At 37.5% G+C, this 72,089-nt stretch overlaps 2 protein-coding genes across 3 annotated transcripts; both read right to left on the bottom strand.

Annotated features, from left to right (window-relative positions):
- Positions 1–25,363: 25,363 nt before the first annotated feature.
- LOC107786715 (acyl-CoA-binding domain-containing protein 4) lies at positions 25,364–49,873 on the bottom strand. Of its 2 annotated transcripts, none has more exons than XM_075247216.1 (18): positions 49,618–49,873; positions 45,990–46,060; positions 44,118–44,181; positions 43,954–44,025; positions 43,651–43,845; positions 43,498–43,575; positions 43,052–43,215; positions 42,721–42,777; positions 40,103–40,164; positions 34,863–35,002; positions 34,382–34,508; positions 34,173–34,287; positions 30,825–30,913; positions 29,855–29,938; positions 29,509–29,703; positions 27,408–27,563; positions 26,693–26,752; positions 25,364–26,184 (listed from the first exon to the last, which is right to left on the bottom strand). In XM_075247216.1, exons 5-18 carry the CDS (start codon positions 43,812–43,814, stop codon positions 26,173–26,175), a joined length of 1,503 nt encoding a protein of 500 aa, XP_075103317.1. In that variant the 5' UTR covers positions 43,815–43,845; positions 43,954–44,025; positions 44,118–44,181; positions 45,990–46,060; positions 49,618–49,873; the 3' UTR covers positions 25,364–26,172. The 2 variants fall into 2 exon arrangements, with proteins under 2 accessions (XP_075103317.1, XP_075103316.1); XM_075247215.1 differs by having other exon boundaries at positions 43,052–43,157; positions 49,618–49,870.
- Positions 49,874–54,624: 4,751 nt separating this feature from the next.
- LOC142178132 (uncharacterized) lies at positions 54,625–56,322 on the bottom strand. The gene is made up of 2 exons (XM_075247462.1): positions 55,200–56,322; positions 54,625–55,001 (listed from the first exon to the last, which is right to left on the bottom strand). The coding sequence occupies exons 1-2, from the start codon at positions 56,320–56,322 to the stop codon at positions 54,625–54,627; spliced, it is 1,500 nt and encodes a 499-aa protein (XP_075103563.1).
- Between the last annotated feature and the right edge of the window lie 15,767 nt (positions 56,323–72,089).

The raw sequence follows: 72,089 nt of genomic DNA on the forward strand, positions 1-72,089 counted from the left end.
GTGTGTGTGTGATTTAAAGAGAAGAAGAAGTGTATATTAGTGTTTTGTTTCTAGTTAAGGACCGAGCTTGTCGCTCGATGTATCGTAAGCTAGCTATTCCTAAGCTAGCTATTCTTAAGCTTAACGTTGGCCCTATTGTTGATGTTGTGACCTTGAGGAAGGTGAAAGAAACGGGGGAGATGCTGTCCGATTTGCCGTAAAACAAGCTTGTGGTGTGGTAGTTAGTTGATGTGTTACTATTGTTGATAGTAGTGTTATTTTCATTGGTGTAGAGTATATTGAAGAGGAGACTTTCCCACCATCTTCATCGAAGGATCGACTTAAAGGTATGTAAGTCTTTCCCTTTCTTTTTCCAGCATGATTTCGTAGTGACGTCACCCTTATAAGAGGTTCAAGGGGACGAGTCCTAGCGTAGTTTTATGTTGACGGGTTAAGAACCTCTAATAGTTCATGTAACACCCCGAAATATTTTGAAGTTCTTAAGTGTAGAATCACTCTGCGGACCGCATAATGGCCGCAGAGTGAGGCAGTTAATTGTGCCAATTGGAAGCAATTATGCGGTCGACAATGCGACCGCATAACTGTTATGCGGTGCATTATGCGACCGCATAACAGTTATGCGAACCGCATAGTGACCGCATACACAGACAATTCTTTTGGCTATTTTGTAACCCACTATGCAACCGTTATGCGGTCCGCATATCGGTTATGCAATTGCATACCTTGTTCCGGAGCTCCATTTTTGGGTTTTTAAAACCAGACCCTATTTCGTTAAATACACTATTTGGGTTATTTTTGAGCTATTATCTGACATTTTAGATGAGAGAGGGTGCCCTAGAGTGAGAAGGTGTTCTCCAATATTTGTCCTTCAATTCTTGCCCAAGTTTTGGAAGATTAAGAAGGGAAAACTCACTAGGTCTTCATCCTAGAGGTAAGAATCTACACTCTAACCCTCACTTTCGAATTTTGTGTAGAATTGTATAATTAGCAAGATAATATTTGGACAGTAGGGTTGTTTATTTACATGCATGTGATATCAAGGGGTGTAGGAAGATTGTTGAACTAGGCATGGTAAATATTGGGTTGTGGGATGATGGAATTCTCCATAAAAGGGGCCTTGAAACCTTAATGCACACCTAGTGTTTGATAAAATGCTCAAATGAACTAGAACCATAATCTTCTTCCTAATTTTGGTTCAATTTATTATATTTCTAAAATAGATTGAAGTTGCAAAGAATTCCGGAACATTTAGAGTGTAAGGAAGCTCAAGTGAGGTATGTTGGCTAAACTCTTCTTTAAGAATTGGAATTCCCAATATCCTTGTAAGTTCTGAGATGTTGATTATAAATGGAGTATTCCGATATGTTTTGTGGTGAAGATATATGTTCGATTCGTGTTTCAAATGCACTTATCATATTGCATTATAAATTAAGGATGTGTCCCAAACTATGGATTATGTATCCATATGTTATAATTTCTAGTCGTGATTTATGTGAAAGTTATTATGCCAAGTTGTGTAGAGATTGTGGATTATGTATCCACATGTTATAATTTCTAATCGTGATTTATGTGAAAGTTATTATGCCAAGTTGTGTAGAGATTGTAATTGTGATACACCTCCACCCGCATACATTGGGGTGAGGCGGCATGACCGCTTTGTATGGGGATTATGGTATAGAGATTGTGATTGTGATACACCTCCACCCGCATATATATTGGACCCACATATATATATTGGGGTGAGGCGGCATGACCGCTTTGTGTAGGGATTATGATATTGTGGGACTGCACCTCTACCCGCTTACATTGGGGTGAGGCGATACGACCACTTTGTGTATGGTTTTGGTATTGTTGTGGCACCACCACCCGCATACATTGGGGTGAGGCGGCATAGCCGCTTTGTGTTGGTATTGGTATCGTTGATGCATTTCCACCCGCATACATTAGGGTGAGGCGGCATAGCCGCTTTGCGTAGGTTCTTGGTACTATGGTTATACATCCACCCGCGTACATTGAGGTGAGGCGGCAGGGTCGCTTGATTTGAGTTGTGGTATTGTACGTACACCTCCACCTGCATACATCGGGTGAGGCGGCGGGGCCGCTTTGTGTGAAAATGGTTATAGAGGATCTTATCTTAAATCCTATAAATGTTGTTGATAGCTTTTAATAAGCTTGTTATGGTTGAGACGGTTATCTATATTATTCTATTGCCGCACTGGTTCATCATAATTATCTTGTATTTCTAAATTCTTAAATTGGTGTTTAGTTTTCATACTAGTACTATTCGACGGTACTAACGTCCCTTTTACAGGTGGCGCTGAATCTTTAAATGGATGCATACGGTTCCACAGCAGGAGACATTGATCAGTGATAGCAGTACACCTTCTTCCCAGCTGACTTGGTGAGTCCCACATCATCCCGGGGTCATGTATCTTTTGTTCTTTATGTATTATGGTTGAGGTATAGCCGGGGCCTTATTGCCGGCATTATCGTTGTACTCATCTTTATCTATAGAGGCTCCGTAGACATAGTGTGGGTTGTGTATTGGTATTGGGAAAGACAAACTATGCTATGCTATGGTTGTATTACTTGTCCATTTGAGACTTTAAAAATGGTGAAACTTATGGTAAGAAATTGGTAATTGCAGATACGGCCACTTTATTGTTTAATTAAGGAAAACATATATTCTATTTATTCATGAATGAGTTTGGGTAGAAGAAATCTAACAGGCTTGCTCGGTCGAGTTCACTCGGTTGAGCGCTGGTCGCGCTCCACGGTTTTGGGGCGTGACAGTTCAAAAGTGAATATAGATAAGAAATGAGTTACTCGCAGTTGTAATCCCAAATAATTCCTAGAAATAAGTAGAGACCTCAGGGAACCTATGTTGAGTCTACGGCGAGAAGTATAGCCTTCGTTTAATGGTAAATTATAAATGGCTCACGAGTAGAAATCACGTATAGAACCTATGATCTTATGAAATGGCCAAAGTCATTTTCATTGGTTAGTGAAGGTAGCTACGGAAGATCCCTAATGCTAATAAGAGAGAGATGTAAATTAAGAGATGTGATAAATTTCTTAATAAGAACCTCCGCGTAAATTTAAAGGCTATGAATAAGAAAACTAACGAACGAAGAATAGATCGTATGTAGAAGAACATAAAGTCACATAAGTTTGAAACGCATTGTACTACCTAACTAGAATAATCGTGCGCATGCGGAAATAGTAATGCTACTCCATACATTAAAGGAAGTAGAGATTTAGTTAACGAATGCGATGAGTCGCTTGAAACAATATGAAATATGAGCCCTACGATGTACCAAATGAATTTGTAAAGGTAAGATTATACGAATCTCGAAATCCTTTTACTAGTATGTCACGACGGACGTGTAAATCTAAAAGTAGTTATGAGTTTACTTAAAGCCAATGAGTAGGGATTACGAGTTGTCGAATATGAACTGAGAGTTACCGAAAGTACTAAAAGAAGTTATACGTTATAGACACGAGTACCTAGCTTGTAAGATATTGACTGTTGCATGCCATTGTAATATTATTTATGCATAAGTATGTTCCCTATGGATGGTCTATGAACGAGTAGGGGGATAATGAAGGTTAACCTATGGATGGTCTATGAAACGCATAGGTAAGATAAAGGTTACATATGGACGGTCCCATGTCTACGCATAGTCCGACCCGAATATTTTGATTTGTACGGATGGTCTGCTATGCTATGCGTACGTGCCACCAGATAGTAATGTTGTAGTGTTCCTTACGGACGGTCTACCTTGCTACGCATAAAAGCCACTTTGTGTTCTTATAATAAGTAACAACGACGATGCAACAAAAGATCACTGAGCAACGGTTGATAGAAATAGTTCAGAATCTTATGATAGGTTGAGTTGTTCAATTAGATTGAAGGACCAAGTGGTCCAAGTGATAGCGATCTAGTAAGTCGATCTAGAGTACATGGTAAGCTCACTCTTATTCTTATCATTCAGCAGACTATTTTTGTATTCATTCGTGCTTTTCAATTTTCAAAATTTATTTATATGTATTGCTTTCTGCCTTACATACTTGGTACATCACATTGTACTAATGTCCCATTATTGGGGCACTGCACTTCATGCTTGCATGTGCAAGTAATCAATTTGATGAGCCCTCAAAGTAGACAGGATTGATATTCAACCGAAAATCGGTAAGACTCCACCTCTTCCGGAATATAGCCGTGTCTAGAGGTCATGATATCAGATTTTGTTATAGACTTACAGGTAGGCCGGGGCCCTATCCCCGACGATATTTTGATGTCAGATACTCTTAGAGGCTTTATAGACACAGGTTCAGTATGTACAGTATGTTAGTGGCCTTGTCGGCCCTCATTTATGTTTTCTTTCTGGGTTGTCCGGTATTGATACCCATAGTGGCCTCCTCGGCCCAAACATGTATTGTTGTTTTGAGTAAGATGGCTAGGTAATATGACGCTTGGCCGCCTACGATATATTATGAGTTGTGGCCATGTTGGCCATGATAGCTTATAGATGATAGATTTCGGCCATGTTGGCCTATGTATGTTCTGGGTTACGTCCAGCATTCAAGAGTTGCAGAGTGGTTCGCTTGGGTCAGTACGTCACTGGGTGCCAGCCATGTCTCACCTAGGTTGGGGTGTGACATGAAGCTTCCTGCTATCATGCTTTACATGTTAGATGACTCCATAAACTTCTCAAATCACGCTACAGATCATGTGTAGGACTTGATTTCATGTTTGAACATGTTATTTGTTGTTATATGGTATATTCGCCTAACTTGAGCTGTAGTTGTACACTTCGCATATGCCTACACCTTAGTATGCTTTTTCATTAGTCCATGGGTATGTGATTTGATATCCGGTGATTGTATGCATGTATTCTTGTATATGCTTTCTTTGTGAGAGACCGGATTGATGGCACGTGACTTGTCCTTTCGGTCGTTATAATTATGGCACGTGAGTTAGTGTGCGATGATTATAATTATGGTACGTGAGTTGTCCGTGCAATGTGTGGATAAGGATCCATCCCCCTAGGGTCATCCTCTCATGTTTCTCCTTGATGACGTACACGCGGATTATGGAAAATTAATCAATGGTTAGATTTGGTGTATCTTCTCAACATGCAACTCCTTGGATGTATACATGACTTTTACTATCTATCCTCTCTATATGTAAGTTCCAGAATGTATACATGCCTTTTATGCGCATCTTCTCTATATGCCACATGATTTAAGAATTGATTCAAAGTTTATATCTTCTCTATATGTCAATCTGTGCTACTTGACTTGCTTATTCACGCATATCTTCCCTGTATGTAACTGTTGATGGCAATTGATTTTTCATTCATATCTTATCTATATGCAATTGTTGACGTGTTATGTGATATCAAATGTGTATTCTCTTTATATGTTGAACTATTAGATGTTTACAATGCTTGTGCATATCTTCTCTATGTGCACCGATGGCCTTATTTGGACTTCAGATTTAAATTTTGATACTGTTGCTGGGTACATGTATATGTCATTGAGCCGTGCAAGTTATGTAAAGTGAGTATCCTTGACCTGAAACCTCGACACTACTTCTATGAGGTTAGTCAGGATACTTACTGAGTACATGGGGTTGATTGTACTCATACTACACTTCTACACCTTGCGTGCAAGTCTTAGAGCTGAGTTGTTGTGGATGATGAAGGCTAGTATTGAAGATGTACCTGCATTCTAGATATAAGCTACCACTTGTTCTTGGTAGTTTACGATTTGTACTTTTGTTTATGTATATTCAAATAGATGTTGTATTTGTTTTTTGTACCATCTTTGTAAATCTAAATCTTAACAACTCATAACTTGTATTACAGTCCTTGGGGTAATTGTATAGATTTTCACCTTCTTATTTATCGTTATTAATGATCTTTCATTTGAGTGGTATTATTCAATGTTTGGCTTACCCAGCATGTTGGGGTTAGGTGCTATCACGACTAGACGAGATTTTGGGTTGTGAAAAGTTGGTACCAGAGATCTACTTTCATAGGTTTTACGAGTCATGAACAATGTCTAATAGAATCTTGCGGATCAGTATGATGACGTCCATACTTATCTTCGAGAGACTACAGGGCATCTACAAAAATTCATCTTCTTTCTTTCATTATTCTGCGGCATTGATTCAGCTTGAAGCTTAAATCTTAAAATTTTTTATTCACTCGTATGTAATGTTGAGAACTCAATACCAGTTGTGCATCGACAACTTGTGATGTCGTGGATGAGGTGCGAGATGTGTTTTTATGTTGTGAAGGTAGGCTAGTCTAGAGGACTTGGGGGCATGTTTTCATGGCCCAAAATCCCACCAAGTTGTGATGGCACATAAATCGCCCCTCTAGCTAACCCAAACCGTATAAGTTACATTTATAATGAGAAATCATCAATAGTATTAATAAAGCAGCAAAAGAAACCAATACAACTACCCCAAGGACCGGTAGTACAAGCCACGAGCTACTATGATTTAGATTTGCAAAAACTGATGTAAGGAATAAACGTAATATATGTTTGAAGTTTACGTAAACATAAATGAAATCCTAAACTACCATGAACAATATGTAGCTTGTATCTAGAACATTGGTACGTCTCCAATGCAAGGCTTCATCTTCCACAACTACTCAGTTCCAGAATCTGCACGCAAGGTGTAGAAGTGTAGCAAGAGTACAACAGATCCCATGTACTCAGTAAGTATCTTGACTAACCTCAGAGAAGTAGTGACGAGATTTTTAAGTCAAAAGATACTCACTTTGCAGAACTTGTGCAGCTCAATAACATATATAATAAAGAAAAAATATTCTAGAAAGAAGATTACAGAATAAAGAATATCTACAGTAAAGGTGCACAACTAGGATAAGGTAATAAATAAACTCTACCACATAGACATGTTCAATAAATACAACATGTACGAACCCCGCTCACAAAGAGCTATGCACCATATAATATGTGTGCCCAATACCCATACATAACTGTAAATTTGTGCCCAACACGATCTGATTTTCGTATCAAATGCCAAATAACACGTTCAAGAGAACCTTTCAAGAATCAAATATATCAATGCATGATGACAACTTCCTTATCACATCAATCTGATATGCTACCAATAACTCAACAAAATATGAGATAATAACTCCATGTAGGTAAATCCATCTTGACAACCAAATTATCAAATAATAATGGAGGCATAAATTAGCATGTTAGATGCAACGCAGCAAAATATATAAAAATGCATGACACACATAAATAAGTCACATGCACATTCAAGAATGTCACTCTCGTACCACCACATAAACATAAACAATAAATCGCCCCCAGCCCATCACATAACATCCCCACAATGCCTCCTTTATTTCGCCTCATGTGCACCAAAACAATAGAATGCCCTTCTTATTTTGCCACATGCACATATAATCACCCTTATTTTGTCATGTGGGAAACCCATGAAAACGCCACCCTTATTTCGCCCTACATGCACAACAATAGACACAATCGCACGGCAAAGACCTTGTGCTGACACCCACTAATAAATCCGCTCAACATGTCCACATGTGCAATAATATCATCAAAATTGCACGGCAAAGACCTCATGTCACAATCACAACAATGCAAAATAACAAATTATCATCGAGAGGCATATCCTCATAACTCATCAATAAAGTGCACAAGGACATGATAACAACAAAAATGCGGATGGGGTTCAACATATAAAACATGACTACGGCTAAATCAATTATAGCAACCAAGTTCAATTAGTCATACAAAGGATCGCATATGTGTCACAGAGTGCACACGTCCCAATCAAGGCACAACACAAGAACAAGTATGGTTGTGTGTGTTCATAACATACGTGTATCTACCTCCGAGGCTAGTTTAGCATAAATCTCAAGATTTGCTCATCATGCTCAAAATAAAGTACCAATAGTCTTAACATTTCTCTAGCATGGTATATTATGCTCACATAGTCAATTAATTGAATAATACATAGAATCAAGTAGAACACATAACCAAACAAGGCATAGAGAAATCTAGAATCTACCCCGAGCATGAATACTTATGGCACATGTATATATGTTCGTCACCTCATATATACATCATCCCCGCATGTAGCAATTAATATCAATTATTAGGAAAATTAACTCAACCAAAGTTAGGGAAGACACTTACCTCAAACAAGCCAAATCAATACTCTAAAAATGCCTTCCCGCACGAATCGACCTCTGAACGGCTTAAATCTAGAAAAACATTACTCAATAACATCAAATAATGCCATAGAAATCAAACCCAAACGATATAGGTCAAGCCTTTAATCAAATACTCAAAGTCAACCAAGGGCCTTCACCCCGGAACCCGAAAAAACTCACAAATCCCGAACACACATTCGAATACGAGTCCAAACATACAAATTTCATCCAAAACCACTCCAAATCGGGGCTCAAATCTCTATTTTTCACTTTAGAAAAGTTTTGCAAAAAAGCTCCCAATTTTTCCTTTTAGATTCACTAATAAAATGTCAAAATCAAAGATATAATCATGCATAATAATCAAATCTGAATCAAGAAACTTACCCGATCCAAGTGGGTGAAAATTGTCTCAATCCGAGTTCTCAATCTCAAAATATAATAAAATAAGCTCAAAGTCCCGAAAATGACAACTTATAGCTCTGCCCAGCTGTACACTACACGAACGAGACATCAGTCCCACTTTCGTGAAGAACAAGTGACCCACCACTAAAAACCCTCATCATAACGCTACAAGCACCGCGAGAACGCAAAGATAAACTGACCTCCAAACTCCGCGAACGTGAGAGGCCAAGCGCAAACACGAAAAGCAACTGAAGCCTTCTCCAATACTTCACGAATGTGAAGCAACCTATGCGAACGCGATAGCCAATATCCACAATGCTCTGCGAATGCAAGATCTTAACTGCAAATGCGAAGAACAAATTACCAGCAACCTAGAACACTCTAAGAGAACGCGATGCAGTGACCGCGAACGTGAATCACATCAGTACAATACCAGAAATCAGCAATGCAACACAACCAAAAATGGTCCAAAACCACAAGTCCCGAAATGCGACACGAACCTACTCGAGGCCTCCAATCACAAAAAAATAATATCAAACCCATGAATTGCCGATCGAGATCAATCTCTTAAGTTCATAAACTTCAAACTTCAACCCAAGCGTCCCAATCCTACCAAATCTACTTTGAATGAAACCAAAATTTACAAATAATATGTAAATGACAAAATGGACGTATTCCAAGTCCCGGAATAACAATCTGAACCTGATAGCAACAAAGTCAACTCACGGTCAAACTTATGAAATTTCTAAACCTTCAAATTTTCAACTTTGGCTAAAGAGAGCCAAATCAACCTAGGAACCTTTAAATCCAAATCGGTATATATGCCTAAGTCCAAAATCACTATACAAACCAATTGGAACTATCAAAACATGAATTCGAGGTTGTTTACTCACAAGTCAAACCTTGGTCAACTCTTCCAACTTCAAGCTTCTAAATTGAGAATTACTTTTCCTAATCAATCCTGAACTTCCCGAAAATCAAAACCAACCATGCACACAAGTTGTAATACATCATATGAAGCTACTCAAGACATCAAACTGCCAAAGCTAATGCCGATTCTCAAAACAACCGGGCTCGATAGTTTCAATTGTGTCAGTACGTGACTTTGGGCTCTTATGTAACACCCCAGAAAATTTTGAAGTACTTAAGTGTAAAGCCCGATAAAGTTTGCAAAGGAAATAATGTTTCATGGACACAGAGTGAGGCAGTTAATTGGGCCAACTGGAAGCAATTATGCGGTCGACTATGCGACAGCATAACTGTAATGCGGTACATTATGCGACCGCATAACGGTTATGCGGACCGCATAGTGACCGCATACACATACAGTTCTTTTAGCCATTTTGTAACCAATTATGCGACCGATATGCGGTCCACATATCGGTTATGCGATCGCATACCTTGTTCCGGAGCTCCATTTTTGGGTTTTTAAAACCCGGCCCTATTTCATTAAATACACTCTTTGGGTCATTTTTGAGCTATTATCTGACATTTTAGAGTGAGAGAGGGTGCCCTAGAGTGAGAAGGTGTTCTCCAATATTTTTCCTTCAATTCTTGCCCAAGTTTTGGAAGATTAAGAAGGTAAGCTCACTAGGTCTTCATCCTAGAGGTAAGATTCTACACCTTGACCCTCAATTTCGAATTTTGTGTAGAAATGGATAATAAGCAAGATAATTTCTGGGCAAGAGGATTGGTTACCTTATATGCATGTGTTATCAAAGTATGTAGGAAGATTGTTGAGCTAAAAATGGTAAAGATTGGGTTGTGGGATGATGGAATCCTCCATAAAAAGGGCCTTGAAATCTTAATGCACACCTAGTATTTGATAAAATGTTTAAATGAGCTAGAACCATAATCATCTTCCAAATTTTGATTCAATTTGTTATATTTCTACAATAGATTGAAGTTGCAAAGAATTCTGGAACATTTAGAGTGTAAGGAAGCTCAAGTGAGGTATGTTGGCTAAACTCTTCTCTTAGAATTGAATCCCACGATATTCATGTAAATTATGTAAGTCCCGAGTGATTCATTATGAGACTGGCCATTCCGAATAAGATTGGGTTAAAAGATATATATTCAACAAGCATTCTAAATGCTTTATTCATGTTATGTTACCAATTAAGGATGTGTTAAAATACGGGTTGTGCATTAATAATGTTTCGACTTTAAGTCAAGTTCAAATGAAGGCTATTATGCCAAATTTTATAAAATATTTCTATGTGCCTTAGACTCTAAATTGCTCACATGTGTACTACACACCTTGATTTGAGTTGTATTTGTTGTTGATGATGATGATGATATTTGAAATTAATAAGGTGAGCATGAAATACTGAATATGGCCAACGTGCCAAGAATGACGTTATAATTATGGCCATTAGTGCCAATGAAATGAAAAGATATGAAAGTAATATGAAATGCGATGATTGATATAAAAAGGTTGATGTCTCAAATAAGACAGCCTAGTCGGTCGGGTCGTGATCGGACACCATGCCGCACACATGATGGTGATTGTGCTGGAAATTGTAATTGAAATTGTGATTGTGGTTGATGTCCCTAATGGATAGCCTAGCCGATCAGGTCGTGATCGGACTCCATGTTAAAGATGGTGGTATTGATATTGAGAGAAATTGTGGTTGATGTCTCTACTGAGATAGCCTAGCCGATCGGGTCGTGATCGGACTCAGTGCTAAGAGTACGATGGTACTGGTTTTGTGAATAATGGTATTGTGAATAGTGGTACCCGATTTCGAGACGTGGGCCCAGGGAGGCTTTTTGGGGCGATTTTCTAATTTCTTGATTTAGCTTTGATTTCATTGATTAGATTAGTTTCTTATAGTTGTATTTATGGTATGTAATTGATTCTTGCTAGATTTGGGCCATTCGGAGTCGGATATTTATGGAAAAGGCATTGTTACCGATTGATTGAGCTTGGTTCGAGTTAAGTGGCTTGCCTAACCTTGTGTGGGAAAAATCCCCTTAGGATTTGGTACTGTTGTGATATGTGAGCACCGTGTACGTGAGGTGACGAGTACGTACACGGGCTATTTGTTGTAAAACCCGATTTATTTTACTGAGTAGCAACCTGTTTTTCCTTTAATTTGAGTTATACCGTTTAAATGAGCATTAGTCTGTTTTCCTTCCTAATTGAGCTATTTCAATATCGCATGTCTACGTGTTTTAACTGCTTATTTAAACTCTGTGAAGCATGCCTAGTTGATTTCCTACTTTTTCTTGTGTTTTTATCAGTATAACTGTAGAAATCTTGATGTTAACTGTTGTATTTATCGGTTGGAGCTGTGTTTTTACTTTTGAGACTACGAGGCAGTTCCTCGAGAGTTCTCCCTACATATTTACTTTTGAGACTACGAGGCGGTTCCTCGGGAGTTCTCCCTACATGTTTACTTTTTGGACTACGAGGCGGTACCTCGGTAGATCCCCCTGCACATTTACTTTTGAGACTACAAGGCGGTACCTCGGGAGATCTCCTCATATATTTACTTTTGGGACTACGAGACAGTATCTTGGGAGATCCCCTGTTGAGTATTTATTTCCTTTTGACTACGAGACGGTATCTCAGGAGCACCCCTGTTGTTATCACATTGTGCTGTGTTATTATTTCTCTGTGAATTCTTTCTATTAAATTTCCCGTTTTACTTTATTTTATTATATCATCTGTATACTTATCATATCCCCAGTAGGGCCCGGACCTGACCTCGTCACTACTCTACCGAGGTTAGGCTTGGCACTTACTGGGTACCGTTATGGTGTACCCATGCTACTCTTCTGCACATGTTTTGTGTGCAGATCCAGGTATTTCTTATCAGCCCCACTATTAGCTGAGAGTGCTTGCTGCTGTACGGAGACTTCAAAGTACATCTGCCACATCCGCAGACCTCGGAGTCCCCCTCTATTTTCTCCTATGTCATTTACCTTCCGCATTTCTTTTATTAGACTCTGGTGTATAGAGATTCTAGTTTCCTTCTGTAGCTTGTGACTTATGATGTTTCGGGTTTTAGGAATACTGTATATTATTAGAGTGTTGGTTATTGTACATGCCAAGCGACATTGTTACCAGTTATTAGTTATCTGTTGCAGTTAGTTGTTAAGTTTTACTTCCATTTTGTTATTTTTGCATTTTGTTAGGCTTACCTAGTCGTAGAGACTAGGTGCCGTCACGACATCTTACGGAGGGAGAATTGGGTCGTGACAAGTTGGTATCAGAGCTCTAGGTTCATAGGTGTCGTGAGTCACAAGCCGATTTATTAGAGTCTCGCGGATCGGTACGGAGACGTTTGTACTTTTCTTCGGGAGGCTATGTAACTGTTAGGAAAAATTTTACTTCTTTGATTCCTTGTCGTGCGAAATTTGTTGACATCAAAAATTCTAAACTTTTGTATTCTATTCTCTCACAGATGGTGAGGACACGTACAGGCAGATCTGATGACCAGGCACCCGCGCACCCTGCTAGAGTCGCGAGAGGCCGAGGCCTGGGGTAGAGGCCGAGGACGTCCACACGGTGCAGCCAGAGCACCTGTACGAGCTGCTACAGAGGAGCCCCCAGTAACTCCAGCTGGAGGGCAGGCACCTGAGGTACCTGTTGCTGCACCAGCCCTCCAAGAGACTCTAGCCCAGTTTCTGAGCATGTTCAGCACCTTAGCTCAGGCTGGATTGATTCCACTTGCTCCTGCCACATCTCAGGCCGGGGGAGGAGCACAGACTCCCGTCATCGGTACCCCCAGAGCAGCGAGTTCAGGTAGACCAGGATCCAGAGATCATACCAGAGCAGCCGGTAGCTCCAGTTCAGCCCGAGGTTAGGGCAGCAGTTTCTGAGGTGGAGCAGCTCAGACTTGAGAGGTACAAGAAGTACCACCCTCCTACCATCAGTGGATTGGCGTCAGAGGATGCCTAGGGTTTTCTGAATGAGTGTCACCGTATTCTCCGTACTATGGGCGTAGCAGAGTCGAGTGGGGTTTCTTTTACTCCATTCCAGCTTAGAGGAGCAGCCTATCAGTGGTGGCGTGCTTATGAGTTGAGTAGTCTGGCTGAGGCAACTTCACATACATGGACTCAGTTCTCGGACATGTTCTTAAGGGAGTATGTTCCCCAGAGTCTCAGAGACGCATGATGCGTGTAGTTTGAGCAGTTGTGCCAGAGTGTTATGAATGTGTCAGAGTATGCAGTTCGCTTCAGTGATTTAGCACGACATGCACCGGCCTTGGTTGCCACAGTTCGAGAGAGGGTTCGTCAGTTTATTGAGGGACTCCACCCTAGTATCAGGATTAGTATGGTCAGGGAGCTGGAGATGGATATTCCTTACCAACAGGTTGTGAGTATTGCTAGGATATTGGAGGGCATGCTCGCTCGGGATAGAGAGGAGAGGGAGGCCAAGTAGTCTCGAGAGTCTGGCACTTATAGTGGTACTCGTGCCCCAGCTGTAGTTCGCCATGGTAGGGGCTATGGGAGTCGCCCCGTTCATTCAGCTCTTCAAGCCGCCAGTGGTATTCCGGCCCCTTTTAGGCCGCAGGAGCCTTATTATGCACCGCCAGTATCTAGTGCGCCTCTTGCACGGGGTGCTTTTAGCGGTCAGTCCAGCAGACCTGGCCCGATCCAATCACAGCGACCACGCTCTCCGAGAGCTTGTTTTGAGTGTGGCGACACCCGCCATATGGTGAGGGATTGCCCCAGACTTAGGAGGGGTGTACCTCCACAGACTTCTCAGGCACAACGTGCACCACCGGGTCCTCAGGCTATGATTCCAGCACTAGCTACCACCCCACCTGCTCTGTCAGCTCAAGGTGGAGATCGGGGAGGTCGAGGCTGCCCTAGGGGGAGGCCAGGCCAGATATTATGCTCTTCTGGCTTGCACAAAGGCAGTTGCTTCTAACACTGTCATTACAATTGTTCCTGTCTGTCATAGAGACGTGTCAGTCCTATTTGATCCAGGCTCTACATATTCCTATGTGTCCTCTTATTTTGCCCCGTACTTGGGCGTATCTCGGGATTCCTTGAGTTCCCCTATTTATGTGTCTACTCCTGTGGGAGATTCTCTTGTTGTAGACCGCATGCATCGATCATGTTTGATTGCTCTTAGTGGTTTTGAGACCAGAGCCAATTTATTATTGCTCAGTATGGTAGACTTTGATGTTATCTTGGGCATGGACTAGTTATCGCCCCATTATTTTATTCTTGATTGTCACGCTAAGACCGTAATGCTGGCTATGCTAGGATTACCGCAATTAGAGTTGAGAGGTACCTTAGAGTATACTCCCAGTAGAGTTATTTCATTTCTTGAAGCTCAACGAATGGTTGAGAGAGGGTGTGACGTGTATCTAGCTTATGTGAGAGATGTCAGTATTGATGCCCTTACAGTTGAGTATGTACATTGACCCATGACCAGATGGCATTATATACACGTATATTATATGTATATGGGATATGAGGAAAGGTTATTGCATTATATATGCACCACCACCCGATCAGCTGATATACGTTGATGATTTCGCCCACAGAGGCCGAGGTGATATGATGGGATGCCCTTAAAGGCTTGATGATGTTAGGTACGCATGTACCTATGCATGATGTGACATTTATACGCATATACATGACATTATAAATGTTTCATGATTCACAGATCTATTCAGACTTACAGGTTGAGTTTTTTACTTCATGTTTCTTTCATGTCTTTTATATACTGTTTTCATGCCTTACATACTCGGTACTTTATTTGTACTGACATCCCTTTTGACTGGGGACACTGCGTTTCATACCCGCAGGTCCCGATAGATAGGTTGAGAGTCCTCCTAGTAGGCTATCAACACATCGAAAGGTGTTGGTGCACTCCACTTGCTCCAGAGTTACCTATTTGGTCAGTATGATTTGGACATGTATTGATTGGTATGGTGGGGCCTTGTCCCGACCTTTATGACGCTTATGTACTCTTAGAGGCTTGTATACATATGTCATGTATATGGATACTTGTATGGCCTTGTCGACCTATGTTTTGAGTGTACAAATGATCATGTCGGCCTTATAGACCCGTATGTCACATGTATAAGTTTGTATTCCATGTTGGGTCGTCCTATGTCGAGTATCTCATTATGTTTTATTCTGGTTATATCATGACGGCCCTTTTGTCCCATTTACCCATGATGGTATGATAATAAAGATACGTTACGTTGGTGCTCGGTTGGGTAAGGCACCGGGTGCCCGTCGTGGCCCATCGGTTTTGGTCGTGACAAAAGTGGTATCAGAGCAGTTTTGTCCTAGAGAGTCTACCAGTCATGTCTAGTAGAGTCTTGTTTATGGGTGTGTTGTGCACCAAAATGAATGTAATGCATAATAAAGTAAGTTAATAAGATCTCTCGGATAAACTTTATCAACTTACGTATTTTTCTAAGACCCATGAACAGATAATATAATAATAGAACACATGTGGAATCAAGAGCATAGGCACTCCTAGTACTTCTATGAATAGAGTCATTTATGAAAGTTGTGTATTTACTTATTTCGTTTGTATTATATAGATCATGCCAAAAGGGAAGAAGGGCCAAGTCATCAATGCAACTCAACAACAAGCTTATGACAACTAGCGCGCCATCCCTATAATAAAGAAATAAATGTACAACTTAGATGGTGCTAGTATATCACGTATCTCAAACGATAACTCGATTCTAAAATAAAACAGGCAGCATTTCCCCTGATTTTATTGCTCCCTCAAGCCTACTATAGGCGAAATACAAACACCATACAATCATCAACTCAAAAACAACCCAACTACAATTCGGGACCTTCAATATAACAAAATCCCCAAATATACCATAACACACCTAATCAACAAGTTATCAATTAATCTGAAATTGTAACGACGAGCGACCAGCCCACTACCCTACCACATGTGGCGTATCTCCACACCCTTTATCCTTCCAAACTCCATAAATCATCAGCACAAGAGGTCAACATGAGTGGACTACAAAACAGTCCACTAAAAGTGGAATAAATCGAACTCATAGCTTCTGATCACCGTCCCGTGAGTTCTAACTATTAGGAAAATTTATCAACCTTCCTTCATTTTATTGGAGAGCTTGATAGTGTTTTGGGGTAAGTTTTCTCTGAATATTTAAGATATATATACGGTAAAAGATCACTTATAAGCCCACCGCCTCAATTCTCCAAGCAGGTGGGTAAGCTGCCTGCTTGGCAGCTTGAGCGGGCAACTTCGGACGGTTGTATCTCTCTACTCCTTTATCGTATTGACAAACGGTTTGCAGAGTTGGAAAATATACACATGGGGATTTAATTAAATATAAATATCTCCCTGTAAATCTCAATATATTGGGAGAAAACGGCCTCGCAATCTAGCCTATAAACCTGCCAGTTTCTCTGAAGTGCGGCGATGTGACTTGGCGACCCTACTTTAAAAATTCATATTTCTCTATCCCTGATGTAGTATGAATAAATGGTTTAGACCATTGGAAAGTAGGTTCCAAGACCTTCATTTTGGTATGACATATATCCCAAAATGACATCATAAAGCTTATGAATTTAATTTCTCAAAACAACTCGTTACAAGGCAAATCTTTACTCGATTCTTTCGTAAGTTAAATCCGATTTCTCCCAAACTTTATATTTTATATCAAAACATCATATATAGTCATATTATGACTTTAAACTCATTTAAATCATGATTAACAAGTCTCGTATTCATTATACGTCACTTTGGGATGCACAGAATGTAATAATTATCTCATTTGTTTTTGTTTCCAAGTCTCATTCATCTTAACTTACTTAAGACTTCGATAAACCTTCCTTATCCTTGTAGGAGAATTTCATATTGTTTTGAGCTTACATTAGATAATCTTATAATAATAGTGACGTTTGAAGTTCGGGGTGTAACAACGTTCCCTCCTTAGAAAGATTCGTCCCCGAATGTTAACTCTTAAAGGCTTGCGAAAACGGGGCGTAACAATTATTATCGTTACTGTAGATTGAAGTGTGACGAGACCATTTCAATATGGTTATTGGACAGATTGTGATAAGGTATGTTAAGGCTAAACCTTTACTTCATTTTATTGGACGAGACCATTTCAACATGGTTATTGGACAGATTGTGATAAGGTATGTTAAGGCTAAACCTTTTCTTCATTTTGGCATGATCTCGTAACTACATGCGTTTGATAACGAGACATAAAGAGAAGTTCGTACTCCTGAATTTATGTACTTATCCTAATCTCATAAGTTACAGTATACTCCCTTATGGGGACTATATATTCGACAAGTATTGTCTTCTTCCGGTCAAGAGAGCAGAGGGTCTATATATATATATGGTACTATAGTATTTTCATCACCATCGAGCTATAATCAGTGGGCAAGTCCCTATTAGGCAACCTTTGATCAGATGGTAAGTTATATACCGAGCCTACTGTGGCTGAGCGCCGGTGAGTGAGCCCAAAATGGCCAAGATACAGAGCCTAGTATGGTCGAGCGCCTATTGAGAGAGCCTACTGTGGCCGGCCTATTACCCGTACCGAGCCTTATAGGATCGGACAACTATTTTACTTACTATATTGAGAGAGTTGAGTCAGTATCGGCAGGTAAGCATATCTTTAAATTATCTTTGATTCTCAGTTACTTTCAGTTATTATATTATCAGTTCAGTTTTAGCTTTTAGTTATTTTGTTACCTTGCATACTCGATACATTATTTTGTACTATGTCCCTTTTGCTGGGGACACTGTATTTCATGCTTGCAGATCCTGATAGAAAGCTAGATCGACCTTCCCAGTAGACAAAGTCAAACACCAACTTGGTTGGTAAACTCCACTTCCTCGGAATTACCAGGTCTAGACCTTGGAGTCCATTTTATATATACAGGTTTGATGGGTAGGTCAAACCCCTGTCCCGACCATGATACAATTCAGTTATCTCTAGAGGATTGTAGACGAGTCTTGTATATTTTGTATAACAGTAGATGTTCATGGCAGCCTCGTCGGCCTGCACGGTTATATATATGAGCTTTTTGGTATGTTTACCTCTGAGATTAAAGAGACGTTATTTTCAAATAATCAGAATATGGCTCTGTCGGTCTTGATTGGTATAGTGAGCTTGCAGGTAGGCCTCGTCGGCCTAAGTTGAGGGTTACCCCTCCAGAGTTCATAGTTACAGAGTGGTACGCTCGGCCCGAGTATGGCACCGGCTGCCGGTCATGCCTCTCCAGGTTTGGGACATGACAAACTTGGTATCAGAGCAGTTCTATCCTAGGGAGTCTACAAGACGTGTCTAGTAGAGCCTAATTTATAGATGTGTTATGCACCACATTATATAAAAAGGAAGCTACAAAGCATTTAGGAGTCTATTACCCTTCTTTCAAATCCAAATCATGCTATAGAGTGGAGTCATAAGAGTTTGATTCAGGACTTATGTTTGCTAATAATACACAGATGTTTGCAATTAGCAAGATTACAGCTAGCCAGAGGGCTAATACAGCAACAAGTAAGGTCTCAAATAGAAATAGAGCTCTTGACGATGTGGCCCTGTTTGAGGCCCTATCAGATCGTGCATACCAGATGTGCAATTTCAAACTTAAGACCCTAAGATGGGAATATCAAACACACCCCGTGAATAGAAGGTGATGAGCGTATCAGAAGGTAAAAGAATAAGTTTCAACAGGTAATAAAAGCAAAGCGAAGGAGGGTACGAGGTTCCAAGTTAGTGAAGATTATCAGTATTTATAATGCAGGTAGAGAAATATAGGCATTATGAGTTACCTTCAACAGTAATAGAGGTATTTACAATTGGCCACACTCATCTCAGTTATGCCCTATGGGAGCTAACATATATAGTTTACGAGAAGGATGGGATATCAGGATCCAGCTGGGGTTAGAGTAACCCAAAATGGTGGATGGGTTGTGAGCGTTAGATGATATTTTCAAAAGATATTGCAAATGTGGTAATAGTTCTCCTTGTGACATACCCAGATGGTGCACTCTAGAATAGTACAGTCGAATATGAATACTAGAATGTTCAGAAATTTCAGAAGATAGGCACTGGAAGCCTAGAAGGGATAACTATTTACCTTAGTATGACTCCTACCCCTGGTAAAAAGATAATGTTAGGCGACCTGAAGAGCCATGAGATGGATCAAGGGGAGCTAAAAGCAAAAGAATATTTTGTTGAAGTTTTCACAATAAGGTAATAGACAAAAATATTAGTAGGAGAATAAGAAGAGAGTAATTGAAGCATTGTGAGTAACATGTGATAAATGGGTGATAACGATAAATCAAAATATGACAGGATGACGGAGTCTATAGTCAAGTGAAGGAAAAGACAAGAGGAGACATGCCTTGAGATAATAAAAGAGTATAAGCCATAAAGTCATATCCTCATTTTGAAAAAGGAGTTAGTGACTCCAACGTGATTACCAGACGGAAAAGTTAGATACCCAAAGTAATAGAAATCAGTATGGGCTAGTGAACAAGATAAACTGAACATGAATTAGGGACCAGAAGATGTGATAATAGTTGACATCAAGAGAATTTTAGAGATCTCATTCCGGCAATAATAGAATGGACAACAGAAGAAAAACCTTTAAAGGTCATTCAGGAAGACGCTTCCCTAAAGCAAGCACTACGAGCAGAGTTAAGCTTAAGGGACTAAGTGAGCCAGTTACACTAGGTGTCACCTTCGTGTGTAAGAAATTCAGTTATCCTTGGTACATAAGGTTTATCGCAAGGCGAGTAAGAGTCATTGAAGATGTGAAAAGACGTCGAAGATGAAGAGGTAAAACATCTATAGGTAAATCTTCATATCATTAAATATTAGTACTCCACAAAAGAGGGGAAGATGGTGTGATATGGTATTAAGTCGGAGTTATGTGGTTCAGGTAACTATGGAATTGTAAAGGAAGAATGCGGTAAAAAGGCGAAAGGAATGAGATTGGATTTATTCAGATCCTACAGATATGTTACGACTCCAAAACATTATGCAGGCACGACACGGGGGAGAGGCAGTAAGGGTTCCCGGCCAGGATGTTATTGATAAATAAGAGTGAATGGACACTTGATACATAATGAGTCAGTGCGAGTGGTAAGTTAAGACAAAGGACATAACCCAAGAGAGATTACGCGGAATATAGATATGAGAATGGACCAACGAGTAGTTAATAGTTGATTCAGGAAGAGCCTAGTTATGGTAGCCAAGAGGATATAGATAAACCAGCAGATCGTGCAAGGTAAAAGTAGTGAACCCCAACCTAGGGAATTCAGTTCGCAGTTATGACATCATAATCCTTGGAAAATATTTAGATAGGATTTGGGGTAGTTAAAGGTACCATATAAGTGTTACACAAATAAAAGAGAGTGCCACTAGGGAGACAATCAAAATTTCAGTTCGGAAGCTACCCTAAGGATAATTATAGGCGAGTAAGAACATCAAAACTTCCGTTGGATATATAATGTAATAAGCTCGCAGTTTTACAAGAGTTAGAGGGTCTTCCCTAAGTACTACAACAAAAGACTAGTTGAGGAAATAAGGAAGAAGGCTTCAACCTAAGCATAGTAATAAGAAGAAGAAATGATCTTGTAACAATGTTCTCACAACAACATTTTATGCACTCCAAAGGAAAGTGGCACCTATTACGAGAAGTAAAAATCAAAAGTAATATTCGAGATCATAGGAGTTGCACAAAATTCCAATATATGTGGGCACTAAGATAAGCCAAGTATTCATGCAGCAAGTGGCAGAACGACCAGGAAAAGTAACTGCTTATGTTTAAAGACAACTGAGAAGGCACGAAAGGAAATCTATGAACTCAGAGGAGTTTGAGACTAGGAGAATTTAGAAGAGATGAAATGTTGCCCTGGTAGATGAAATGAATCCGAGGGTAATTTTGGTATTTTGATATTGTTTTGAGTGATTCGAAGGTTCGATTAAGTTCGCATGGGGTTATATGACTTGTTAGTATATTTGGTTATAGTCCTGAGGGCCTCAGGGTGGTTTTGGGTGGTTAACGGAAGGTTTGGAACTTGGAAAATGCAGTTGAACTGCTGCTGCTGGTGTTTTCTGCACCTGCGGAGAGAGAGACGCAGGCGCACGACCGCAGAAGTACATGGGAGTTCGCAGATGCGGGAAGTATTGAGTTGGACTGGAACAGCAGGTACGAGAAGGGGGTCGCATCTGTGAGCCTGCAGATGCGGAAGTGAGGAGTTGGTCGATTTTCGCACAAGCGGAGGGAGAGGCGCAGGTGCGGTATTTGGCCGCAGATGCAGAACCTGGGATTTTAAGTGAGTTCCGCACCTGCGATGGAAATTTCGCAGGTGCGGCATCGCAGAAGCGGAAAAAGGGACCGCAGGTGCAGTTTCACTAGGCAAAAAGTATAAATAGAGGACTTCGAGATTTTTTCCTCATTTCCACCATATTTAACTCGGACTTTGGAGCTTTTGAGGTGATTTTTGAAGGGGATTCAAGGAAATTCACTGAGGTAAGTCCCTTGAGCCTAAGTACCCTTAGCTATGGTGTTTTCCCGTTGATTTCGCATCTAATTAGTGGGGTTTTGAAGTGAAAATTGGGGGTTAGGGCTTGGAATTTTGGAGAGTATAATTTGGGGATTTGAGAAACCAAACGATGTCAAATTTTGATAAATTTTGTATGGTTAGACTCGTAAGTGAATGGGCTTTCGGGTTTTGTGATTTTTGTCGGGTTAGAGGAGATGGATCCGGGGGCCGGTTTGAGCCGATTTCAGATTTTGGGCTATATTTTAGTAGTTTTCTTGTGGAATTAATCCATTTAGCCTTTATTGATTGTGTTGTATTACTTGTGGCTAGATTCGGGATGTTTGGAGGCCGATTTAAGAGGCAAAGGCATCGCAGAGTAGGATTTTGCTCGAATTAAGGTAAGTAACAGTCTTAAATCTGATTTTGAGGGTATGAAACCCCGAGAATTGGTATAATGTGATAATTGGAGGTGACGCACATGCTAGATGACAGGCGTGCGAGCATGCACCATGAGGGATTGTGACTTGGTCCGTCCCGTGAGACTATAAAGTCGAATATCCATTGTTATTGCTTGTTTTTCCTTGTCTTTGAGCAATTGACTGCCTTTCATGTTAGAAACCATGCTTCAGCCATATGATATCACTATTGGGAGCCGCAGCGGTCGTATACTTGTTGAATTGACTGCTAATTGATGTCTTGTACTCAGTCACAGTTTTATTGTGTGGAATATCTTTGTTTCCTCTCATTTCTTGTTGATACTTGTTGTATTCCCTGTTTGGGCTGGTTATTATGATATTCTGTGAGGCCGAGGGGCTGGAGAGGTTAGTGACTGAGATAGGGCCTGAGTGCCGGGTTGAGAGCTATATGAGATATATTGAATCGGGCTGCACGCCGCAGCAATATTGGATCGGGTTGCACGCTGCAACAAGCCTTCGGGCCATATATCGAATCGGGTTGCACGCCGCAACAATATATGGATTGGGCTACACACCGCAACAGTATTGGGTCGGGCTGCACGCCGCAGCAATATATAGCGCTTGGGCTGTCGGAGCCCCTCCGGAGTCTGTACACCCCCAGTGAGCGCAGGTACCTTTGATTGTGAGTATTGAGGGTGAGAGCCGAGTGATTGAGCTGTTGAGATAGATGAGTGGCAGTAGCCCTGTGAGGTTGTACTTACTCTTATTTTGTTGTTGCACTTCGTTGCTAATTATTGTTGTTGTGAACTTTTCTGGAGGGCTTATATTGTTATTTCTGAACTCGAAATGTTTTGATTTAAAACACCGAATAGAAAGCATGCCTACTTTTCTTGCCGAAATTACTGAAATGAACTGCATTTGTGTAGCTCGTCACTGCTTCTCAGTTCCTTGTTTAATTTTGTTACTTACTGAGTTGGAAGTACTCATGTTACTCACTGCACCTTGTGTGCAGATTCAGGTGTGACTGGACGTGGAGGTCATTGAGTTCGTGCGCAGTTGATCTTCCGGAGATTTACGAGGTAACTGCCGGCGTTCCCAGACCTAGTGTTCCCTCCTTATTATCTTTCTTTCTCTGTATTGATATCTAGACGCAGACTATTTGTAGATATTGTCTTTCAGATTGAGAGTCTAGTTGCTCATGACTTTAGTGACACCCCGATGTCGGGCTATTTTTCCGCACTTATATTTTATTTGGATTTTACCCCGTATTTATGAGAAACTCCAGTTATTTTAAATGTCTTAAATCATTTCTGTTAATTTCTGAAAGTGTTTTGGAAAGGTCGGCTTGCCTAGTACCACGATAGGCGCCATCACGACGGGTTAGGTTTTTGGGTCGTGACATTACCCCTCCAGAGTTCACAGTTACAAAGTGGTACGCTCGGGCCGAGTATGGCATCGGGTGCCGATCACGCCTCCCCAGGTTTGGGACGTGACATCCTTATATGGATTAGAGCAATCATGGCGTATATGATTTATTTTTGTGTGTTAGTGCAATTGGTGCACTAATGTATTTTGCTAGAATTATGAGTATTACAATATGCTAGCGAGATATAATTTTACTACAATGTGGAGATATTGGAATACGATTAGTATTATATTGCAAAAGGAACCCTTGATATAGATTTGTTTATTCTAACAAATATTGTCAAGATTTTGTTGGTTATGCAAATGCCTTTTATGCAAATGGTGGCATTTCTTGAAGTTCGTTCTTCAAACAATTTATTTGCACGCGAGGGTACTGCTCTATTATGATACTCTATAAAGGCTATCAATTATTGATTCAAGTCATGCCAAGGTATTAGCAACTTATAAAGCAAGCGACTCAACAAACAACAAATATGTGATTTTTTTAAAGAGAAGATTTCAATAATATTGAAGACGATGTTGCTTGCACAGCTCAACTGAAAGAAAGATATATTGAAGGAGACAGAATAAAGTACATTTCATCAAAGTTTCTTTACAGAGATGATCTTCAACAGAATGATGAAATAGATGTTTAATAAATTCGTTCAAGTGATAATTTGACGAAATAATTCACTAAGGCATTGCCGATCTCAACATTAGAGAAGTTGTTATACAAGCTTGGAATTCGTCGTCTCCGAGAAATAAAGTGATATTTTCATCAGGGGGAGGCACATACGTGCTGCACTCTTTTTTCCTTAGCTGAAGTTTTATCCCACTGGGGTTTCCTAGCAAGGTTTTTAACGAGGCAGCAAGAAATGTGTATTACAAGATATGTATACTATTTTTCCTTCACTGAGATTTTTTTTCCCACTGAATTTGTTTTTGGTAATGTTTTAACGAGGAACATTATTTGTGGACATTCAATGGGGAGTGTTATGAAATACATATTTATATGGATGTCAACTAATCAAATATAACTCCCACTACTCTTCTCCATTATGTAGATAACCCCTATTACTTCTCACCATTGTAGTTGTAACTCTCACACCTCCATAACCTTCCTATGATCTTCCATAATCTGAAATGTTTAATACCATGTTTAAAGTAGCCTTATTGTAAGCCTCTACGTAACCCTATAAATAGAGGTATTGGGAATCATGTACTATACACTTGAAAACACTTAATGAAATAAGAACGTTATCTCTTTCCTTTGTACATCCTTTATCTATTTTCTTATTTTATAGTATTACTTTGAGCTAAGTTTCTTAACATAATTCTCTTACTTCGTAAATTGTAATATTTAATTATTAACGCTTGAGCGCTCATAATATTATAACATTAAAATAAGAAAATATCCAAAGAGAAAGTTTACGTGTATCCTATTCTGCCTTGACTCGGCTTGTATAATGTATAAATATGGTCACAACACAATGTCAATTACATTAAAGAGGTTAGGCATTACAGTCAAACGGTATTCGAACCAGCAGTAAAAAAACTTCCTATACTTTCGCATCCAAAACTTCTATCTTCTGGAAGTGGAGGTTCTGTCGAAACTCTCAGTAGAAAATTAACCGGCACTAACTGTTCTTGGTAATTATACAACAAAAATCCCACCAGCCATCACACACAACTATATCCCTCTCCACCTAAAAGTATTCTGACTCTATCTTATTCTATCTGTGAAAGAACAGCTTATAATAACAATTTGATTAAAAGAATAACCGATAAACATCAGTGTGAGTTGTGCATCGAAGTTTTCTATCATGCATCATCTCGTTGACTAGGAGGAGGAGGAGCAAGCCATCCCCACACTCCACCAGACCTCTGCCTTTGTTTTGCGCTCAAGGCTTGCTCAGAAGCAGCCTTCTGTCGTCTCAGGAGCTCAACTTCTTTTTGTAATGTTTCCATTCTTTGTAGCTTTTGTCTTAGCTCCGCAACATCAACCTGTCAAATGAGGTTATAACGTACTACCTTCTTCCACTTCAGCAAATTAAGATAAATCAGGCCTTTGTCTTGAAAACTTTGCTCTTCTCAGTGCATTGTAGCTATAGTTTGATAATAGCGAGTAGTCTCTGAGTTCAACTTTTAAAAGATCTTTGTATGTGTATGTTTGCAAGTGCATGTGGGCAGAGATAAGTAAGAAGGGTATATTGGAACCCGCAACTTCTGCCGTGTCTCAGCTCCTGATCTGTCCAATATATTGTAGAGAGTCTCTCATCGTCACTCATTGTTGCCAACATGTCATGCAAATAATGAACCACAAACAGAAACTAAATGTGCAAATAAGCTGACGGACATAATGACAACATAAACCAAAATACTTGGTCATTCTGATAAAATCTGCTGCTATTTGATGGGCTGGGAACCAGTCCAAAAAAATAACTAACACATACATGATTAATCCCTTTTTTTTTTGTTGTGAAAACACATACATGTTTAATCAAAAAAAGAAGCTGGGTTTAAATAGAAATGAGGGACGGGGTGAAGTCTAGAACTGAAATTAAACCAACAAGATGTTACCAATAAAAGCATGTGAATCATTAAAGTCAAAATGATAACCACAAGTGGCAGGAACCATCCTAAATCCTAATTGGTTGCAGGTTCAAAGCATTTCCCCTTTCCACCAACTCCTCCAACCAGAAAATGGTTTTCAAAGGAAAGAAAAGGGAAAAAAGAAACAAAAAATAGTCTCATACCTCAAGTTTGAAACACCTCGACTGTTCAGCAGCAAGTTGACCTCGTACAGATTGGAGTTCCTGCATATGCAATAGAGAAATACAAAGTTAGATGTGAAGCACAGCTGTCAGAGACCTGGATCTTGCCTGGTGACAGCCTTATCTTTTGGAAATTACTTAAAGATCTCAAATACATAGGTGCAAAATTCCAAAAGATATTTCTTTTTCTCTTACTACATATTTTCACGTTATCTAAACTTGCACTTAGGTGAGCATGAGCACCAAGACCAAAAATGCTGGAAAATTAGCTCAGATCTTGTTTCAGAATAAAATTGAAAATTAGTTTATGTAGATAAATGAATGCAGTAAAGAATAGGAAAGACCCCATATGGAATATGATAGTATGCCCTGCAGAGAGCATTTGAACATCAAAGTATCCAAACAATAAAATCTGTTTGAAGAGAATAATAACATTAACAGTATCCAAAGGGAGCAACAAATGACAAAGTGGCCACTTAACGACAAAGCATTATCAAATCCGAAAGATACCAAAAGCATTTTAGCTATTTACCGGAGATGGAAGATAAAACAGACCAGTAGTTTAAACAAAACAATGAAACACAGAACATAGGCTACAGTTCAACTCAATTTTAAAAAGAAGCAAAAATGGGGGGAAAATAAAAAATAGCATGCACTTTGCTTTCACTTTTGGTATACCTATCAATTTGAGAGTTACCTTGTAAAGGTCACTGTTGTGAGTCTCGGCATATATCAAGTCTTGCTTCAGCTGGAGAGTCTGCAACTTCTCTTTGCTGAGAGATGACTCTACTTCTTCCTTCACAGCTTTGAGAGCTGCTAAAAGACATTCACTAGTTTCTTCAACTTTATTCACCTGCATGATGAAACCATGAGGCCCAAGGGAACAACAAGGAAAAAGACAAACAGAAGGATAACAGAAGTACGGTGAAAGAGAACACGTCATGACTCATGATACTGCATAGAAATATGACAATGTAGTGGTTTGTCAGTTTAATCATGTTCAAGTAACGGCAAATTATTGAACCCTTCAACAGCATAAAGCAATACGAAAGCAGGCTAAGCTTGCGGAGACAACAGCGATAAAAGTTTTGCACTGGCATTTTGGCTTTTACATTTAATGAACAGCAAATCTTGCATTCTTACAAATATCCCAGTTAACACCACACATCTACATTTTATGTTACTCAAGTAGTATATACATTTAGTGACAGTGACCTGCTATTTGAGATATCAGAAACCAATTGCTCCACTCAACTAAAATTTTATACATTTAGGTCTATAAGCAGACATTTAGCCAAATTTGAATTTTAGAACTGCTTCTGATGGTATAAGACCTAGTGTGATTGAAGCGCTAGAGAGAAAAGAAGAGGGAAGTACCGTTAATCATTTCTGGAAAGCTAGGACAAGTTGGAAGATTGAAGGAAGGCCAACAAGAAAATGGCATATTCTTAAATCATAAATCCTCTGTTTCACTTCAAATCTATAACTGGGGGGGGGGGGGGGGGGGTGAGTTAAGCATAGGATTATTTTTTTTTGATACCCGTGGTGTATGGGCCCTACCGCGCACCTCGACTAATTACACAGGACACCTGCTATCTCCCACCTCCAACAGGTACCAGTTAACTATGTCCACCAAGGCTTGGATAGTGAGTTACACACGTCTGGAAAGAGACATATTTCAAACTACTGGATCCTAACATTTGTTTTCCTTTTTGGGATGCAAGAGAAGATATTTGAAATTTTTAACATCAACAAAAAGTGAGAAAATAGGAAAAACTACAATAGGAGGACCAGACATACTTTACAAAAGCACTAATATGGCCCGCAAATGTAATTGCTAATTGAATATAGTATATGGCATGCAAAACCTTCAAGCATGTTTGTTATTTGGTTTTAATTTGCTTAGGCGATATTAACACATATACCTACACAGGTATAATTACATTCACTAAGTTTGATGCTTGTTTCGTGTGGCAGTCTCAGGAACTCATCTTTGTTTCTATGCCATGTATGTGCCATGTGAAATGTGTGCGCTAAAGTTAAACTCGTAGCATTCTAATCAGTTTAAAGTGGTTAAAATTGACTATGTGTAATCTTTCAAGGACAATAAATTAGAGTTGATTATATAAAAAAGACTAAATTCTTTTCATTGGATGACATCTGCACTTAAATGACTCTGCCAGTATGAACATCCATGAATACTCTTGTTAGATATAAAGATATATGAACAAGGAATTAAGAAATCAAACTCACCCATGTGCAATTAATGCTGTGGATTCAATCCACCCAATAAATGCACCTCACAATAGTTAAGGAGGAGCCATAATAATACATATGTAGCACACAATCATTTATTGCTTTCACCAGTTTTAGTTTTTATACAAGATATGCTGAACCTATACATAGGTGGTGTTTCGTAACAAGCAATCATCAATTTCAATGAATTCAAAGAGCCTTTGTTGTCTTGTTTGAACTACATTTTTATTCTCACGAGCTTTTTTATCTCTTTCTTAGTCTATTATCAACTACTCGAAATATACAAGGAATTGTAGAAACAAGACATACCTAGTTGGTTGAGGCATATTCTTACAGAGAAGAGAACAAAATGTGAACTTCAAATGCAGCTTTATAGATGAACCTATTTTTTTCCAGTGTAGATAGATTAACATTCTAGTTATCTTAAAGGAAGTTGATAGCACAATTAAACTGAGATCTCAGTGCACAAGAAAAGCAAGCAAAATTCACATCATATAACCAGTCATAAATACAAGATAATGAATTTTAAAGCATCAGAATACCGTTGGCTCGGACTCAATGTTGTCCATCACAATTTCCCTTATTTTGCCTTCTTGGCCCATTCCATACTCTGATTCCATATCTCTTGTGGCATTAGTGGCATTAGTCGCATTGTGCACTGCTGAAACACTATCTGCAGGAGTCTCAATCACTTTTGATTGCAAGGTTGACTTGTGGCTTGGTTTTAGTACGCTGACCTTAAAACAATGATGAAAGACACCATAGAGAAATTTAATTAGGAGAAGCATAGCAAGGATAAAGAAACCAACCAACAATTCACTAGCCCCAGTGGAAGGGCTGACCAAACTCGCAAAGAGAATAAATATGATTTAGCTGTGCTGGAATTACCTCATTATTGTATCGCCCATTGTATCCTCCAAATGAAACTACGATATCTTCACCATTATATGAACATAAGACCAAGCACAAGCCCTGTAGGACAAGAAATTTTCTTAAGTTACAAGCTAAAACACTTGGATATTTAGAGAAAAAGACAAAATATCAATCTCTTAAGCATAATTTGACATTCGGAGAAAGAAAAACGCAAAATATCAATCTCTAAGAATAGTTAAGAACCCAACGTACTATTATCTATTTGAAAAATAATTTCATGCAAACGCAAGTTCATCAAACACATTTAGGTCCCAGAGTGGCCCGGGCAATAAGGAACAATACAATAGTCTTGGCATAGTAGAGAAGGAAGAGTTCCCAAATTCTTCAACATCATTTCATTGTTGTTTACTTGTTAAATGAGGAACAATAAGTTAAAACTTTTGACAACCAAAACAATTGCAGTATCAAAATTCAAATCATTTCTAACTTAGGCGTAACCTGAGATGGTAACATATTCATATCTGTCTGCATCGCAATTTAGTGGTAACTAAAGATATTGCGACAGCACGGACAATCTAGATTTTGTCAAGCTTATTTCCGTAGAAGTTTAATCAGGGATGAGCGTGATCAGAACTTGAATAGCTCAAGGATACTGATGGATGCTCTTCTTCATTTTCGTCTGCTGTATTATGTCACATTGATGACATATCACAGATTCTGTAGAGTGTCGAGCACACCTCAAGAATTCAATCGTAGGACCACATTGGACGGCCAGAATAATGGTAATATGGAAACAACAGAAGCAACATGTGGCATTAGTTCAGACAACTCAAATTTGAGCCATCCAACTAAAAATTATCTTCTAGTTGGAAAACAGAACAAGCAAAAGCTTTGTATCCAATCCAGATACTTAAAAGGGAAAAAAAAGGAAAAGAAAACAGGTAGGTTGCTTGAAAAAAGAAGACACCGCCAGGAACAGGAATACCTCAGTGGCAAGAGCAACATGTCCTTGAACAGTTGTTACAACTGACCAAGCCAAAGTAGACATGTTGAGCACAACAGTTTCAGAGACCCCTGCAACAATTGTAAGATAATAAGAACAGCATAAAGTTGTAAGGGAGAACTGAAACAATAAAAAATAAATAAAAAAAGCATTAACACAAGAATGATGGCAATGGTCCACAACTAAAATCATATTGAAGCAAATATAAGTGATCCACAAATATCATAATTTTTTGTCCAACTCCGGATCATAGTTCTGATTGATGAGTCGCGAACCAGTGTTAACGAGAGGTTGGAGGTGTGGAGACAGGCCCTTCAGTCTAAGGGTTTCAAGCTGAGCAGGACGAAGACGGAATGCATGGAATGTAAGTTCAGCATTGAGCCGAGGGAAGTGGGCGTGGAAGTGAGGCTTGAATCACAGGTCATACCAAGTAGTGGCAATTTCAAATACCTTGGGTCGGTTATTCATGGGGGAGGGGAGATCGACGAGGATGTCACACACCGTATTGGGGTAGGGTGGATGAAGTGGAGGTTAGCATCTGGAGTCTTGTGTGATAAGAGAGTGCCACCGATACTCAAAGGTAAGTTTTACAAAGCGGTGGTTAGACCGGCCATGATGTATGGAGTTGAGTGTTGGCCTGTTAAGAATTCACATATCCAAATGATGAAAGTAACAGAAATGAGGATGTTGAGGTGGATGTGCGGACACACTAGGATGGATAAGATCAGGAATGAAGATATTCGGGAGAAGGTGGGTGTGGCTCCCATTGATGACAAGATGCGGGAAGCGAGGCTCAGATGGTTCGGACACGTATAAAGGAGAAGCCCAGATGCTCCTGTAAGGAGGTGTGAGCGGCTGTCCTTGGAGGGCACGAGAAGAGGTAGAGGACGACCTAAGAAGTATTGGGGAGAGGTGATCAGGCAGTACATGGCGAGGCTTCAGATTTCCGAGGAAATGACTCTTGATAGGAAGGTGTGGAAGTCGAGTATTAGGATTGTAGGTTAGGAGGTAGTTGAGTCTACCTTACTTCGTACCTTTGTGAGGCTAGTATGGTAGGGTTTTTGCCGATGTCAGCTAGTGGCAATGTTGCGTCTTACTACTCTTTTGTTTTCCATAGTGTCGCGTCTATGTACTCTCTATCACGTTTGCTTTGCATCTACTTTCTCATTTACATGAAGTTATTTTTCCTATGGTTTCTATTGGTGATACTGATATTGTCTCTTTTCGTCTTCTTGAGCCGAGAGTCTTTCGGAAACAGTCTCTGTACTCCCTCGGGGTAGGGGTAAGGTATGCGTACACACTACCCTCCCCAGACCCCACTAGTGGGATTTCACTGGGTCGTTGTTGTTGTCCGGATTACTGCTTTCACTTTCTAGAAAATTTAGAATCTGCAGTGCGCTCCCCCCCAGATTAGAAACAGAGTGACCTCAGATTTCTATTGTACTTTTTTGCACCGGCTATTCAGATAATTCTTCACAGAAAACCAATCATGCCAAGCACAACCTGCTTATGCATAAACCAAGAGAAACCCACAAGTCCCCTGAACTTGTTAACTCTCAGGGGTAATTTGGTAGGGCATATATGAATAGTACTGAATAAGGTGTATTAGTAATATTATGATTATTAATGCTAGAATTAGTTATGCTATTAGTTATGCTGGGATTATTTCTTATCGACTGTTTGGTTTGGTGTATTAACATACATTGCATAATTTTTTAAAAGAAATTGTTTGTATACAAAAATACCCTCCACATCTTAGCTTTGTATGTGAAATTTGAAAAGGCAGTTATGTCTTTATACATGCTTATTCATGTACTGAAAACCATGGTATTGCTAATGCAATGGATTGCTATGTATAAGAATAGTACTGTATAGGGTGTATAACTAATACAAGTATTAGTTATACATAGGTTAGAATCACTACCAAATAAGGGATTAATAATACCAAAGCTAATACATGTATTATATTCCCTAATACATCCTACCAAACGACCCCTCATAGTATTACAATGCTCTAGTTGTGTACTAGATTAGAAACAGTTGACCTGATATTTCTTCTGTACTTTCACTCATTCATCTGGACCGGCTATTCAGATGATTCATCACAGAAAAGAATCATGCTAAGCACAACCTGCTTTTTTTGGTGAAGTGGTTCACACCATTGAATACCTTATCGGAGCTCCTGGGTCAAGTCTCATTAAACCCATCAACAATTGAGGCAATTCACACAATTCAAAATGTGAAAGAACACGAGCTTACAACACAGCAATGTATCATCATAAACCCTTTAGAAAGACCCTTGCACAACCAATATGTAAAATGTTGTAGATCTCTAACACATCTTCTACAAGATATTTTCTAACTTGAGAACTACCTTATCAAAAGAGGTTGTACATTAACATAACCACTTTCAACCTTTCAATTTTTGGGGAAAGATGTGGATAACAAGTTGAGAGATAAATAAACACTATTTTACAATGAAAAGTTAACCAACCATTCGAACTACCGAAAGGCCTTTCCCAACAATTCAGGGGCACATAGGGACACTTCTCATGCACCAAAAACATTGACTCCAAGATTCTAGGAAGTAACAAGATGATTAAAAATAATCCATCTAGCCAAAAGAATTTTAACTAATCCCTCTGCTTCATTTTATATGACAGTATTGCACGAAGTTTAAGTAAGAAATAAATACTTTTGACAACAACTTGTGGTCTTAAACATGTCATGACATTGCTAATGACTTTAAGAGCATGTCATTAAGGGTAAAAATAGAAGTTAAAAGTTAAAAGAGTTTCCACGTACAAAAATGTAGCATTCTTTTCGGAACCAATCAATAGGAAAGAGTATCAGATCAAATGGAATAGAGGGAATAATTGAAAGCTACTTCCTCTGTCCTAATTTAAGTGCCATACTTTCTATTTTAGTCTGTCCCAGAAAGAATGTCATACTTATTTAAAAGTAATTTAACTTTAATTTATCATTTTACCCTTAATGAAATGATTTATAGCCACACAAATGTCTATAACTTGTTTTAAGACCACAAGTTTTAAAAGTCTTCTTTTTTCTTAAACTCCGTCCCAGTCAAACACCGCTACATAAATTGGGACAGAAGGAGTACCATTTTACTCACATGATCTGTTATGAACTAGAAATTCTTCCAGCTCAGACAACAAGATCGTCATCATATCTTATTCAAATTTTATATATTTAAAATTGTAGATTCTGCCAAGAACCCTCGACGAAGGAAAAAGGCATTAAAAATCCTAGCATAAACAACGGTTGGAACTATTATGAACGCCGTGGCTATTCTTAAAGAACAAAGCATACCGCTCTTGTTGTTGCCTCCCCCAACAATAAACCAATTCTCTCCAACAGTTACACCAGCATGGCCGGCACGTGGACTTGGTATTTCACCCTGTTGAGTAGGCCTTGACCACTCCATCTGTAAAAGTTAAATTAAATAAGAGTTACCAATAACAAATAATATTCTAATTTGAGCAGCTCTCTATCTTTTGGAACCGAAAATATTATCTCACAGTTTGCAGATCAAGAACATGCAGATCATTGAAGCAAGCAGTGTGCGAGCCCCCACCAAAAACTAGAAGGTAGCGCTCTGCATGTATCGTGGCAGCATGATCTGACCTTGGAGAAGGAGGAATTCCCCTAAGAAAATAATAAGGTCAAGGAAAGTGGATACTACCAACTTATAAGAGTAAGACTGCTTAAGCATAAGCACCAGTACAGGTATATTGCAAATGATCACGGTTTTTTAACGAAAGATAAAAGATACATGGGCAAAATCTTTGTAAACTTTCACACTATTAGCATCAGTAAATTTTTGAAAATGTATACAGGCAATAAGACATGCAAGCTAACTAGATGAGGATTTCTTTTGCCAAAACTGAAAACTACTATAGTAGACAGAGATGGTAACTGACTTCTATGTCCTTCAAAAAGACAAGCAAGAAAATCTGAAGGGAAAATAGCGTGCTTAAAGACTTCCTGGAAGCATCTTACAGCGTGTCCACTTCATCCCAGGCCATGGTTTCTAAGTTTAGAATGTGTAGATCATTCAAGAGAGATCGACCTGCATCTTGTCCACCAAATATTACTAAGCTTGTTCCTACAAGCGTTACTGAATGACCTCCACGGGAAACCTGTAAAAGCAAACGCAGAAGCTAATCAACTCATCAAACAAGAATAATTAGTTTGTTTCGTTCGTCTAGACTAATAGCCTATTTGGCCAAGCTTCTAAAATCAGCTTATTTTGAAAAGTATTTTTTTCCTAAAAGTGCTTTTCAGAAAAGAACTTTTGGTGAAAAGCAGTTTATGTTTGGCTAATCAATTTGAAAAGTACTTTTGAACAGCAATTAGTGTTTGGCCAAGCTTTTGAAAATTGCTTCTAAGAGGGTGTTTGGCTAAGCTTATAAGCTGGTCAAACCAGCTTATAAGCACTTTTCAGCTTATCTATGCGTTTGGCAAAGTTAAAAGTGCTTATAAGCCAAGTGCTTATAAGCCAAAAATAAGCCAAAAGCCATAAATTGGTCACCCCCAACTTATGATTTTTTAGCTTATAAGCACTTTAAGTTTCACCAAGATTTTTACTATTTTATCCCTAAAATATTCCTTTTTAAAACAAAACTCATGTATCCCTACATCAAATCTTATTTTACTATATTTTGAATTACAAATCTTATTGCAAGATTATAGGAACCCTAGCCTACATATTTAAACATCTTTTCAGTTCAAACTATGTTCTATACTTCTAATATATCTCTTGTTCATAGTTTTATTTATACGGGTTAATTGGAATTGAAAGTAAAGAGACTTGATGCTCCAATGACGTTTCCTTGGTGATTATGTATTCAAGTAGGTCAGTGTCCTATTACAGATAAATCAAAAGTTGGAAAACTGTGCCATTCTATAGTTTATTTAGTTATATAAAGTTGCAAAAAGTAGCCACGCTTAGCTGGCAACTCATATGGAAAAGGAAGTGAAGAAATCTTTGAAATTACAAGTGAATGAACATGACTAGTGGGAATATATAGAAATTGGACTCTCTGATTCACTTTCTGAATTAGATCGTTTTATGAGAACAGTGGTCAAAGCAAAATCTAGCTAGCTAGATCGTATAGATATTGCTAAGCTTAATTGAGGCTTTAACGGTCTCCTGAGGAATCACTCCAGAAATATAACAAATTTTCTATCAATAATCTTAATCTTCTGAGATATGACTATGAGGAGGAACTTGTCATATAAACAGAATTTACATCAGACATGTCATATAGAGAGCTCCTTGTCATGCAAAAAATTCAAGATAAGGTTCCGAAAAAGAAAAGTCCAAAAAAAAAAAGACTGTTACTTTCTAGTAAGGTTATCTTTTTGCTAATTCTCATACCTCTCATGCATATCTGTATTTCGTTCCTTTTTGCTGTCATATTTGCATCTTTTTGAATTTGTGTTGTAGTGATCTTTCTATTGGTATTTGTCATCTAATTTTCAATTCGGATAAACTAAATGTTGTATTCTCTTCAGATTGTTTACATTCAATTATGGTGGATAATACTTTGGGACGAAATAATGCTAAGTGGGATGAATATGCACACATTAAATTCATTGAATTATGTGAGCAAGAAGTTAGAAAAGGAAATAGGCCAAATACTTACTTGTCGAAAGATGGATGGAAGAATATGGTAAATGAGTTTAATAAGAAGGCGGGTTTACAATATACTAGAAAACAAATGAAAAACCATTGGGATCACATGAAATCCGAGTGGACTCATTTTAAAGAGTTGATGAGAGGTGAGACAGGTTTAGGATGGGATCCCACAAGAAAAACAATTATTGCAGATGATGATTGGTGGGAGCAAACAATAAAGGTACATTGCTTGTGTTTTTCTATAATTATTTCATAACTCTTTTAATTCTTAATATCCTTTGTTTACTTAAAGCAATTTTAAATTTTTTTATAGGAGAATTCTAAATACAAAAAATTTAGAAACAAAGACCTCTCTCTGATATGGTTTCGTTATGATGCTCTATTTACTGATATTATTGCCACTGGAGAGAGAGCACGTGCAGCGAATCAAGAACAAGAGTCTGAAGTTAGGTTAGAACAAGATGATGATGGAACAAATGATGTTTATGATAATGACGTAGAACAATATAATCATGAAAGAAGTGATGGAAGTTACGACTTGCGGAATATAGATTCAATTACATTTCCTGATCCATCACTTAGAAAGCGAAAGTCAATAGATGGCAGTGACAGTAGTAGTCAAATGAAAAAGCGCAAGACAAAAAATAATTCATATATCGCTAAAAGAGGAGATACACTCCTTAATTGAGTTTATATCTAACAAAAGCACATCTCGTGCAGCATCAGAACCAACCATTGAGAAGTGCATGGATATTTTAGAAAATATTCCTGGTATTCTTGCAGGGAGTGATATTTTTAACTGTGCTGTGAACTTGTTGACACAGAAAGAGATGCGACATGCATTTATCAAATTGTCTACTGATGAAGCTAGGAAATCTTGGTTGGAGTATAACCACAGACGATCATTCGTGCCGAACAATCCATATAATACAGTATGAGAAGTTATTGTGATGACTTAGCCATATTACACTAGCATTAGATATTATTTAACCTGCTCTTTAAACTATATGCATGGAAGTTTATAATTTTTTTATATTTGGTGTCATGTTCAGACATAATGGTGGTATGATTGTTTTTTGTTTAGACATTATATGTCTTTATTTTAATTGATGACTATCTACTTTAGAGTTAGCATTTGTCATTTTTAATTCATAACAGTACATTTTTTTATTATAATTGATGACTCTCTACTTTAAAGTTAGCATTTGTTATTTTTAATTCATAACAGTATGTGTATCTATTTTATTTTCAGTTTAATGGCCTGCTGGAATATTGACAAGTTGATATTTAGTCATCCAAGTGACTTGTTAAATGACGAAAATGAAAGAAGAGGAAAGTCAAGAAGGTAAGGAATGGATGGCACTATGTCAAATCGCATGTAAGAGTATATTGATATATTATGAGAAATATATTTGCAAGGAACCATGCCGTAGTCGTACATCTAAACGCACTAGGAATATATTTATCCACGAGATATTACATGGAAATGAGACTCGTTGTTATGAAAATTTTCGACTGAGTCAGTGTTTCTTGATTTAAGCAAAGATCTAACTGATAAATATGGTCTTAAACCCACACGTGGGATGTCTGTGTATGAGGAGTTAGGGATGTTCTTGATGATTTGTGCACATGGTGCCGGGAATCGGTTGGTACAAGAGATTTTTCAGCACTCAGGAGAAACAATTCATAGGCATTTTCATAGTGTTTTAAAGGCCATTGGTAAGCTTGCAAGAGATATAATTCAACCACATCCAAATTATAATAATGGTGCAGGAGATCACAAGCCATGTAACCAACGATATCTCCCTTTCTTTAAAGTAAGTTACCATTTTTTAATAATTATATTATTGTGTTTTTACATTATAACTCAAAAACTTTTTGCTGTAAATTACATTTAATTTATCCATGTATATATTTTTAGGATTGTATCGGAGCACTTGATGGCACGCATGTAAAAGCAAGATTACCTCAAGGTCAAGAGATACCATATATCGGGCGCAAAGGTTACCCTACTCAAAATATTCTTATTGTTGTCGACTTTAATATGTGTTTTACATTTGCATGGGCTGGGTGGGAAGGAGCGGCTCATGATAATCGTATATTTGGTGAGGCTCTTCGTAGACCCGAACTAAACTTTTCATATCCATCTGGGGACAAATATTATCTTGTTAACGCAGGATATTCACATATGAAGGGATATATGGCACCAAACAAAAGAGATAATGTGAGATACCACCTCGCAGAATTTCGTCGAGGTGCGACACGGCAATTGCGATCCCCAAATGGACATAAAGAAATGTTCAATTATTTGCATTCTTCTTGTAGAAACATTGTAGAGCGAACATTTGGGGTATGGAAAGCAAGGTGGTCTATTTTGAGAGATATGCCTTTCTATCATATTGACACTCAAAGAGATATTGTACTGGCTACAATGGCAATTCAAAATTACATTAGAAAGAAATGTAAAGTGGACAATGCATTCCAAGAAGCTGAGAATGAGAGATATGTGCCACTTGTTGATCCTGATGTTGAAAGATCTGCACGCATCAATGTTGCAAATATAGAAAATGTGGAAAATGAAGGAGATAATAATTTTTTGGACGGCAATTCGTGATCTAATTGCCCAAGATATTTACGATAATTGAATGTTTTAGTTTAATTTGGCACAAATAGTACGCATTAAGTGTTTGTTTTTTCTCTTCAAATATTTTGTCCTATTTAGGTTTATTTGTTTACTGAAATTTTTTTGTCAATTTATTAATTATTCTTATAAAACTTATGATTATATGCTTATCATAAAAATTATCTTATCTAATCACAGTTATATTTAAAATAAAATGACAAATAGAATATTTTGTATTTGAATCGATCTCGAATCTAAAATTTTGAAGAAATTACACCCTTATAAGTGTAAACAGTTCTAAGGTTATTTAAGTCATTTTAACAGAAAAAGAGCTTATCAGCACTTTTTTATCAAACACTACAGCAGCTTATTATCAATTTCAGCACTTGTATCCAAACACGTAACTGCTTATTTATTAAATCAGTTTCAGCACTTAAAAGTGCTTTTCAGCACCTAATGTTTATCGGCTACTTCAAATCAGCTAATCCAAACGGGCTCAAGTGTAAGTGTATTTATCTCAAAAGTGCTTTTCAAAAAAGTGCTTTTGGGGAGAAGCTATTTTTTTCTGCTTCTCAAAAACTACTTCTGCTTCTACTCAAAAGCACTTTTTTTCTTCCTAGAAGCTTGGACAAACACCTCAACTTTGGAAAAAAAGCACCTTTTGGCCTTGGAGAAGCTTGCCAAACAGGCTATAAGACACGAAACAGATAGATAGAAAGGAACCACTCACATGTTAATTTTAAGTTTCGCCCAATAGGAAAAAAAGAAGGAAACAAAGAACAAAAGACTGATATTACAGGGTGTTCAGTAATGCTGAAAACTTTTTGATCCTTAAAAATGAAAGAAAAAGGAAGAAAACAACATTTAAGTCAGGAAACATCCAACCCCAGAAATCATCAAATCAGAAGCAGGGACGCCAAGAATATTTGAAGCCACTAAAAAGGTAAAACAGCACTATGGGATAAACAAATATACCGGTGTCTTTCCATATGTCTTCAAGGTCGACCAAGTACGCATTTGCAGATCAAACACCATCACTGGCAAACGAATGGCACATAGCATTAAGCAGCAAAAAAAATCAAGTAAATAAGGTTCTATGTAATGACTTGAATCCATTTTGTTATGAAGATACTTTTTAAGTTAGCTGACCAAAAACATCATAGTAAAATCATTCTAAGCATCTATATATCAGAAAAATCTGGCACACCAAAGTATTCAAGATGTTAATAGAAACGACTGCTAGAATAATTCACATCAGAAAATTTAAACTCTATTTATTACGAAATGCATTTCTTATTTCTACATAACTGATTTACCGCCACCTCCAGAGAGAGAGAGAGTATCTCAGATATCCAACAAAACTTCGGAGGTACTTTAGGTGGATGAGAAAAGGTTTAAACAGGTCCTCAAAAGAAATTTTATCTCATGGGCCTAGTGCCTAGAGACCTATATTAAAAAAAGAAAAGCTCAATAAATTACTTCATTACAGTAATTCAAGTTGTCCCTAATATCACTCCGGAAGAACGTCATCCACACAAGCCACGATGAATCGTTGTCAACTGACACAGTATGTGTAAACCGAAATATAAGACTCAATTTAATGACAATGATATTGCCCCATAAAAGATCAGAATAAGATAAAATATGAATATAACGCTGCATTATGGGTCATTGAGCTACTTGAGCAAGCACACTGGCTGATGTACAGGTTCCGCTCAACAAGGTAAGATGACATCTAAGACATGGAATGGTTCTTCAACGGTCTTCATGGAATGTACATGATACCAGAATATCTTGTCATATTTCATATGTGCGCGTGTGATCAGTTACTACAATAATCGTACGACCCTCTAAAAGATCAGAATAAGATGAAGTACGACAATAACCATGCACAACCAGAAATTGAACTACTTGAACATGAAAAATGGGCATAGCACTAGTTCTAGTTCAAGGCTTGCTTGGGTCACCTTAAGCTATGTGAGACAAAGTATCCACCATGACGTTGAAGGCTCGCCTGCGCCTTTAAGCCCTGAAGTTAGGTGCAAAACAGGTTGGTAATTTGTCTCACTTAGGCAAAGCTTTAAGTGTAGATACAAATGTGCTAAGGCATATGCCTCATTACCCATGAGCTATGTCTGGAAGAGGATGACACTAAACAATAATGTCTCACTTTATTGTAGTGTCTGATTCCTTCTTCCTTTTTATGATAATTTGTAGTTTTTTCCATTCCTTTGTTCATACAAGTATTATTTTCTTAAGTGTATATTTAACTTTATCAGTGTAAATTTGTAGTTATCATTCTTGAATTCTTTCAATATATATGGGTTTTGCTAACCTACTACATGAAGGTAGCAGGTTAGCATTGTACCCATTTTTATTTCACGAAAATGCCCCTTACCACCTAATTAAAACTAGAGACCTTAAAGGACTTTTCAATCTTTTACCTGAATTCCCAAATTTCCCATCTTCCATTGGCTCTCGTTTTCTGCAGAAAATTTGTGCTTGAAGCACTCTGCATTCTCTCTTGGAATCTTCTCTCCATTTTCAATCTCAGCCTTCCATCTCCAGGCATACTTCTCAATTTCTAAAATTCAAAGTTCTTTTTAGGATCTTTTCTCAATGACACCTTGGACCAATACAAACTTAGTGTTCATCTTCTGGTTACATTCAATTTTTCGTTTTTGAAGTAATAAATTATTCCATAAACTGTTTCAAACAGAAAAGAATATAAAATCTTGATGTCGCACCACGTAGATTCAAAAAGATTAGAATATGACATCGAAAATGCCTTTGGTTTCCTCTGCTATTTTGATTATTGTATTGAAAAACTTTTACTTTTGATGGTTTTCAAAAGATGGAAATACAGGTTCTTAACAGTATCTTCATGGATTCCGTAACAGGGTTTTAAGAAACTTTTCTCGACATCAGAATTTGGGGGAGAGCCTCTAGAGCAAAACAGTGGAGGAAATGGATTTAAGTAAAAGACTGAAAAGCCCTTAAAAGTCTCTATTAGTAGCAAGGGGCATTTTGGTGAAAACGTTGGTATAATGCTAACCTACTACCTTCATGTAGTAGGTTAGCAAAACCCTACATATATATAGAGAGAGAGAAAGAAAGAATTTTTTTGTTCGTTGTTTGTGTCTTTATTCGTTAAAGCTCGTGCTTTATTTTCTCTTTGTGCCTAAAGCCCAATAAAACAAGGTCAGAAGTTCTCTAGGTCATGGAATAGTGCTTTGCAGATATTCATGGAACATAAATGAGACCAGAGCATCTTGTGGATCTTCATACGTGCATGTATGTTACCCCGTCCCTTGCAATATGCACGACTGGATAATATTGTAGTCATAGGCCCAAAGCTAGTCAACGCATTCTATTGAGCCAAAAGGACATCTTCAAATGGCTCAAAAGTAAACCCCAAATCTCCTAATGATTATCATGAAGCCAAGAAGAGTAATTTCATCTCTTCTTTTCTTCTGGGAAAAGAAACTTCCATTTTCAGGTGTACTGGCTTGGAGAAACTACACTTGTATCATCTCTAGGCTGCTCTTATACAAAGAAAAAATTGGAATCAAATTTCAGTGACAAGAACAAACCTTGCACATTTTCAGAAGGATTTCTCATATGTCCACCAATTGATATGAGCTTAGTTCCTTCCCACAGAGAGAGAGAGAGAGAGAGAGAGAGAGAGAGAGAGAGAGAGAGAGAGAGAGAGAGAGAGAGAGAGAGAGAGAGAGAGAGAGAGAGAGAGAGAGAGAGAGAGAGAGAGAGAGAGAGAGAGAGAGAGAGAGAGAGAGAGAGAGAGAGAGAGAGAGAGAGAGAGAGAGAGAGAGAGAGAGAGAGAGAGAGAGAGAGAGAGAGAGAGCAGGCAGAAGTTGGTGTAAATACCACAATAATTTAATAACTACAAAAACCATATATCAATACTAACCAGGGAGTGACCAGCCAAAGGAGCTACTGGTGCAGGGGAAGCCTCACCACCAGCTGTGTTAACTTCAACTCTAGACCATGTCCAACTCTTCAAGTCCAAAGCCTGCATTGACCCCCAATCCATAAAAGTTGAATGTCCAGCAACCAAAGGAAGAGAAAAACTACAATGGAAGAATACCTACTCTTTAGGATTGGGAAAAAGAAAATCTAATGAGACAAAAACATGAAAAAGTTGAAAAGAATGAGACTAAGAATGAAAAAATCTGTAGTAATTAGTGTTAACCAGCTTCCAAGGACAAGCATGGTAAAGAATCATCAGAGTTAAAAATCTTATGATTTGCAAAAGCCGCAACAATTTTATATATATATATATATATATATATATATATATATTGCTGCGGCGTGCAACCATCAATCACAGCTTGCTTAGATAGTTTCCATACCTGGAGATCGCTAAGGTAACGCCCATTGTAGTTGCCCCCAAATATATACATCTTATCATCAATAACAGCAGCTCCATGCTGTGAAAGAAGATGGAGATTGGTTGAGACTATGAGTAAAAGCAACAACAAAAAAAAGAGATGCAAAACAAATACCTCATATCGAGCTTTCGGTCGTGGACTAGATACTGTAGGTGAAACCCATTGATCATATACACTAACTGCACCAAAACTTTCTGATACAACATCTTTATCCCGAGCATCTGACAAGTTCCCATTTTCAGTAGGAATAGTTTTTGTCTCAGGAAAAGCATTTCCATTTTCAATAATTGGCTCAGCTTTTGGATTATGCTGAACGAAAGGAGATAATGGGGAGTTAAAGGAAAAGATAAAAGCTCAGATTAGGGAAAAAGAAAAAGAAAAGAATTAAAGAAGCATACAAAGGAAAGGGAAACTCACATTCATATCTCCGTCAATTACAGGCTCTGATACAAAATTTGAGGCCCTGGAATACCAACCTGGATCTTCTTCCTATTCATGTTCCATAATAAATAAAAGCTGTTTAACTTTTTCATTCATACCGCCAAAATTATCAAGATAAGTAGGGTTAGCTCTGCACAGACCTCTAATATTTTGACGAAGAGACGCATTGCCTCAGTGGAAGCCATGTTACCAAGTCCATTCCAGCTACAAAAATAGGACCACCTTTTAGAATACAAATTCAGGCCGCAATAATGCATATGGAATATTTACAGCTGTGAGTAGGAATTGTTTTTGGCTGTGGCACTGGGATGTCCTGTTTTCTTTTCTTCTCTTCTTTTTCTTCTTCTTATCTTTTTATTGGTGGCTCTGGGATACCTGTTTAATAATGAATTCCCTTTTGGGATAGGACTGACTATCATGATGAATCTTGATTATTTAATATTCCAATTTCATAATCCCATTAATCAATCTTTCCCCTGCTTGTTATCTCGTCTCTAAATTTGACATATAGGCAACCAGTGTTATCAAAGGCGAGAAGCGCAAAAAATCTCTAAGGTTTGTTGGGAATTTAAGCGCAAAGTGCAAATAAAGCGTGGGCTTTAATGAAAAAAGGTGCAAATAGAGAAAAACAACAAATATGTATGTGTAGTCCAAGACTAATATATATATAAGCATGAATGCCGAATACATTGACAAAGAAATTGAAGAGAATTTACGATAAAGTGAAATATCAATTGTGTAGTGTCGCCTCTTCAGGATTACACTTATTGACAAGGAAAAGTATGCCTTAGAGCCTTGATGACAACACTGAAGTGCCCGTCAAGCGAGACGAAGCACTCAATATGTTTTGAGCCTCACTTTAGGGCTTAAGCACGCCTTTGATAACACTGTAGGCAACCTGTTCAACACCAAACAGCTCAATAAATTAATTTCAATTATATTACTTATCATCAGTTCTTTTCTGTTTGAGAAGCCAATTGACACAATATGCCATTAGTTATGACTCCACAATTGTTCAATGCGAATGAGACTGCAAACATTTTCCTATTACAATGACCAAGGTTCTTCTCGCCTATGGCACCACTACTTGCCTTAAACAGCTGACTTGTAGTGATCTTCCCATCCCTGGCTGATGTTAACTGTTATAACACTCCTTCGATTATAAACTAATGAAATTGTTAGCCTGTAGCAGTGACTCTACTTAAAGCTCTGCTGCTGGAGAGCTTCTGATGTCGCAGCACAAATGAGAGAAGGGAAAAGAAAGGGGGGAAATGAGAATGGGAAGAAACAAAGTAAGAAAGAAAGAAGATTTGAGAGAGAACAAAGAGAAAGAGCCAATGAGATAAAGAAAAGCAAGGAAGAGAGGGAGAGAAAGAAAGAGGAGAAATAGAGAATGGAAGAGAGGAGAGGCCGAGAGGGGGAAAGAAGAAGAATGGAGGAGGACGAAGGGGCCTGTAATACCAAATGAATTAATTAACTACTTATGGAAAAACGTCTAAAACTACGTATTTATGAATAGGACTCTTGTGTGTTCTTTTGAGAAACTTATAAGAGGAAAAAAACTAGTATCTAGTTTCTCAACATAATACACAACACTCCTATTCATAAATAAGTAGCTCTAAACGGTTTCCTTTTAAATTTTTAATAAGTATCTCTACGCAGTTAGTATTCTTAGAACAATTAAGAGACTATTCTAACTTAAAGATAAAGACTACTGCAAACTACTAGATAGACATTATCAGTTACTAATAGACAATTTTATTTTCAACTAACCAGAGTAGAAATAAATAAAATTCAATGTTATTTTAGGTGATATCTTGTTTTTAAGCAACATCAACTTCAGTTAGGCAATGAAATGTACGTTTAAACTAATTATATACAGACATAAGAAATTTAGCACAAATATGTTTATCATGTAATGAAAAAGGTAAAAGAATAACCTCCTCAAATAAAGTAGATGATGCAAATCAAGATTAGATAATATCCAAATGACAGAGCTCATTAAAAGAAACCTGGTCCATTTGCTTTGTTCTACTGGACTCCAACTTCTAGGCTTAGGAATCTTACAAGGTCCTACAATTGCCTGCACCAATTAGACACAACAAGAATATCAATCCTGCCAGATCCTTTGGAATTCAGCAAACACTTATAGACTGCATAAACAAGAGAAAAAAATCATTTTTCTTTTGATAAGGTAAATAATTTTATTAACGTTGGGAGAGAAAAACTCCCGTATACGAGAGGTATACCAAAAAGTAGAGAAATTACAAAAAACAATCAAAGACAAAAGGCTACTCCTTAAATGTACAAAATCATATTCAATCTCCTCAAACACTCTCCTATTTCTCTCATTCCATATGACCCACATAAGAGCTAGTAAAGTAACCTCTCAAGCCCTTTGTCTTCTTCTCCTTCGTCAACCCGTCCAGCTATGCAACACATCTTTTGACAGTGCTTGCATCAGCCACTTATAGCAAACCACCAATTCAAGATCACCCTCCACCGACCTGACGCCACCCTACAAATTACAATGACCAAAAGATGATCAACTTCTTCACCCGAACATTTGCACATATAGCACCAACTAAAATAAGTAATATTTCTCTTGCTCGGATTGTCATCCGTCAGAATCGCTCACCTCGCTGCCAACCATGCAAAAAAATATACTTTCTTGGGCACCCTTAGCAATTAAATCGATAAATGTGGAAAATTTGTCTCCTCCCTCACCATGAAACTCTGTAAAAAGATTTGACTATAAGAAAAATCATAGTCTATTCTCTATCCTCCATTTTCTAAGACTTAGTAGTCTTAAGCCTTACACTCAATAGCACAACTGAAGAGATTGAACCACGCTAAAACTTACCTTTTTTTGGCTAATGAAAGAAACTTAAATTATAAACAGGAACTAAAAACTTCTGTTTCTTAAAAATGATAAACAAATTACAACATATGCCATCAACCCTCTAACACCACCTCCCCCACACCCCCTCTCCAAAAAAAAGGAAAACAAATCATAGTGCATTTGGTTCGACAAATGATGGAATTTCAAGTTGTTTCTTATTAATTCAACTTGCATGTGTTAAGCATATAGCTCATCAAGATACTACCTTGGGCCTAATTCAACCTCAAAAGTTAGTTCATGAGGTGAGTACTGCCCAACACCGTACAAGGAGACAACAACTCATTCTCTATATTAATGTGGGGCACTTAACATCCCCTCTACCCTCCCCCAGCATATCAGGCCGGGACATCTGGAGTGTGGACAACATATCATGGGGGTCCAATATTGAGTAGACCAAGAATACACGAGTCTAGCTTTGATACCATGTTGAATTGAGTAACCATCTCCTCTAAAAGCTTAAATTGTTAGAAGAAGCACATTTTTATTCACTTAATTACGTCCTAAACAACTTGTCTTAAACTACTCTATGGATCCGTTTGCACGAAATTTGATCTTATAGACCCATGGACAACCTATTGCCTTCTTAACTTTTGGTAATGGCAATAGCTCCATGTGCGATTTGTCTCTAAATTTTTTGTTTGTATAGCTTGCATCTACCTTTCATCTTTCATAGCTTCAAAGTAATTCCTAGGCACAACTGAAAATGGTACACAAGAATGCCTTGTGTGCTGAAGAGAAACGTTCATAACTGAAGTTGTGGGTTTGAGAATGGGCTTTACCTAAAGAAGCTATACACTAGTGTTTCGAAGATGATTTTTTTTTTTTGGATAAGTAATCAAAGATTTTATAAATACTTTGATAGGATCTATGATGAAGAAGAGATAAAGGAAAGAAATTTTACTGGTTAAGTAACGTGCAAGAATCTTGAACACTGCATTAACCAATAATTATGTCAGTATGGAGTGGACAAACCTCCAGATACAAAGATAATGATAATTTATCCTACTAGAATTCTTACAGAGAGAAACAGATATTTAAACTAATAGATAAAGACAAACTCCTAAGACATAGATAAACAATTACTCTTGTAATAACTGCTGCAATAACTACTGAAATAACTGTTGTCCTTAAACTTTATCTTGTTTGAAACCAAGAAACTGACATAAGCTATATTTGTCAATTGACAAATTACTTCCACATGTTTTTCTTGATTTACTTCTAAAGTAAGTCCGTAAAGGAGCAGTTATATCATACTTGCTCTAAGCCAGTGCCAGAAGACATAATTACAGAAAAGTGCAGTTCCTCTTGTATCTGGAAATCCAACTTCATCATGTACAATAAGCAGGTTGCACCAAAATGCTAGCAAGCAAATACACCATTGTTCAAGGCTATCTATGTTTCTCCTGTTGCCTTCAAAAATTCTGCTATTTCTTTCAAGCCAAATAGTCCACCAACTGGCTTGAGGAATGGTATTCCAGGTCTTTTGTGATTTCTTGCGCAATCCCTTTTTTTCCAGCATTGCAGTAGCTCAAAAATGAATTTTGGCATGGTCCAAGACATGCCAAGTATTGCCAAAAACATGTTCCACATCTGAGTAGTAACTCTACAATGCAAGAAGAGGTGGCCAATAAGTCCGACAAGCTTCTCTAGCCACGATCCAAGAGAAGCAAGAGACTTTCAAAGGAGCCTTGCTAAACCAAAAAAATTTCCAAGGCCAATAATCCCCGTTGTTGCTTAATTCCAGCAAATCAACTTTTGACTGTAAAGAGATCTTTGGAATGTCCCTCACATTGACAGAATCTATTTTATTGTGGTCCAACACTATGGTGTAGCTGAAGCAAAAGACATTAACTTTCCACTTCTCAAACATTTAAGTTCCTTCAAGGAAAGAGATTCCAACCTTGCGTTGAATAAAATTCAGCAATTACCCTATTGTGAGGCAAAGAATACTGTAGATATCAGAGAATTGATCTTTAAGAGGAGTGTCGCCCATCCATGCATCTTCCCAGAACCTTATTTGCCTTCCATTTTGAAGAATCAAGCCCATATTTGCCTCAAGCATAACAGTTGATATTCCTTTTTGTTAGGTTGATTCATATAGGAGTAAGTCACACAAGCTATGTTTATGCCCGTACTAGAGAACAAAAGGCTGACATAGTCACAAAAGGCGTTAAGTCAAAAAGTAGTGCTGGGCATATATAATGCATTTGCTCCAACTGGAGGGGGACGTATTAGCATATTCGGTTAGTTATAACAGAAAATTGGTTTGTATTTTAATTGTATTTATAATCTTACATAGATATGAAGACATTGCCAAGATAGGTCTGTTTAGATTTAAACTTCAGCTTGGTTTACTCCTTGTTGATCACGTGCATATGTACGGGAGTGCATAAACAGTACTCTAAGAATTATGTAAACTATTTCGTTGGACCGGAATACATTCACCAGTGGTTCTCTTCTGAAAGCTGCGAATTTACATATAATAAGAAATAGCAAATGATTTCATCAAACAAAATATTTCCTATCATAACAATACAGGGAAATGAAAGTCCAGATCTACGAGAATTTCAACTGGAATAATATGCCAAAGGCGCCTTTTAGATTAAGTACTCCTATTAACTATCCATCCTCTGCCGTAACTCAACATAAGGAAGAATCAGATCAAGCCATTTAACCAACAAAATTAACAATTTAATAAATTAAAAAAAGCGGCAAGAAGGAAAGAAGGAAAAAGGGACCTGCTGGTAAAGGCCAAAGAGGAGCAAAGCGATGTCGTTGGAGAACTTAGAGCTAGAAGAGTCGGAGGGAGATCCATCAAAACCTGCATACGCAGCAGCAGCATGAAATCGTTCCGGGTAAGCGAGGCCAGCGCTTCCCCTCGCCATCGCCATTCACCTCTGAATCTGATTGCCGATTCCTTTTCGCTCCTCGGATCGAAATAAGTTGTCAAGAATGAGTACTAATATCTGTTTGCTATATATACATTGGGGTGATCCGATCGATTTCTCTTATCTCTCTCTCTCTCTCTCTCTCTATATATATATATATATATATATATATATATATATGGCATGTACAATTGCTTGAATGTTGTACAATGTGCATCGGGGTTATACCCTACCTTGACGGTTGGGAATTTAGGCCTCATCTATATCTACTAGATGAAGTTTGTCCGTGCTAACATTTCAAAATTTGTGTCTAATATTTAGTTGCAAATGTGATTAAACCCTAAATAGGTTTAGAAGTTTGAACAATCATAATTTTACTAACACAAAAGCACAATCCATTCTTATTAAATAGTGACAAATGTTAAAGACTGCGCGCCTACTACTCGTAACATACATATTCAGAATCTGCGCATTCAGAAACAATAAATCTCACTCCCTCAATGATATTAAATTCGCAAAGATAAACTATACAAAATAATAGACCAAAGACACTACTTATTCATGACTTAGTTTTTGAAACATCTTCTGCTAGTAAGTAGCTACTCTAACTGCATGACTGAGTTACCATTGATAAGTCAAGATAAATAGGCGATTCAATTCATTCATACATCTTTGTCCATATTATAAGCTTTGATTCTTACTTGGTCTTAGTAAGTGTCTTTACTTGCTTCAACTGGTTGGGCAGGGTAAGAATGTCACAACTTAAGGAAATCTATGAATTTGTAGTATGATAAAAATATCAGAAGTCTCATGTAAAAGTAAGTAACTTCTTTATCAGTCGTTTAATTCAAAGAAGAAATGCACCAATCATCCGTCAATGAAAGGGTATCTTAGAGATATAATATAGTCTCTGAATAAATGAAATTTCGATGACATCCAAGATACTGAACACACACATTTATAATTATAACAAAACATATCATTGAACATAACACATCAAGGTTGTCATTGGAATCAAACTAATTTGCTTAAATCAGGAGAAACAATTAAATAAATAGCTTGCACAAAAAGAAAAATGAAGACAACATAAAGTACAAAGTACCTCTTTCTGCAGGCATGTTAGAACCAATTGAAGCATGTGCATAACCACAACATAAAGACAATGAAATAAATAAACTAAAACACATACGCAATCCAAAATCGGCTATTTCATGGAAGTGCTTGAAGTGATTTAAGCCTTACCATCATAATAATATATTACATAAATTTATAGAGAACGGTATGCTGAGGGATTAAACAAAAAGAGGTACCAAGATGAATAGTTCATATTTGTTACCATTCGAAGTGAAGGAGGAGGAACTTTAACTCTTTGGCAACTATGGTAAGTAAATTTTGCTCTGAGTTTTGCTCGGTAGTTATAATCAGCAAACAAAGAAAAATAGAAGAAGTCGAAAGTAGTCATCACAGAAGCATGTTCATAATACATACTTCATATATGTTAAAAGATAGCACATATGTGAATGCATGTACTCATCCCATTTATAAATATACATGAATCATATAATCCTTTTGCATTTCATTTACTGAACTAAAAGTATAGCAAACCAAACTATCAAGAACTACAAGTGGACAGGTGAATTAATCCCTACCAAATATGCAAAGACGGTATATCAATCCACTACTTGTACTTTCACGCAAAACATCGGAATGAAATACAAATTTAAAAGCAAATTCCAAGCAAAACTATATTTAAAAAAAACTGTTAGGTGAAGTGCAATGAGAATGAATGAAAGAAGATAGCATACGTTGATTTCATATCGAGCTACTTGGAACTCTATTTTAGGGCATCAATGGATAATACCGCCAACGTTGATGTTCCTAAAATGAAACTGCACTCCAATCATGTGACTTTTACCCTTGAACTATTCAAAATATGTCACTTTTATCCTCCGTTAAATTTTAGTAGCAATTATACCCATGCCGTCTAATTTTTGGCCACATATACCTTTACTACTAACGACCCTCCACATCAGATGCCACACATATTTAACTATAACATAATTAATGACGTGGCTATCCAACATGAAAAAAGCTCTCCCTTGATCAACGGTCTTCTTCTACCTTTTAAAAAACCTTAATTCATATCTTCAAGACCCATTCCATAAAAAACATCATCAAAATTGGACAAATATTGCAGTTAAATTACTTCATAGCTAGACCAAAACTGCAGCAAATACTGAACACAAAACTGCAAAAGAAAAAAAAATGCAGCAAAACTGCAATTAGACCAAAACTGAACTGTAGCAAAAACTTGAGAAAAGAGTGGAGCTTTAATATCTTTTGAGACATGTATTCTTTTGAACTGAAAACTTGTGCCTTGCTATAAATCGAGGGAAGTAATTAAGCTCTGCAAAAAAATTTAATTTCTATGCTCGAGTATATTGAATATCGTCAAGCCTTCTATGTTAACTTCATTAAATATTTAAACTCTTTCAATCAAACGTCTAACCACCCGCGCAATTCATTCTAGTATTACATATTTGTCTTTTGCTGACTTTCAAATAGAACAGTATAACTTTTTTAGAAATTTACGGTACAAAATGATGGACTTGAGGAGCATACATTTCAAGAGATACATGTTCCAAAAAGAATATGGTACTTAGTTTAGTAGTTACTTCACATAAATGAACAAACAATAACGGCAAAAATAACCAAATAGATAGCTAAGAACTACAAATCAACCACCATAAGTCATGCTGCAAAATTTGGCATAGGACATCTAATGGTGCGGGAGCCTTATTCTGGAAGCTTCAAGAACTAATTTGTAAAAGATCTATGCATATATATTATTATAATAAATACCGGTGGCAATATGGTGAGCTTCTCATTCAAATGGAAACAGAGGATAATATTGCTTTGGCATGCTTACTTGTTGATATTAAGAAAGTGTTGAAGCAGAGTAGCAACAAGGTTGCTGCTTATAAATTTAGTGACTTGGTATCTAAGCCCATATAAAAATTAATGAAGAAGAAACCTAAAGTGGTTAGTCAATGACGCCTTATTAGTTATCATTCCATGGATAAAAAAAAAAAGCACTTTTACTATACCGATACTAACTCTATAGTTTTAGTTCTTTGCTAGAAAAGGACCTCTTCATCTGAGGTAGGCTCATGGCTCATGAAATCTATGATAGGTTCTCCAAGTTTATAAATACTTTAATTTGCTGGGGCGATATAGATCACTAAGAAGACATCTTCTAGCATGGTGCATATTAAGACTTTATGAGCAAAGGATATTTATTATAGTCCTAGATCAAGCAATTATAATATACACATACATGACTTATGCAGAAGTACTTTTTTCTATCAAAGAGATCCACTCAAGAGGTTGGTAATTTCTTCACATACACCAAAATATGAATGTGTATTTGAAGGGAAGAATATTTTTATGTTACTTGCTATTGTTAACATGATCTTAATAAGCATGGTACATATGCATCGTTGATAAACCTTGTAAAGTTCAAAACTTTATTTTTTCGTCAAGCTATTATAGACCCTCTAGCTTCTCAGCAGGAAACTGGAAGAAACATTCCATTAATTTTTAAAATTATTCATTCAAGGATTAAATATCGATATATTTTTATCTATCCTTAAAGATTACAACAATAAGAACTACTCCTCAATTCCAAATAAGAAATAAAAAAATAATTAATAATAAGAATATTTTACTTTATCTTGACCAAAAAAAGTCACTTTATGAAGATCTAATTGCTCACCTTGTGGTAAAAAATATCCAATTATGTCATGCAAACCAGTGTTTTTAAGAGCGAGAAGTGCAAAAAAGCAATAAGGGCTCGCCTCGATTCAAAAGCGAAGTGCACGCTTTATTAAAGTGAAGCGCAATTCTTAAAAAACATAATGTAAACCTTGCAAAGACACAATATAAAATTATAAATAATCAAAAAGTTCAATTTAAAAACTTAAAAGTAGGTACTAGGTACCACCAAATCCTCCACAAACCATAGGACAAGCAAAAATCAAAGCTACTAAATTACTAGAATCAACCTCTTATTCTTCTACTCTTCTTGTTCTTCTTCAAGATTGTCAAAATCTTGAATTCCTCTATTATTTTCATATTGCTCGTCATCTTCCTCCTCCTCCTCCTCTTCTTCTTCATGATCACTTTCATCTTCATCAATTAGGGATAGGGATCGACTTGTAGTAGCCACACTTTTTCCCTTCCTAATCGAGCTTGAACTTGAAGTATTCCCCCTTAAACCATAAGGATTCTTCCCAACTCCACTAGCAACCGCAACATCACCCCAAGTGAAATTAGAGTTGCCTTCAAATACTTCTTCATCTTCACAATTTTCGGGGACTCCGGTTAGCCACTCATTAGCCTCATCAATATTGTCCAAAATAATTGGATCAATTAGATTGTGGTGGTTGTAGCGACACCTAAATGCTCTATTTTATGAACACTAGATTATGGAGGCGCTTCAAGGTTAGTCAATTCCTCTTCTTTGTATGAATCTGCAAACAAGATGTGTCAACTAATTAGTAGGAGTTGGGACAATTGAGATATAATTTACTTTATCTCAAAACACGAAATAATTCTTTTTATTTCTCACGTGTTCAAAAACGCTCCAGTTCCTTTCACATCCGGATGAGCTACAAGTTAAACTTAGAACTCTGATGGCGAAAGTCTGTAAATCCGGAGTCTCTACACCATATTGGTCCCACCACTCAACTATAGAAGTGAAAAAAAATATTCAAGAGTTAATAAGTATAAAAAATACATTAAAGTTAGTGCTATAAAATATAGAAGCACTTGGTCACCTGGCGACTTCATCTTTCTTTATTTAATAGCAAGTCGGAGCTTAAAAAGTCCCTCAGCTGCCTTGTAAATAGCAAGCTGATCTACTATCTTTTCTTGCAAGTCTTCATCTGGGGTCAACTTGATAACAACCTCATGGAATCCTGTCCACACTTCTCTAGCCAATGAATTATTCTCATGCTGATCATAAAAGAGTAACGGGTTCAGAATAAGTCCAGCTGCATACAAAGGTCTATGAAGTTGCTCACTCCATCTTGCATCAATGATCTGAAAGACCTTTGCATATTTCTGCTCATCAGTGAATGATGCTTGAATAGCCTCCTTGGCCCTATCCATAGCTTCATAGAGGTAGCCCATTGGTGGTTTTTGCTCCCCATCCACCAAACGGAGTACTTTAACTAAAAAATTTTAAGAGCATGAAGGACATTATTCCAAAAAGAATAAGAAAGAATAATGCGTGCAACATCTTTCCCCGCACTTTCCTTTGCAAATTTACTCTTGCTCCATTCCTCTGAACTGAACAACTTTCTCAAATTGGATTTTTTGCAAGTGGATACTATGTAAAGTCAAGAAAGCAGTGGCGAACCTTGTCTTACCCGATTTCACCAAATTTTTTTGTCTGGTGAATCTTCTCATCATATTCAATAACAAGGGCCGCTGAGAAATATAAGAATGTACCCTAACGCCCTGGCCAAAAACTGTAGAGAAGGGTTTTTCCTTGAAAATGTCCCCGAAGATTAAGTTGATACAATGAGCCGCACATGGAGTCCAATAGACATTCTTGTACGCTCCTTCCACCATGCCACCCGCTTTCACATTTTCACTCGCATTATCAGTGACCACTTGAACAACTTTGCTTGGGCCAATCTTTTCAATGGTGTTCTGAAACAAGGTGAACATTTTGATGTGGTCAGTGGATGAGTCGCTAGCATTAATGGACTCAAGAAACAAACTTCCCTTGGGAGAATTCACCAACACATTAATAATCATTTTCCCAGTTCTTGCCGTCCACTTATCCATCATAATGGAGCAGCCATACTTGTTCCACGCAACTTTATGTTCCTCCACAATTTTATTAGTCTCCTCCACTTCCTTATTTAGATAAGGACCTCTGATTTCATGATAAGTGGGAGGCTTCATTCCAGGTCCGTATTGACCAACGGCCTCAATAAAGTCTCCAAAAGTGTCAGTATAGTTGACACAATTGAAGGGGAGCCCAGCATCATAGACCCATCGTGCAAAAGCTCTAACTGCACGATCCCTCAAAATGTCCTTAGCAATTTTTTGTACATCTTTTCCACCGCTCTTTCCTTCCGGCTTCTTTGGGAAATAGCAATCTATAGGACCTTTAGTCCTACTCGTACCCGTCGATCCATGGCTTGAAGAGATTGCATCTCTTCCCCGTTTTGTTGGAAGTGACAATTCTTCAATATCATCATCACCATCATCATCAAGATTGGTCACCAATGGTTGATGACTCATTTGATTTTTTTGCTCCTTCTTCTTCTCAACAAAATTCTTTATTTCATCCCTCACCTCCGATGGGCATTTCGGACAACTTGTGACGTTTCTATCGCCACCAATAAGATGGAATTTAAAGCGATAAATTCCACCCGTTGTAATCTTGTTACAAAACTTGCATACAATATTTGTATTCTTCTCATTAACTCTATCGCCATATCGCCAAGCCGGGTCTTTATCTTTCGATCTTTGAGACATTTTGAAATCCCTATTAAGATATAAGAAAATACATAATCAAATAAACTGAAAATACATATAATATATATAATAATTAATTTTATAAATCGAAATACACATTAAAAAAATCAAATAAACTAAAATATAACATATATAATTTTCTAAAATGAAATACATATAAAATTAATCAAATAAACTGAAAACATAACATATATATAATAATTAATTTTATATACTGAAAAATACATTAAAAAAATCAAATAAACTGAAAAATATAACATATATAAATAATAATTAATTTTATATACTGAAATATACATTAAAAAAATCAAATAAACTAAAATATAACATATATATATATATAATAATTAATTTTCTAAAATGAAATACATATAAAATTAATCAAATAAACTGAAAATATAACATATATAATAATTAATTTTATATACTGAAATATACATTAAAAAATCAAATAAACTGAAAAATATAACATATATAAATAATAATTAATTTTATATACTGAAATATACATTAAAAAAATCAAATAAACTAAAATATAACATATATATATATATATAATAATTAAAAATACATTAAGAAAATCAAATAATAATAATTAATTTTCTAAAATGAAATACATATAAAATTAATCAAATAAACTGAAAATATAACATATATAATAATTAATTTTATATACTGAAATATACATTAAAAAATCAAATAAACTGAAAAATATAACATATATAAATAATAATTAATTTTATATACTGAAATATACATTAAAAAAATCAAATAAACTAAAATATAACATATATATATATATATAATATAACATATATATATAATAATTAATTTTCTAAAATGAAATACATATAAAATTAATCAAATAAACTGAAAATATAACATATATAAATAATAATTAATATTATATACTGAAATATACATTAAAAAATCAAATAAACTGAAAAATATAACATATATAAATAATAATTAATTTTATATGCTGAAATATACATTAAAAAAATCAAATAAATTGAAAAATATAATATATATAATTAATTTTATAAACTAAAATACATATTAAAAGTAATAAATAAGAAGAATAAAAAGGGGGGGGGGGAGGGGGAAACAAAATCTGGACGGGTTAGAGATAAAAGGAAGAAGAAGACGCTGAAGTCTGAACAGTGCAAACTGGACTGTCAGAGATAAACGAAGAAGAAGAAGGAAGAAAGAAGGAAAAAGAAAGAAAAAAAAGCAGAATCTGACGGGAACAAGAAGAAGAAAGAAAGAAGAAAGAAATAAAAGAGAAGAAGAAAATTACCTGGACTGGTCAGCAATGTCGATGAAGTTGAACCCTAGGCTTTGGTCGACATCGATCGAAGAAGAGAGAAGAAGAAATGGCCAATTTTTGTCGATTTAGGGTCTGTTTTGTATAATAAAAAAACAGACCCAAAGTTTTTTTTTTTAATTTTATAAAGGGCCCTCTGCGCTTTTTTAACAGAAGCGATCGCTTCATCGCTTCGTCGATTCCTCCATTGAAGCGTGCGCTTCCCTCGGTCGAGTTGCCTCAGGCAGCTAGAAGCGACACTGGGTCGCTTCGTGCTTAAAGCGACGAAGCGATCGCTTTTCTAAACACTGATGCAAATGATCAAATATTCGCAATTTTGCCAAAACATCGGATCACATGAACTATCTTAGCTTGCACTCGTTCTTTTCAAGTCGACCACTGTTAAATTCAAGAACATTTTAACCTTAACAATATTGGTAATTAAAGATCCGAAGTATAATAACGACTAAAATTTTGGGGGAAGGGGAAAGAAGATATATAGGGGAATAAATAAAAAAGGACGTGTGCTTGTTGCTTCTAAAACCAGTATATGATAAAATAAAAAAAAAGTTTTACAGTTATAGCAAAATACTCATCATTGACAAATGAGTAACTCTAATACAACAACATTTATACCCCATTTTGAAAAATGCACGGGTCTGTAATTACGATACGGATCTAATGCTTCAATCAAAAAAGAAATCGGAGCTCATTTGTTCAATATGATATCATTTATGCTTGAAGAAACGACATCGAAACATAAGAAAAACGAGCGCAACGCAGCCCAAACCTATCCGAAACTCACCCGAGCTCCTCGGGACCTCAGCCAATAATTCCAACAAGTCATATATCACTACCCGAACTCAGTCGAACCTTCGGAACACCCCAAAACAACACCAAAACACCAAATCAACCTCGGATTCAAGACTAAGAACTTCTAAACTTCCAACTTTCGCCAATTCAAGCCTAATTCTACCACGGACATTCAAATTATATTCCGGACATACTCATAAGTCTAAAATCACCCAACGAAGTTAATCGAATCATAAAAATCCACATCCGAATTTGTTTACTCATAAGTCAACTTCCGATTGACTTTTCTAACTTAACTTTCTAACTAAGAGACTAAATGTTCATTTCACTCCAAAACTACTCCGGACCCAAACCTACCAACTCGATACAACACCGCTGAACAACACATAAAGAAGCATGAATGGGAAAACATGGCTATAACTCTCGGAACGACTGACCGAGTCGTTACAATAAAGGAGTTGGGTTATTGACAATATTTTTGGAAAATAGAAATTAGAGAGAAAAGGAGGAGGGGTTCTAGGGTTTTGCCGGCTGTTTATAGTTGCCCGTCTCGCCTCTGGTCTTATTGACCTTATAATAAAGCAGATATGTAGGTTTTAATATTTGCAAATAGTGCAGATTTTTAAATACGAATTCAGTGATAATTTCGTAATTAATCTGAAAAATCTGGCAACCTAATTCTTAGTAAAATGACCATAAAATCCTCATACGATATCCAAATTCGACGATTCTTTTTGCTACGGGTCTGTAATTACGATACGGATCTAATAATTCAATCAAAAAAGAAATCGGAGCTCATTTTTTCAATATGATATCATTTATGCTTGAAGAAACGACATCGAAACATAAGAAAAACGAGCGCAACGCAGCCCAAACCTATCCGAAACTTACCCGAGCTCCTCGGGACCTCAGCCAATAATTCCAACAAGTCATATATCACTACCCGAACTTAGTCGAACCTTCGGAACACCCCAAAACAACACCAAAACACCAAATCAACCTCGGATTCAAGACTAAGAACTTCTAAACTTTCAACTTTCGCCAATTCAAGCCTAATTCTACCACGGACCTTCAAATTATATTCCGGACACACTCATAAGTCTAAAATCACCCAACGAAGCTAATCGAATCATAAAAATCCACATCCAAATTTGTTTACTCATAAGTCAACTTCCGATTGATTTTTCTAACTTAACTTTCTAACTAAGAGACTAAATGTTCATTTCACTCCAAAACTACTCCGGACCCAAACCTACCAACTCGATACAACTCAACACCGCTGAACAACACATAAAGAAGTAGGAATGGGGAAACAGGGCTATAACTTTCGGAACGACTGACCGGGTCGTTACAATAAAGGAGTTGGGTTATTGACAATATTTTCGAAAAATAGAAATTAGAGAGAAAAGGAGGAGGGGTTCTAGGGTTTTGCCGGCTGTTTATAGTTGCCCGTCTCGCCTCTGGTCTTATTGACCTTATAATGAAGGAGATATGTAGGTTTTAATATTTGCAAATAGTGTAGATTTTTAAATACGAATTTAGTGGCAATTTCGTAATTAATCTGAAAAATCTGGCAACCTAATTCTTAGTAAAATGACCATAAAATCCTCATACGATATCCAAATTCGACGATTCTTTTTGCTACGGGTCCGTAATTACGATACGGATCTAATACTTCAATCAAAAAATAAATCGGAGCTCATTTGTTCAATATGATATCATTTATGCTTGAAGAAACGACATCGAAACATAAGAAAAACGAGCGCAATGCAGCCCAAACCTATCCGAAACTCACCCGAGCTCCTCGGGACCTCAGCCAATAATTCCAACAAGTCATATATCACTACCCGAACTTAGTCGAACCTTCGGAACACCCCAAAACAACACCAAAACACCAAATCAACCTCGGATTCAAGACTAAGAACTTCTAAACTTCCAACTTTCGCCAATTCAAGCCTAATTCTACCACGGACCTTCAAATTATATTCCGGACACACTCATAAGTCTAAAATCACCCAACGAAGCTAATCGAATCATAAAAATCCACATCCGAATTTGTTTACTCATAAGTCAACTTCCGATTGACTTTTCTAACTTAACTTTCTAACTAAGAGACTAAATGTTCATTTCACTCCAAAACTACTCCGGACCCAAACCTACCAACTCGATACAACTCAACACCGCTGAACAACACATAAAGAAGTAGGAATGGGGAAACAGGGCTATAACTCTCGGAACGACTGACCGGGTCGTTACAATAAAGGAGTTGGGTTATTGACAATATTTTCGAAAAATAGAAATTAGAGAGAAAAGGAGGAGGGGTTCTAGGGTTTTGCCGGCTGTTTATAGTTGCCCGTCTCGCCTCTGGTCTTATTGACCTTATAATGAAGGAGATATGTAGGTTTTAATATTTGCAAATAGTGTAGATTTTTAAATACGAATTTAGTGGCAATTTCGTAATTAATCTGAAAAATCTGACAACCTAATTCTTAGTAAAATGACCATAAAATCCTCATACGATATCCAAATTCGACGATTCTTTTTGCTACGGGTCCGTAATTACGATACGGATCTAATACTTCATTCAAAAAAGAAATCGAAGCTCATTCGTTCAATATGATATCATTTATGCTTCAAGAAACAACATCGAAACATAAGAAAAACGAGCGCAACGCAGCCCAAACCTATCTGAAACTCACCCGAGCTCCTCGGGACCTCAGCCAATAATTCCAACAAGTCATATATCACTACCCGAACTTAGTCGAACCTTCGGAACACCCCAAAACAACACCAAAACACCAAATCAACCTCGGATTCAAGACTAAGAACTTCTAAACTTTCAACTTTCGCCAATTCAAGCCTAATTCTACCACGGACCTTCAAATTATATTCCGGACACACTCATAAGTCTAAAATCACCCAACGAAGCTAATCGAATCATAAAAATCCACATCCAAATTTGTTTACTCATAAGTCAACTTCCGATTGATTTTTCTAACTTAACTTTCTAACTAAGAGACTAAATGTTCATTTCACTCCAAAACTACTCCGGACCCAAACCTACCAACTCGATACAACTCAACACCGCTGAACAACACATAAAGAAGTAGGAATGGGGAAACAGGGCTATAACTTTCGGAACGACTGACCGGGTCGTTACAATAAAGGAGTTGGGTTATTGACAATATTTTCGGAAAATAGAAATTAGAGAGAAAAGGAGGAGGGGTTCTAGGGTTTTGCCGGTTGTTTATAGTTGCCCGTCTCGCCTCTGGTCTTATTCCTTTTCTTTTTTTGAGGTCAAGATCTGAAGGTTCCATGCTAAGAATTTACAGAGATTGAATTGAATATTTTTGTTGTATCTAATTTTAATGGAAGTGAACAAAGTGAACTGTTCAATGGGTTTCTATGAAAACAAATGGATTTGGTTTTGCAAATTTTAAGAAAGGAAAATGATGGATTTTGAGTCAGAAGTGAAAGAGAATAGGAGATGAAATTTAGCTCTCAAATGGCGGACACCGGTATTCAGAAAGAAAAAGGCGTGAAGGTGCTTGTGAGAGAGAAAAACATGCTATTTCAGGATTTATTTTTTTAAAATAATTTTTGTGAAGAAAAAAAATGATGTGCAGTATTTTTATGTGACATGGATAATACAATAAGATGATTGAGGAACACGCATAGTGAGAGGGGTTTAAAATATTACCTTTAAATGAGCAGAAGTGTCTAGATGAAACATCATTAAGTACGAGGACCAGGCTATCAAAACCGAGCAAGTAGAGGTATTTGTCAGGCTATTTTGCCAAATATGATAGTTGTTGGTGGTAATGGCTAACGGGTGAATGCTGACTAGAGGCGGTGGTTGGTGGTAGTTTTGGTTGATAGTGGTGGTTCAGGTTAGTAGCTAGTGGTGATTGGTAATGGTGACGATTATGATTGAGGATGATGGTGGTGGGTGGTGATAGTTAATAATGACGGGTGGTGGTGGTAGTTGTGATTGAGGAAGGTGGTGGTGGGTGGTGGTAGGTTATAGTGATGGGCAGTACCGGCTGTGGTTGTTGATGGTGATGGGGTAGTTAGTTGTGGTAGTTGAGGTAAATGAGTGTTGATTTTAGTTGAAAATGATGGTGGCGGCAGTAGTGGAGATGGTGGGTGGTGATAGTCGATAATGGTGGCGGCTATGATTGATGGTGATGGTGGTGTGGTGGTGTGGTGGTGATGGTGGAGGCATGGTGGTAGTTGATAATGAATGGTAGGTGGTGGCGGCAGTTAATAATGAATATGGATGATATAATCTTAATGAAATTAAGTGTCTGTTATAGATCTTAATCATACAGACCTATTCAGACCCATTAAGTGGTTGTGAAGTAAAAAAACAAACACACTTAATGATTAAGATCTGAATAATTAAGATTCAGACTTTAAAAACAAACGCACTTAACGTCTAAGATGTGAATGATTAAGATTCAGACCTCCATTAAGTGCAAACAAACGAGACCTTAGTGCATTTGCTAACGTTTGGAAAAGTTATGTACTTTTACGCGTCATCCCGTTGTCTTGGTGTCTTGAAAATGAGGTAATCCTTTTTGCTCCGAAAAGCATACCATTTTGATTTATGACAAGCTACTTCTTGTTTGATGGAATGGTTTGATATTGTTTTATTAGAGAGAACGTTGTACTCTTTTTGTATATAAACTTCTGTTACTTTAATTGTAGTTATATTTGGTTTGATATTGAACCATTTTCAATCTTCATGAACTTTTCTTATTTTCAACTGTTAATGAAAGGTAAAGCCATCAAGCCAAAATCACACCTAGTCGTGATGACACATAACCTCTAACATGCTACGTAAGCCAAATAATGAATAATACTACTCAAATGAAAGATCATCAATAACGATAAATAAGAAGGTGAAAATCTATATAATTACCCCAAGGATTGGTAGTACAAGTCATGGGCCACTAAAATTTAGATTTACAAAACTGTTTGAATATACATAAACAGAAGTACAAATCCTAAACTAACAAAAATAAGTGGCAGATTATATCTGGAATGCAGGTATATCTTTAATGTTAGTTTTCGTCATCCACAACAGCTCAGTTCCAAGATCTGCACCCAAGGTGCAGAAGTATAATATGAGTACAACCGATCCCATATACTCAGTAAGTATCTTGACTAACCTCAGTGAAGTAGTGACGAGGTTTTAGGTCAAGGATACTCACTTTACATAACCTGGACGGCTCAATAACATATACATGTACCCAGCAACAGTATCGAAATCTAAGCCTGAAGTCCAGATAAGGCCATCGGTGCAGATAGAGAAGATATGCACAAACATTCTAATCAACTAATAGTTCAGCATATAGAGAGCGTACGCATTTGATAGCACATAATATATATATATATATATATATATATATATATATATATATATATATATATATATATATATATATATATATATATATATATATATATATATATATATATATATATATATATATATATATATATATATATATATATATATATATATATATATATATATATATATATATATATATATATATATATATATATATATATATATATATATATATATATATATATATATATATATATATATATATATATATATATATATATATATATATATATATATATATATATATATATTTCGTTATACTTTGGGTCCAAATATACCCCCTACTGTAATATTATTGGTTCAAATATACCATTTTTCCATTAAGTTTGATGAGGTGGATGCCACATGGCATGCCACCTCAGCACCCCTAATCCATATATAAAAAACTAAAATTTGAAATACAATATTTTTTATGGTAGCGGTAATGGTGGCAATAGTGGTGGAGGGGAAGAAAATTTTAGTAGTGAAAACAAAATAGAAGGGATGGATAAAATGGGTTAGGGGCGCTGAGGTGGCAAGACATGTGGCATCCACCTCATCAAATGTTAGTGCCACGTAGGATTGGATGTCCACTTTGGACAAACTTAATAGAAAAGGGGTATATTTAAACCAATAGTATAACGACAAGAGTATATATGGATTCAAAGTATAATGAGGGTTATATTTAAAACTTTTCTGATAGTACAGGAATATATTTGACCATTTTCCCATTCTTAAATCAAGTGGCATATAGAGAAGATATGCATAAAAGACATGTATATATTCCGGAACTAGCATAAAAGAGGATACGTAGTAAAAATCATGTGTATATCCAAGGAGTTTATATATAGAGAAGATATACAAAATCCAACCACATAACAATTTTTCATAATTCGCGTGTATGTTATCAAGGAGAAACATGAGAGGATGACTCTATAGGAATGAATCTTTATCCACACTCCGTACAGATAAATCACGTGCTATAATCATAATTACCGTACGGACAACGCATGTGCCGTAATTAAAACGACCGCACAGACAACTAACGTGCCATCAATCCAGTCAATCACACATAAAGCATATACAAAAATACATATATACAATCATCGGATATCAAATAACATACTCATGGACTGACAAATAGCAGGCTATGGTGTAGGCATGTGCGAAGTGTACAACTACAGCTCAGGTTAGGTAAATACGCAAGACAATAACGAATAACATGTTCAGACAAGAAATTAAGTCCTACACATGATCTCAACGAAAGTCAACCCAGACCCGAGCACCTGAAATCCGAAACTAATACCAAATCTAAATGATCCATAATCTTTCGAGTCCAAATATGTGATTAGATTCCAAAATATAGTCCAAATCGATACTCAAAACCCCAAAATACATTCTCTTAAAGTGTAGTCAAAACCTCCAAATTTCATCTAAAAATTCCATGTTCATGAAATAATACCATAAATTAGTAGAAATCACTTACTCTAAAGTTTTGTATGAAAATCCCCACAAATCGTCCCTCTCCAAGTTTAGGGTTCAAAATATGAGAGAATGAGTCAAAATCCCGAAATAAGCACTTAAATAAGTTTTCCCAGGGGTACCCTTCGTGATTGCGACAGGGCCCCGCAATCGCGAAGCACAAATGCGACCTGCCACACCGCCCCTTTTTGCGAACACGATGAAAATGGTCCCAAGAACTACGCGAACGTGCACGCTTCCCTATGAACACGAAGAACAAAGTTCCCAGCGCCCAATCCCTTTGCGTGAACGCAATAATAGCCACGGGAATGCGATGATCTCCATGCCCAGACCCACCGCGAATACGATCCAACTAACGCGATGAACAAAGTCCTTCAGCCCATTTTCCTCTTCGTGAACGTGACACCTGTCTCACGAACGCGATGCATATGTGACACCGGCAAAAACAAGCAATGCAAGCTTAACCGAAATAGTCCGAAACTACCCTGAAACTCACCCGAACCCCTCAGGACCCCGTCTAATCATACTAACAAGTCCAAATACATCTGTCAAAGTTATACAAAGGCTCAAAATACCAAAATTAACATCAAAACCAAGAATCAAAGATTAAAATTCTTCTCTTAACTTTTAAACCTTCATACTTCGCCGAATGCATCAAAATTACACTTAAACATTCTGGATCACAATCAAACTTTGCATAGAAGTTCCAATCAACTAAATGAACCTATACAAGGTCTCAATACTATAATAGGAGTCTGATAAGACCGAAGACAACTCCCAATAAAACCTATGAACTCTCTAATTCTTCAAATTGTCAAATTTTGACAAATAGAGTCAAAATTTTCTAGGAACTTTCAAACCCAAATACGAACATATGCCTAAGTCCAAAATCGCCATATTAACCTATTAAAACCATCAAATTCCGATTATGTGGTCATTTTCTCAAAAGTCAAATATTGGTCAACTTTTTCAACTTAAAGGTTTCAAATTGAGAATCACTCTATCACGTCAATCAAAAGCAACCATGCACACAAGTCATAATACACCATATGAAGCCACTCGAAGTTTCAAATCACAGAAAGAAATATTAGAACTCAAAACGATTAGTCGGGTCGTTAAATTCTCCTCTATTTAAACATATGTTTGTCCTTGAACGTGCCAAGAGTCATTTCAAAGTCATCAAATCACTGTATAAACTCATCATACACATACACATGGGTGATCTCTCATCACCTCAATCCATCTAAGCCCATAGCACCATCCTGACTGAAGATTCTTTCTTCAACCTTGGCCTATAAGCCCTTGAACCAAATTTCACTATCTGAAACTTCTCCCAAGATCTGGTTCTTGTAGATATACACTGTATTGATCCCCACGAGCGGCATCAAGCATAAATGTAATTCCAAGATGTAACCACTCTATGTACCCCATAGCTCGTATACTCATAGTCATATCGTTCGACCATAATAGCTGCTTATTACCAAATCCAGTCCCGATAATATACCTCATATCAGATAAAACCTTGTGCCAAACCTTCATAACATTGCTAATGATAAAAGCATTCCACCCATCAAATCAGCAAGTCGTGAAGTTCTCTCGCTCGACAAGAACCATTGCCAAATTTGAGTTGACTACTGACATTCTTCTTCCAAACATTTCTTATCCAAATCTGGCTGCACAAATTCCAAACCCAATAACCTTGTCTCACTCAGTATAAGCAGCTCGACCGATATTCCACACCACATACCACTTAAAACCACATACAATGCAATCCATGCACCAAACGAGCAACAACTCAAATGTGACCAATAATGGAAAGAGAACCAAATAAGAGAAATGTCCCACAAGTTTAACCGATACCACTACAAAAGCACAATGCTACGAATCTATCCCACAGATAGTGTAACAAAATACACGAGATAAGCACAAAGAATCATATCCCAATATTACACCATTGCAGCGTGTAACCCCATCCGACATATCAATCCACATAGGGATACCCCTCGATCCCAATGCTTATACTCAACAAACACGTGTGTATTAACAACAAGCACGCGGAGTGCATGACCATAACCATGGAGATACAGATAGCACAATATACCACAGACAAGCAAAGAACAACTAAGGTGCAATAAGCAATTCAACATCTCAAGAGCCATCTCGCTCGAATATCGCCACAAGGCCTACACAAGACCACATCATGCATGTGAATAGTCAAATAGTCTCATATTCCATCTATCGCAGCATAAGAGAGTAACATACGGAACAAATCAGGGCAAGAATAAGATCAATTCTAGCCGATGATACACCCCTAGTAATTGCGTGCTGAGTCAACAAACCTAATCTAGTGCAGAATACCCATTAGGCCTACCATATGCCCTCAAACTGATTCAAACCATTCTGATTAGGTGTATAGCCTCCCAAAGATCCACAACGACCTATCTATAACACATAAAATCGGCTATCTAATCCTTAACACACAGTCACAGTCCGTAATCAAATGGATAGTCTGCCTCTAAGAAGATCCAATCTCTACATACCTGATCTCTATCTCTTCTATCTAAATAACTGCCATGTCATGTATACACAATCACCTTGTGGGAAATACTCTAATAAATCCCCTGCATCGGGTAGCAAACCCAAACATCAATGGTTACCAAACATACGATTTCAGTAGTACTAGTCAAGCATCAGTAACTTAATACACAATGCGTCTTCTACAACATACATCTTACTCATGTAATGATAGTACTGTCATTCTCTTTAAGCATCTGAAATCTCTCATGTTGTCTAGAACTCATGACCTTCCTTTCAAAATTGAACCGTAACCTTGTCCATGCAATCTCAATCCCACACGGCGCACTACATCTATCATGCTATCATAAGAAAATACGAGAATCTTAATATCAACTCTGAATGACAAGTAGGATAAACACTCCATCAACTAGAAACATTTCACTTAACTCAATCTAGGAGAAAATCACAACACACAACAAACTTCTGATGCATGTAGAAGACATCAACCGCAAGTTGTGGTCCAAATCTATTACAACTCTTCGGAACCCATTTGTACATAACCAAATCATCAGAATTGATTCTCTCTTACTTAAGCGAGTCACGCTGGTTGCCAAACCCAAAAGTATTGCCATGAACACTTGTAAAGCTATATCGACTCGACCGGTCATTTCGAGAGTTATAGCCTCATTTCCCCCATTTCTACTTCTTTTTGTGCTATTAAGCTATATTATGTTGTATCGGGTTAGTTGGTTCGGGACCGGAGTGGTTTCAGAGTGAATTGAGACACTTAGTCTCTTAAGTAGAAACTTAAGTTGAAAAGTCAACTGGATGTTGACCTATGTATAAATGATCTCGGATTTAAATTCTGATGGTTCCGTTAGCTCTGTTAGGTGATTTTGGACTAAGGAGTGCATCTGGAATGTGATTTAGAGGTCCGTGGTAGAATTAGGCTTGAATTGGCGAAATTGGAAATTTGGCAATTTCCGGTCGCCAGTGGAAAATTTGATATCGGGGTCGGAATGGAATTTTGGAAATTGGAGTAGGTTCATAGTGTCATTTTTGATGTGTGTGCAAAATTTGAGGTCATTCGGACGTGGTTTGGTTGGTTTCGGCATCGGTTGCCGAATTTAGAAATTTAGAAGTTCTTAGGCTTGAATCCGAGGGTAATTTGATGATTTGATGTTGTTTTGAGTGATTCGAAGGTTTGACTAAGTTGGTATGTTGATATATGACTTGTTGGAATTTTTGGTTGAGGTCCTGAGGGCCTCGGGGTGATTCCGGGTGGTTAACGGATTTGTCGAAGTTGGAAAATGCGTCTAGAGCTGCTACTACTGCTATTTTCGCACCTGCGGAAGAAAGCCTCGTAGGTGCGAGACCGCTGGTGCGCGTGGGGAGTGTGCTGGTGCGGGCAACACTGGGCTAGGCAAGATGCGTAGGTACGAGTTGAAGGTCGCATCTGCGAGCCCGCAGGTGCGAAACCTGGGGCGCATATGCGGAGAAGGGAAATACTGTAGGCTTCGTAGAAGCGGAGGAAATGCGCAGGTGCGCCTTCGCAGGTTCGATGGGTTTGCCGCAGATGCGGAGTCTGGGCGCATAAGTGAGTTGCACAGGTGCGGCTCCTTGGACCGCTGGTGCGGTCGCGCGGGTGCGAGAAAATGGCCGCAAGTGCGAGGAGCCTGGGAGAGGGTACATATTGTACACTTCGCGAATTTTGGTGCATTCTTCACCATTTCTATTTGGTTTTTGGAGCTTTTGGGAGAGATTTGAAGAGGGAATCAAGGGAATTTCATTGAGGTAAGTTACTTGAGCCCTAATACTTGTATATATGGTGATTTTCCGTTGTTTAATCATTATAATTAGTGAAAATGAGGGGTTAGGGCATGGAATATTTGAAGAGTAATTTAAGGATTTGAAGGATCAAACGATGTCGGATTTTGATGAATTTGGTATGGTTAGACTCGTGAGTGAATGAGCTTGCTAGTTTTGTAAATTTTGTCGGATTTCGAGACGTGGGCCCGGGGACCGGGTTTGAGCCAATTTCGGGTTTTGGTCTAATTTTGTAGCTTTTCTTGTGGAATTCATTCCATTAGCGCGTATTGATGGTATTGTACTGATTGTGAATAGATTCGGAGAATTTGGAGGCCGAGTCTAGAGGCAAGAGCATTGCGGGGTAGAGATTTGACCGGTTTGAGGTAAGTAACGATTGTAAATCGAGTCCTGAGGGTACGAAACCCCGGATTTTGTATCATTCTACTATTTTTAGTGACACACATACTAGGTGACGGGCGTGTGGGCATGTACTGTTGGGGATTGTGACTTGGTCCGTCCCGTAGCAACTGTAAAGTTGCATATTTTGTTGAAACTATATGATACTTATATGTTTTAGAAAAAGTTTCTGTAAATTGGGCTGAATGCCATGTTCGGGCCTTGCGCCAGTGCTGTTTGGACCCTTAGGGGCTTTTTCTTACCATCCTCTCATTGTTTTCGATTGAAATTCCATACTCAGTCATGTTTATACTTGTTTACCGCATAACTCAGTTTTATGACTCTATTTTGATGCACATAAATGTTTTGGGCCGAATGCCCTGTTTTACTGAAATGCCCGAGTGGCTTGAGAGGTTTATGACTGAGTGAGGCCGAGGGCCTGATTTGTGAGGATGAGTGTGGATCGGGGCTGCCCGCTTGCAGCAGACTTTATTATTATAGCACGTGAGTTGTCCGTGCAGCACGTGAGTTATCAGTGCATATTGTAGCGCTTGGGCTGAAGGAGTCCCTCCGGAGTTTGTACACACCCCCAGTGAGCGTAGGTACCTACTGAGTGCGAGTGCCGAGTGCTAAGTGACTGGGAGGCATGAGTGATTGTGAGGTATGCCCGAGTGGCAAGAGTGATTGTGAGGTATGTCCGAGTGGCACGAGTGACTGTGAGGTTTGCCCGAGGGGCTGTATATGAGTGATGTTTTGCCCGAGGGGCTGTTTATGATTTCACCATTTTGCTCACCTTTGCATTTTTCCTCTGTTTGAAACTATTGAAAAATATCTTTAAATGATTTTTACTGGAACTGGGTTTAAACGAGATGTTTTTATTCAAATCCTGAATTTAAAAGCATGTTGTATTTTTCTGAGTTTTCCTGATATGAATGTTGTATGCTTTATTGCTCGTCACTGCTGCTCAGTCTTTATTTATTGTTATTACTTACTGAGTTGGCGTACTCACGTTACTCCCTGCACCTTGTGTGCAGATTCAGGTGTAGCTGGACACGGTAGCAGTTATTGATTGTTCTAGTTGTAGATTTTCTTGGAGACAACAAGGTAGCTGTTTGGTGATCGCAGCCCCTGCTCTTCTCCCTCTTATCTTCCTCTAGTTGTATTTAGCTATTTTTCAGGCTGATTTAGCCTTGATATTGTTAGACAGATTGTAGTAGATGCTCATGACTAGTGACACCCCGATGTCGGGCTTTTCCTTCCGCACTTTTATTTTGAATTGAACTCCTTCACGAAGGTTTTTATGTTAAATAACATTGAAATTATCTTTGAAATGAAAACATCGATTTGTTTTGGAAATGAGTCGGCTTGCCTAGTTCCACGATAGGCGCCATCACGACAGGGGTTAGTTTAGGTCGTGACAAAAGCCCTATCACACCTAAAGGGACCGATCATTTCTATTACTATGTTGATCCAATCCACTGCTAAGTTGACCCAACTTCTTTAGATTCCTCATATCTTGCCTTCAAGATGACACTTCTCTTTCTCAACACACTATGGACTTCAATCAAAACTTATCCCAAGTGGTCTCAATATGAAATCACGTCATCCCAAGACTGATAAACCACTTTATTCCCTCTCATGCACCCAATAGTACCTCAAATCGAAATGCCCGCTCTGAAGAGACCTTCTGTGAATTCAAAGCTGTTTATTTCATCTATCTAATACTGTAATGTAGAATCAATAATGATATAGAAACAATGCAAGTCTCTGCACCATCCAACGCAAATCTCAAGTCTTATCCATACACAAATCCGAGAATCCTCAAATACCGCATATGAATCTTGAACCCATTAGAACCTTCTCGAGAGTCATCCACTCTACTCTAATCTCTGATGTACAGCCAATACGCGCTGAATGGCTTGTGGTCCACTAGCACACAAATACTCTAAGAAGTAATCTCATCCTTAAGCAACCAAGTGAAACCTTTCTCCTTACACACTACATCCACAACGAGTATCAAACCTAAATCATTTCCTAGATCTCTAT

This window comes from Nicotiana tabacum, chromosome 24 (assembly GCF_000715075.1).
Source record: "Nicotiana tabacum cultivar K326 chromosome 24, ASM71507v2, whole genome shotgun sequence".
Classification (NCBI taxonomy): domain Eukaryota; kingdom Viridiplantae; phylum Streptophyta; class Magnoliopsida; order Solanales; family Solanaceae; genus Nicotiana; species Nicotiana tabacum.

What these genes read in the sequence shown, in the direction of transcription:
- LOC142178132 (XM_075247462.1), bottom strand. Translation starts at nt 56,322, where the DNA reads ATGTCTCAAAGATCGAAAGATAAAGACCCGGCTTGGCGATATGGCGAT. An exon ending in AAAAAATTTGGTGAAATCGG is followed by an intron (nt 55,002 to 55,199) that starts GTAAGACAAGGT and finishes AAAATTTTTTAG; the next exon opens with TTAAAGTACTCCGTTTGGTG.
- LOC107786715 (XM_075247215.1), bottom strand. Translation starts at nt 49,770, where the DNA reads ATGGCGATGGCGAGGGGAAGCGCTGGCCTCGCTTACCCGGAACGATTT. An exon ending in TCCTTCTGAAAATGTGCAAG is followed by an intron (nt 40,165 to 42,720) that starts GTTTGTTCTTGT and finishes TTCGTTTGCCAG; the next exon opens with TGATGGTGTTTGATCTGCAA. An exon ending in ATGTTGCTCTTGCCACTGAG is followed by an intron (nt 29,939 to 30,824) that starts GTATTCCTGTTC and finishes CTTGTCCTACAG; the next exon opens with GGCTTGTGCTTGGTCTTATG.